The sequence below is a fragment of the Narcine bancroftii genome, chromosome 7 (genome assembly GCF_036971445.1).
Source record: "Narcine bancroftii isolate sNarBan1 chromosome 7, sNarBan1.hap1, whole genome shotgun sequence".
Classification (NCBI taxonomy): domain Eukaryota; kingdom Metazoa; phylum Chordata; class Chondrichthyes; order Torpediniformes; family Narcinidae; genus Narcine; species Narcine bancroftii.
Window position 1 is genome coordinate 58,714,619 of NC_091475.1, and position 72,089 is coordinate 58,786,707.

At 41.4% G+C, this 72,089-nt stretch overlaps 1 long non-coding RNA gene across 1 annotated transcript; it reads right to left on the reverse strand.

Annotated features, from left to right (window-relative positions):
• Nucleotides 1-13,679: 13,679 nt before the first annotated feature.
• On the reverse strand, nucleotides 13,680-39,622 carry LOC138739859 (uncharacterized). The gene is made up of 3 exons (XR_011342488.1): nucleotides 39,537-39,622; nucleotides 38,660-38,748; nucleotides 13,680-13,928 (listed from the first exon to the last, which is right to left on the reverse strand). It is a non-coding gene; the product is annotated as an uncharacterized lncRNA (long non-coding RNA).
• Nucleotides 39,623-72,089: the final 32,467 nt, after the last annotated feature.

Below are 72,089 nucleotides of genomic sequence, written 5' to 3' on the forward strand. Positions count from 1 at the left end.
TTTCCTGATGCTCTAAACTTTGTTTATGAAGAATTTTTTAAAATGTTCACATTTTAACCATTGTTGTTGGTTTTGGGTGCAGGAGCAATGACTGACTTGATGGTACTGAACAAGTCCTTGGGATTATGGGAGTTGTTGGAAATTAAGTTAGCAAAATATTTTTTCCTAAAAAATGCAATTGAAACATACGTTATATTAAAAAAAAGTCTAAAAAAAGCACTATACTAATTATCGATTCTCTGCCTTCGGAGGCTACTGGCTTAACACAAACAGTCCACTTTGAATAATAAAAAAGGTAAATGGGGTCAAAAACCAGAAACTAGTTAATCTTACAAATTTTGAAAATAATTTGAAAAAGAAATGAAGTTAAGATTCATTTCAGTCATGGAGCATCTAATTTTTTTCCAAAGTCATACATGCCATCATATCAGACAGTTATTGAGTGTGAGTGGGAGGGACAGCATCTTTCCACCTCATCAACATGGCCCTTCTAGAGATAAGGGAGGCGAGGGCCACTACATGGGATTGTGCAGCAGTCAATATCAAACCTGTTGGCCCACTTATTCCAAAGAGAGCGACAAAAGGAATTGGAGTCAAAGTAATATTAAGAACAAAATACAAGGTACAAAATACCCCTTCCCAAAAATTGGAAAGAGAAGGACATAATCAGAACATGCGATACAGTGAACGTTCTTCAGTTAGACATTTATCACATTTAGAATAGAGGTTAGAATAGAATTTAGCCAGTTGGACTTTGGGATCCAGGGCACAGTCTACTTACCTTAAATTGTAATGATGAGTGATCATCTGAATATTGCCAGCAAGATTTTGCTCACTGTCTAGTTGTTTCAATTATTAGCGAGTAGCAATCCAAAATCAGAAGTTGTCTTGACCTACTGTTAGGCCCTTTTGGGCAGCTCTACATAATATCTTGGAACAAGTTACAGGAATTGTTTTAACGCAAAGACCTGATTTATTTTTATTAGGAAATATTGACCTAAATTAAAGTTAGCAATCTCTTAATTGGAATTTGAGTTAGCATTGGCAGTAGCAAAGAAATGTATTGCAACTACTTGGAAATTGGATACATCTTTGACTATGCCAAGGTGACATGCTGAAATTCAAAGCTCTATTCCTTTAGAAAAAAAAACACTAATAATTTAAAGAAGAAGTGCCCTATGGTTTTACAAATTTGGCACCCGTATACACAAATAATGGGATTAAATTTGTAACAAGCCCTTATCCTTCTCATCAAGTGGGATTCTCCTCTGATTGTTCATGTTCAATCTGGTGATTTGTACTGGATGACATCTTTCTCTGCAATCCAAGGATTTACTTACTTTTCTTTTTCTCTATGCCTATAAAATTATTTTGGATTATGTACTCTGTTTTTGGGGAGGGGGTGGTTGGGTTTTCTGGGGTGGGGTGAAAACCATCATGCATGTAATCAATTCTGATGTTTTTTCAATACTTCTACTATTATAAGTATACTTACTGCATCTATGGAACTTAAAATAAAATATTAAATAAAAGCCTGGGGCCAGAACAATCTGGTTATTACTAACCCATCCATTCCAGTGGGGGGAAAATAGCGATGCATTTAAAGAATATTTTAGTTGTAACATACTTGAAATATTGTAGAATTTGATAAGCCAAAGATTGCCTTATAAATTCAAAGGATTTTGATCAAAATAGGAAAAAGTTATTAATCCTGGGGTTGAAAGCAAAGAACAAATGTGCTGGAAAAACTCACAAGCATCCAAAGGAAATAAAGGGTAACCAACATTTTGGGCCTAGCCCCTTTGTCAAGAATGAATGACAAAGGGCCCAGGCCCAAAACATTGGTTACCCTTTACTTCCTGCTGAGTTGATCTGCTGAGTTTCTCCAGCATGTATGCATATTAAATGCTGTTCCTTTTGATCATAAACATATGTGATTTCACATATAAAACAGCACATTTGAGTAACCAGAATTTTAGAACTTTTAGAAGTAAGTGGCAGAGAGAAAGCACAGAAGTACAAAAACTGGATTGATTAGCTATAATTTTTCTATATAAATATTATATCCCTGTAAAAGTGCTCAAGAACCTGACTGAAGGTACATCCCAAAGCAATGCTCTTCAGCAAGATTAAGGTTTCCTCAACATCAATAATTCAATTAAATGCATCACAAATACTGCACCACACTTTTCTTCTCTCTACATCAATTGAATTTTCTGGCTGTGTCTTGCACCCAAGAGTACATTATATGGTTTGGAGTAATGTTTATGGAAATGATTCTCTGCTCCAAGCAGGACACTGAACTGTGTCATTTCATGCTTCTCTGTAGAAAGGCTAAACATCTTCCAAGGTTCATCAAAAGTTATGCTTATGTTAACTGAGAGAGCTTTTACCCAATATTTAATGAACAAAACAGTTGTTCAACAGGTGGGTCAATGGGGACAGCTGATCAGTAACTGATCATGCAGGAACCTCAAGACATATGGCAAAAACATGACTGACCATGGAGAGCTTACTCTCTCAGAATCTACAGAAATACCATATCCTAACCAAACTCCGATGATCAGATATTGCCAAGTTTGTATACATTTTTTAGAATGCATTTTTAATTTTTAAAAATATTTAGACATACAGCACAGTAACAGGCCCTTATTGGCCATAAGCCCATTACACCTAATTACACCCAATTGACCTACACCCCTGGTACATTTTGAACAATGGGAGGAATCTAAAACCCATGCAGACATGTTGTGGTGATTGGGAGTTGGTGATTCTCTTGACCAATAGAGGGGGGATGCCCTACCTCAGGTTAGATGCACAAAATGAATGTGTCCCATGAGGTTGTGATCGATAATAAAATCCAAAATCCAAAAGAATCCAAGTTTCTTTATCACAATAGAAGAATATCCCATGGTACAAGGAGACATAGTAAAAGGAGACATGGAAAGTGTGAAGACACCTGATGCTGTGAATTGGACTGGGAATGTTGATCACTAGTGGCAGTTATTCCAACAATGATTCATGCTGCATCTGCAAGCCATTGGACTCAATAGCAACTGAATGGTTGGAAGATTGCTCTGCAACTTAATGTGGTGGGCACTTAAGCACTAGAGGTTTTCAACATGTTTGCTTTTGCCGAGGTAGATAACCAGGGCAAGTTTGACAAAGCTATCAAGATGTTTAATGAACACTGATCACCAAAGAAACAGGAAATGTTTGAGAGATACATGTTTCACTCATGCAAGCAACTGCACCCTTTGATACTTTTTTAGCGGATTTGATATTGAAAACAAGAACATACAATTTTGGATTGCTGCAAGATTCAATGAACTGTGATCCATGATCAAATTATGTTTGGAATTATTAACAAGGAAGTGAGAGAGAGAGATTGCTATGAGAGATAGAGCCTAACTTAGATGGAGCTGTGATGGTAAGTCACGCCAGTGAATTAGCTCTGAGACCTGCAAAAAAGTTCAGTGAGAGTGCAAGGACCGCTGAAAATGAAGGCACACCCTTAGCCACAGTGTCTGGACACACATGTAAACCGAGAATGAGATATAGGAAACAACAAAAAGGCAGAGAGGCATTCGTTGTAAACGATGTGGCCCTTGACATTCACCAAAACAACACCTAGCCTATGGAATGGTCAGAGACAAGTTCAAAGGACAGAATTACTATGCAAAGCAATGTTTTTCCAATGAGAAGTATTCTTTGTGGGCATGGTAGTGCAGGAAGGTTTCAAACCAACAGAAACTGAACAGCCAAGTGTAAACATAGTTAAGCAGGACAAGTGAATAGTGCCATTGCATGCAAATGGAGCAAATCATCCTTTCAAGCTGGACACAGGGGTTAAGGTGAATTTTATCTGTAACTGTGACATCAGGGCAATGAAGATAAAAGCATACATCCATCCAAATTCTGTTCAGCTTAATGCCTACAATGAACAGCACACTGATACAAAAACCACATCTAGACTCAAGGTGAAAGTTAAAGGTAAAGAGCACCACCTCATGTTTGCAGTAGTCCCAGATGGACATGAATCACTGCTTTGTATCAAGGTATGTGAAAACGTAGGACTAGTCACAGTGTCAATACACAGAACAGCTTAGAGGAAATACTGGATCAATTTCCAGACATCCTTCAGGGGTTTGGTGTTCTACCATTCACCTATAAGATACAGTTAAAGGAGGATGCACAGCCTGTAGTGCATGACCCCAAGGCGGGTTCCAGCACCATTTAAAGAAAGCTGAAGCAGGAACTTGACCGAATTATGTCACTAGGGGACATAAAAAAAGTAGAGGAGCCCACAAAATGAGTAAATTCAATGGTGTGTATCAAAAGGAATGGTGACCTACATGTGTCTATGGACCCAAGAGACTTGAATTCCAATATAAAGGAGGAACATTATCAGATTCCAAACAGGGATGGAATTACAAGTGATATGAAATTACAGGTGAGATAGACAGTGCAAAGTTGTTCACCAAATTTAATGCATCCCAGGGCTTCCGGCAAATAAAACTGCTTGAAGATAGCACAAATACTGTACTGGGCATTTCTCCTGTTTAAGGATGCCTTCTGGAACTTCCTCAACTCTTGAAATGTTCCACAGGTCAATGGAGCAAATCATCTAAGGCATAAATGGGGTACATGTGTACATGGATCGCATAATCTTCTGGGGATTGACAAAGGAGCAACGCAATGAGAGGCTCATCAAAGAGCTACACTGCATTCAGAAGAATGGATTAAAGTTAAACAGGGTAAAATGTCAGTGTGGTGTGAAGGTAATCACCTTTCTAGGAGATAAGCTGTCAGAGGCAGAAGTGGATCCAGACAAGCGCAAGGTGAAAGCAATTCTAGAGATGCCAAGACCCACAGACAACAAGGGTATTGAAAGTGCTAGAAATGATCAATTTCATTGATTATATTAACACCAAACCTGTCTTCCAAAACAATGCACCTGAGGGAGTTATTACATGACAAATGTGAATTCAAGTGGACAGCCAACCACGGGGCAGAATGGGGATGAAAGAAGACCATTCTAACTACAGAACCGGTGCTTTTGACAATCTTGGACTCATCCAGAAGCAAATAAATATCTATGGACACATCAAAAGATGGAACAGGTGCCGTACAACTTCAGGCTGTAGGAGAAGATTTGAGGCCAGTTGCATACACATGAAGGACAATGAATGTCAATATGCCCAGATAGAGAATGAGTGTCGAGGTCTGGTCTATGGATTTGTGTGTGTGTATGTGTGCTCATGTGTGTATATTGCACCTGTTACCATTTCCCACACTGGCTTTCAGTTATGTATATGATTGAGGAACATTCGTGGCAGAGACAGACCACAAGCCAATAATAGCAATAATCAAGAAAACTTCAGTCACCATAAATCCAAAGACTGATGATGAAACTACAATGTTATGATTTTGAATTGGTGTATGCACCAGGAAAACCTATTGTACTGGCTGATATGCTGTTCAGGGCAACAACACAGAGTGAAGCACACAAAATGGGTTTTACAGTGATAGATATGAATCTCCACATGAACCAGATTGCTGAATCTCTTTCCATGTCTGACATGAAATCTAAGCAGATCACAGCTGAAACAGAAAAGGGCACAGTTCTACAGAAGGTCATCAAGAATCTGAAAGAAGAATGGCCGAGAGGTGAATGTCAGCCATACTACAACATCAGAGCAGAGCTGAGTGTTGTCAATGGGCTTCTACTCAGACAGAGCAGAATTGTCATTCCTCAATCACTGTGACAAGAGATGCTGAAAAGGGGTACATCAGAGGTATCATGGAGTGGAAAAATGCAATAGGAGGGGCAGCACTGCCATTTATTGGCCAGGAATAAATGCTAACATTGACAGGATGGTTTCAAGCTGTGAGACCCTGTCTGAAACATCACCCAAACAAGCCACAGGAACCTACGACCACAACTATCTTAGCAAAGGAGCCATGGCAGAAAGTTGGGACTGATCTCTTCTTCTTGGATGGGAAGAATTACCAGCTGGTTATTGACTATCAAACTATCCTGAGATGGCACTGCTTCCCAACACATTTGCTGCCTGCAAGATCAGATACATAAAGTCGATCTTTGCCGTTCGTCAACAGCAGGGGTCCCCAGATTTTTAGACTGTCGACCCCTTCAGGGACTATGTTGTCACTCATCGACCCCCAGGCATGGAATCCCAGTCCCAGAGCTGGCCAGATGTCTGGTTTTAGCCCAACAAGTCCAGCTTTTGAGCCCTCTGTTTTCCATCTGGTGCCGCCTTGAGTTGGATGTTAATTTGTCCTCCATTTGGGGGTAGGATGAATTAAGGGGCAGAAAGGGCACTTACCTGTTAAATGCAGCATCCCAGGGTCCACGTGCACAATGAGGAGGAATTGTGATGCCAACACTCTAAGTTCCAGCTGGCGCATGCATGATGAGGGGAAAGTGAGACGGCGATGCACAAAGGTTGATGGCAGGTAAGCCCCCCTCTCCTCCTCCCCCCGATACCTGTGCTGGTTTTGCTGCATCGGAGGGGGGTGGGGGAGGTGCTAATTTAAATTGACCCCCCCCCCCCAGCGTTACCAACCCAAAGAATTATTTCATGTGCCTTGTAGTCCAGTGGCACTTACAAACTTACTAGATTTTCCCACATATAATTCACTTTGTGGTGCAGGTAATAAAGGTGACTGAGACCTTGATTAAGTTCACTTCCAGTTGCACCAACAGCAAGCTATTGTCCATTCATTTCCCCCTCACCAGAGAGTTGTATCTTTTCCACATGCTAATTTAAAATAAAAATTAGACATGCAGCATGGTAACCAGCCATTTCAGCCCATATATCTGTGCTGCCCAATTCACACCCAATTAACCTACACCCCTTAATGCTTTGAAAGTTGGGAGGAAACCGGAGCTGCCGGGAAAAACCTGGATGGTCTCATCGACCCCTGGGAGTCGATATCCACCACTTTGGACACTCCTAGTCTACAGTGATAATGGACCATAGTCCAGTGGTAGAGAATTCCATAATTTTGCAGAAGAGAATGATTTTTGACATGTAAACTTCAAGGCCTCTGCATCCTCAGTCGAAACAGGGAGTGTTCACATTGTTAAACAGTTGTTCAAAACACTCAGGACAGTGGGTCAGATCTGTATCGAGCTCTGTTTAGTTACTGAGCTTCACCCCTTGAACATGGCATGTCACTCGCTGAGCTCCTGATGGGATATAGACTATACACATTTCTCTGCTCTGCAGACCCAAACAAGAATAGATATGTCAAATGAAATCATCTGCAAAGGAGACAAAATGCCAACAAGAAGCTAAGGGCCACTGGTACCACACGACATAGTGAGGCTCAAAGATTCCAACCCATGGGACAAAAAGGCCATAGTCCTGGAGGAAGTAAATCCAAGATCCTACACTGTCAGGATGGTCAAATACTGAGGAGGAATCCAAAGAGTCCATCGAAAACGCAAGTGAGAATGCGAGAACAGATAAATCCAGAAGATTTACTGTTGCACAACAACAGAGGAAACACCACCAGCTCAAGGCAGTAGTGGACCAGTGGAGCCGACAGAAGCACCTGTGTTAAGAAGATCCACATGTGTTATCAAGGCACCTGATAGACCTCTAAAAGAAAAAGAACTTCACATTTAAAAAGCTTGTGCTATTGATGCTGCGTTCAACTTTAAATTTAATTGAAAACTGTATTAGTCTGCAATTTTGCTAGATTGGAAAGGGGATATGGTGACTGGGAGTTGGTGATCCCCCTGACCACTAGAGGGTACTAGAGATGGAATGTCCCACTTCTGGTTAGATGCACAAAATCAGTTGATAATAAAATATGTAATCGAAAAGAACCCAAGTTTCTTTATCACAATGGGGAGAGTGTACAAGCTCATTACAGACAGCCTTGTCCTGATCATTAGTGCTGTAACAGCACGGCACTAACCATGCCTCCCCTACATGTGAAGCTCTGGGAGATTTAGATCTGAATGTTGAAACCCAAACCAATCAAGCCATTGATTTTTTTTTTGTGCATTATTTCATTAGAGTCAGCAAAGAGAAGTGGCAGTTCATTAAGTGCATTGCGACACGTCTCGATTCATTATTAGGAGCAGGACAAGGTTCAGGAGTCATTCTGGGTCTGGTCTGGGCTCACACTTTGATGAAGGGCTCAAGCCTGAATTGCTGATTATCCTTTACTTCCTCTGGATGCTGTATTAGCTGCTGAGTTTCTCCAGGATGTCTGTGTGTTACACATAATATTTTGGGTTTTTTGTTGCCATTTCATTGATTTCCATAGTTTATCCCAACCCCTTTTCTGTTGTGTCCTTCAATGTACATTTAAGTACATTCAGAGATAAAGTGACTAATTCAGTTGGCTTCTTTGGCTGGAACAGAAAAGACCATCTGAACAACGATCATTGATTTGTGCTATATCACCAGCTGGAGTTTTGGAACATGAGTTGATGATTGAAAGCAGGAACAAAAGTAAATTTCACAAATACTGACATTGTATGCCTTCTGGCTGTCAGCCTGCACATCTCTTCTGAAGTTGGCAAGAAATCAGAAATATCTGCATGATTCACACGTGAAGAACCAAGAAATGTATCCATGATTATAAATTCACATTTCAGACATTTGTTGTTGCATGCAACGATGAAATAAAACAACTAAACTACTCCATTTATTTGAGCTGCTTGTGTGAAGTAGAGCCATTTAATTGTGAACAATACATTGAAGAGCAACTATGCAATATAACTCACAATGTATTAAAGATTGGCAATCATCCAATTTCTATTCTTCAATGGTAAATGCTGACACAAAATCTAAATATGTTATGGTATACAAATCAAAGAAAAAAATACATGAACAGAAAGGCAGCATGTGTTATTTATAATGAATATATTAATGCTCTCTTATTATGCCCAGATGCTTGTGAGTTTGAGAGGTTGAGAATATCCCAGGATCAGCTAATACCTTATGTATGCGTTTATTTAGACACTTGTTCTCTGCTTTTTTATAACAGGTAAATAAGAATGTATGAGGTTTCATGTAGTACTTCATTTATCTTAAAATAATTCAGATTTATGCCCACAAACACATTACATATATATTTCATTGCCAAAGAATTTTTTCATGTGCTTTGTTGTCCAGTGGCACTTACAAACTGACGAGATTTTCCACAATATAATTCATTTTGTGATGTGTAGTAATAAAGGTGACTGAGACCTTGATTAAGTTCACTTCCAGTTGCACCAACAGCAAGCTCTTGTCCATTCATTTCCCCCTCACCAGAGAGTTGTATCTTTTCCACATGCTAATTTAAAGAAAAAATTAGACATGCAGCACAGTAACCAGCCATCTCGGCCCATAAATTTTTGCCGCCCAATTCACACCCGATTAACCTACATTCATTAATGCTTTGAAAGGTGGAAGGAATCCAGAGCTTCTAGGGAAAACCCACATAGATGTGGGGAGAACATGCAAACTCCTTACAGACAGCGCGGGGTTCGAACCCCCATCCCGATCACTGCCACTGTAAAGGCTTTGTGCTAACCGCTGCACCAACCATGCCACAGTGATGATGACACAAGTTTTGCATGGTAATTCGGGTGGGAGACCCAGTTTGGCTGATAAGGACTATTAGGATCCTCGGACAGTCTGCCAGATCCAAGCCTTGGAAAACCTAAAACAGTTCCAGAGATGCAAGAACTCAATCCCTCAGGATGCTGCAAGAGTCCCTTGAGATATCTTTGGTGAAACCACAAAGCTGGGGAAATTCAGCAGCTCAAACAGTATTACAAAGATATATAACCAATATTTTGGGCTTGAGCCCTTCATCTCAGTTTCTCCAGCTTTATGGTTTTACTTCAATCATGGTGTCTGCAGACTTTTGTCTTTTACTCCTTGACATATCATGCTTAATAAAGTTTTGCTGGAAACTACCTTGATTGTGATGACCTCTTCTTAAATGTTCACTTACAGCATGATGAATTTTTGGAACACCCCGTCATGGGCTGTGTACTCAGCCGGCTGCTGTTCATGCCACTGATCCATGACTGCATCACCAGATCCAGCTCCTACAGAGTCATCAAGTTTGCAGATGACACAACAGCAACAATGAGGAGTCGCACTGCTGAGAGGAGGTGGAAAATCTCGTGAAATGGTGCAAGAGTAACAACCCGAGTCTCAATGTGACAACCGAGATGATCGTGGACTTCAGGAGGACCAGGAACAACCACCCTCCATGACACTTCTACAGCTCTGTAGTAGTGAGAGAGAAAGAGAGCAGAGAGCACCAAGTTCCTTGGAGTTCACTTTACTAGTGACATATCATGGACATGCAATATCTCCTTCACTTATCAGGAAGGTGCAACAGCGACTGCACTTCCTGAGAAGACTGGAAGACTGAAGCAGGCAAGGTCACTGGCCACCATTATGTCAACCTTCTATTGGAGCTCTTTCAGCAATGTCTTGACCAGCTGCATCATAGTGTGGAACAGTTGCTGCAGAGAAATGGATCAGCAGTCAATGCACAGGACCATCAGAGTGGCAGAGAGGATTACTGGAGTCTCCCTCCCCACCATCGACATGATCTATCGGGATCGTTGTCTGAAGAGGGCATGCAAAATCACTGAGGGCTTCTTAAATTCTGCACACAGCATCTTTCAGCTGCTCCCCATTAGGGAAGAGATAGAGGAGTATCAGAGCCAGCACCACCAAGATGAGGAGCAGTTTCTTCCAACAGGCAATGAGAATGCTGAACGACCAAAGAGCTGCTCGCACTCACCATCCAAGACTCTCATAGTAATGAAACAATATTTATTTATTTATGTTTATAGATCAGTGGTTCTCAATCATTTTCTTTCCACTCACATACCATTCTATTCCCTATGCCATAGATGCTCTGCAATTTGTAAGGGATTATTTAAAGTGGGATGTGAGTGGGAAGGGAAGGTTGAGAATCACTGCTCTAGACCCAATTGTTACTGAAATATTTTGCTTGAGAAAAATTCTCATTGGCCCCATTTCCTTTGGAGTTCTGAAACCGTGTACATAACGAGTCAATGAGGTACGATTAAAACAGTGGTTTTCAAGCCTTTTTCTTTCTACCTACATACCACCTTAAATAGTCCCTTACTAATCACAGAGCACCTATGGCATAAGGAATACTTAAAGTGGTATGTGAGTGGAAAGAAAAAAGGTGAGAAACATAGAAAAATAGGAACATAGAAGATAGGAGCAGGAGTAGGTCATTAGACCCTTCGAGCCTGCTCCGCCATTCAACGAGATCATGGGTGATCTTAAAGTTCAGTACCTCGTCCCCGCCTTCTCTCCGTAACCTTTAATACCCTTATACTGAAGAAATATATCTAATTCCCTCTTAAATATATTTAATGAACCTGTCTCTACTGCCCTCTATGGCAATGAATTCCACAGATTCACCACCCTCTGGGTAAAGAAATTCCTCCTCATCTCGGTCCTAAATGGTTTGCCCATTATCCTCAAACCATGGCCCCGGGTTCTGGATTTTCCCATCATTGGAAACATCCCATCTGCATCCATTCTGTCCAGTCCTGCCAGAATTTTATAGGTCTCTATGAGATCCCCTCTCAATCTTCTAAACCCCAGCGAGTACAATCCCAATTTGTGCAATCTTTCCTCATAAGTCATTCCTGCCATTCCAGGTATCAGCCTGGTGAATCGCCTCTGCACTACCTCCATTGCAAGAACATCCTTCCTTAGATAAGGTGACCAAAACTGCAAACAATACTCCAGGTGGGGTCTCACCAAAGCCCTGTACAGCTGCAGTAAGGTATCCTTGTTCCTATACTCAAACCCTCTTGATATGAAGGCCAACATACCATTTGCCTTTTTAACCGCCTGCTGTACCTGCATGCTTGCCTTCAGAGACTGGTGTACAAGTACCCCTAGGTCTCTCTGCACTTCCCCATCTCTTAATCTATTGCCATTCAAATAGTAATCTGCCCTCCGGTTTGTATTACCAAAGTGGATAACCTCACATTTATCCACATTGTAGTGCATTTGCCATGTATCTGCCCAGTCCCTCAATTTATCCCAATCACACTGGAGCTTCCTGACCCCCTCTTCCGTGCACACAACCCCTCCTAGCTTAGTGTCATCTGCAAATTTGGAGATATTACATCCAATCCCCTCATCCAGATCATTAATGTAAATTGTGAGCAGCTGGGGTCCCAGTACAGATCCCTGTGGCACCCCACTGGTCACCGCCTGCCACTCAGAAAATGAGCCATTTATCCCAACTCTCTGTCTTCTACCTGCCAGCCAGTTCTCAATCCACATCAATACTTTGCCCTCAATCCCATGAGCCTTGATTTTAGAAGCCAGTCATTTATGCGGGACCTTATCGAAGGCCTTTTGGAAGTCCAGGTACACCACATCCACTGGCTCTCCCCCATCTATTTTACCTGTCACAATCTCAAAGAATTCCAATAGATTTGTCAAGCACAATTTACCTTTTGTAAATCCATGTTGACTCCGTCCGATCCCTTCTCTGCTAGTCATATGCTCCGCTATTACATCCTTAATAATGGATTGCATCATTTTGCCCACTACTGATGTAAGGCTCACCGGGCTATAATTCTCCGCTTTTTCTCTACCCCTCTTTTTAAATAGTGGGGTAACATTAGCTACCCTCCAATCCATGGGTACTGATCCTGAGTCTATCGAGTTCTGGAAAATAATTTTTAAAGCATCTGCTATCTGAATGGCCACTTCCTTAAGTACCCTAGGATGTAGATTATCAGGCCCTTGGGATTTATCTGCCTTCAATCCCATCAATTTCCCCAAGACCATGTCCTTAGAGATACTGATTTCTTTCAGTTCCTCCCTTGCATTAGTCTCTATGTTTCCAAACCTCCTTGAGAGGTTATTTGTATCCTCTCTTGTAAAAGCAGAACTAAAGTAAGAATTTAATTGGTCTGCCATTTCCTTATTCCCCATTATATATTCCCCTGATTCCGACTGCAAGGGACCTACTCTGGATTTCACCAATGTTTTCCTCTTGACATATTTATAAAAGCTTTTGCAGTCGGTTTTTATATTTGCCGCAAGCTTACTTTCGTAATTTATTTTTGCTCTCTTAATTAATCCGTTTGTCCTCCTTTGGTGCATCTTGAAATGCTCCCAGTCTTCGGTTGTGGTACTTTTTTTGGCCAATTGATATGCTCTCTCTTTGGACCTAATGCTGTCTCTAATTTCCCTTGTTATCCACGGTTGAGTCACCTTTTTTGGTTTATTTTTATGCCAAACTGGTATAAACGATTTTTGCAATTTCTCCATTAGATCTGTGAATGCTTTCCATTGTCTATCCACAGTCAACTCCCCCATAAACACCACCCAATCAATCTTACTCAACTCCCGTCTCATACCATCATAATTGCCTTTATTTAAATTCAGGACCTTAGTCTCGGTTTTAATTTCATCACTCTCCATGTCGAGTGAGAATTCGATCACATGTATGAATGTTACGTCTAGTTGTGGGTCTGCATGTTTTGCACCAAGGACCAGAAAACACTGTTTTGTTGGGTTGTACTTGTACAATCAGATAACAACAAACTTGACTTGAAAAAACCATGGAGGCTGTGACCCTGAATATATTCAAAATAGTGATTTTTATATGTTAAAGGCTTCATGGGCAAAGGGTTCATGAAGGGGAAATAATGCTGAAAAGAAAATTCAGCATGGAGAGTTGCATTTTGGTCGAGTGACTGCTTCACATCTTGTTCAATCCCGACTTCCAGCGCTAGCTGTCTGGAATTTGTATCTTCTGCCTGTGGCCACATGGGGATTGTGCTGAGTCCCTTGGTTCCCCCCACATCACAATGTCATTCAGGTCAGTTGCTTAATTTTCCATTGTATATTGTCCTCAGTGTGTAGAACCTAGGAGGAGCAGATGGTAAAGTGATGAGTGGTTAATGGCTGAGGCAAACTCAGTGAGCTGAAGGGCCTGGTTTTATACTGTATAACTCTATGACTATAATCTTATTGAATGAAGGAACTGAATGGCCACTCCTGGGAATTACAATTATCATGATTTAAATTAAAAAAATGCTGTAACTGAATGCTAACGTCTAATATTTTGATGCACTCCTTTTTCAGAAAACAGAGCTTCTACTGCCTTGAGCTCAGTCATCATCCTCATCTCCTATATTCCCCACACAACTGTCCTGGCCCCTTGATGCAAATGAGGCAATACTTCCCTTGTGGATTTGCATTGATTATGTTTTGCATCCAATGCTCCCGCTACTGCTTTCTCAACATCTGGAAGACTGAACGCAGATTGGGAGATAATTTCACTCCGTCTGCTAAAAATAGCAGTGGCCAACCATTTTACTCCCACACGCCATTGCCACACTGTCTGTCTGTGGCCTCGGACTGCCGCTCACAAATTGGAGGTTTCCAGCCAGTCGCCATCAACACCGTCTTTTCCAATTTCCATTAACCCTGCACCTCAGTCTCTTTCTCCTCCCCTACCCCTCTGTCTTCCTTTCCCCAGCTCCCAACCCCTTCCCTTCCTTCTTTTATCAGAGAGCATCTTAGCCCTTTGCCCTTGATCGCTTCTCAGCATCTTTCTTTTCCTCCTCTTTCTGACTGTTATCTTATGCCCCTCCCCTTTCCACCCCCTCCCCTCCCCCAATTCAGGCTGTTTTTCAACATTCCTGACATAGGGCTCGGGCATGAAATATTGACTGAATTTTACTTCTAAGGGACACAGGTTCTGAATTACACCAGCTCTATTGTTTCCTGCACTAGACCTCTCTATCTGCAAATTTTCTTGTTCACATCTCATAGTTTGGGTTAATTCTGTCAATGTTCTTCCAGACTGTTGCAAGTTCTTTTATACCAGATTTCTTATCTGTGTTTTCATCAGAGATTATTAGTACTTTCTACTGCCAGGAGGAGACTCAATGTGAATGTTTTGATTTCTGTATAAGTCTCATTAAGGTCATGGGCACTCACTGATCATGTAACAAAATGTCTTACTGACATGGATCTATCTTAAGTCTTGAATGTTTCACAGATATCAATTGAAAAAAAATAAAGCAATTTCCTTTCTCAGATGGCTGTATAAACTTTACTTGAAGGAAGATGTGTTTCTTTTCTCTATTTATAATGCACAAGGAGAATGAAAACCTTCATTCATGTTCTCTAAAATTAGAGTTGCCAGTGTGAATCGAGTTTCTGCCTCAGGTCAGGCAGGGGAGGGGATATTCCCCTTTATGCTTCAATAAACTTTAATGCGAGGTCACTGACTATATACGTGCATAATCAAGTATAAGTCCCATCGGAATGCACGTACCTGAGAATCCCAATGTAAACCGCCGAGAAATGCCTATTAGCAGTTCTGTTTGTCAGGAGGTACCAGTGAAAGAAAAGGAATATTGTCACTTAGGAAAGAGGCAGAAAAACACAAGGTATGAGTCAAAGATAAGAAAGAAATCTTCCATTGATGGGAAGTGCTGTGAGTGAGGAAACAGGTTTGGTAGGTCTCAAAGGCAAGGACTTGGGACACAGTTTTGGAAGGGAAGAAAGCCAGTGTGAGAAATGGTAACAGGTGCAATATACACACATGAGCACATATACACACATGCTTGTAATTTACAGCAAACGTGAGGAAAAGTTAGCGGCAGTGAAACAACACATACAGTTTATTAACGATTGTTTGAAAAAGTCGGTAAGCGATTAAACACACACAGGCAAATGTGGGAACAAATTGCATACACACATAAACAACCAAGGGAAAAGTCAATACTATGCCTACCATCCTTTGACTCTTGTACAGGCACGGTTCTATGCTATTTAGGGAAAATAATCAAAGCCCCCAACCTCATTTAGTGCACAGCTCACCGACAGTTTTCCAGCACTATTCCACATTCCTCAGCCTAGAGTGAACCCTCAAAGATGGCAAAAGAGAGAGAACCTTTATAGTGCTGGAGGGTCCAGCCTAGGTCATTAACAGAGCCAATGGCTCAGTGGCAGGAGGGTTAATCCAATTACAACAGCCAATGGCCAAAGGCCAAGTACAGGCAGCCTGGAGAGTCCAAACCAGGTAATTTACATGGGTTCAACAGCAAGATGTGCACTAATGGGTGGGGCAGAACCAATCTTTGATTGACAGCTGCTTTGTCCTCCGACTAGGTAAGGGACTGTGCTGTCATGCAATAGCCACAACCATTCCCAATACAGGAACCTCCTGCCAAATAGTCAGAAGTATTCAAGAGAGGATTTTCTAAAATGCAAGTTGGAGAAAGCAACCAATCAAAAAGGTCTAAGACTGCATTTTCAATAACAGAGTAATGAAAATCAGATCAGAATACTTTTCTCTTTGCAATCCTTGGTATTTTATGCTAGCATAAAATGCCCAGAGGGAAAGGTGCTAATCTCCCACAGAGCAGCACGGGTGAATCAATTGATTGGCTGAAATCAAAGAAGATGCCAGAAATTAAATCATACCAAAATGAAGAAGAGAGCCAATATTTTGTACAAAATGTACATGATGTAATGACATAACTAAGTTTAAAAAACATTAGATACAATATTAAAGTTAACAAGTTTCAGTTTGAAAAGGTATGGGGCCCATACATAGAATACTATCATGACTGGCAGTTTTAGATGATGTGCTGGTATGTCCATCTGCTGGAGGTCACGACGTGATCCATCTTTATATTGTTCCTGTGGTTTGATTAAGTAACGTTGTTGAGAGGAAGGGGTTAGATTAGTATTAGTTTTACATTTTTTTCTTTTAGATGTGGATTTATGGTGTTTATCCTATGCAAGATTATATATATATTAGACATTATATCAAGTTATAATGAGAATTCCACATACCAGATACACCAGATAGGCTTCATGGTCAAGAGCTTCATTGCCTCCAAACTCGAAAACCTTCTGTAGAGCTCGTCGAAAGAACCAAAGACTTGTTGATCCAAACCAAGGCTTTTATTAGCAAAAGACCGGAGCTCTTCACAGGTGGCCGACCAGTCCGGAATGATCCGACCTGGCTAGGGACACAACCCTTTAAGGCCCAAACAATAGGTGTGGCTTAGCTCTCAGCCAATCGCTGTAAGCACAGTCTAGATACAGTAACTATATACACTATGTACATTGGTGATAGATCTGTACTATCACACCTTCCGAAAGGCCTCTCGGACCGAATCATGTCCATGCGACTCCCCCTTCAAAACAAGCTCATCAGTGTCTATGCTCTAACCCTCCAGGCGGAACCAGCAGAAAAGGACAAGTTCTACACCGACCTGCGCAACCTCATCCAACGCACCCCTACATCCGACAAGGTTGTCATCCTGGGCGACTTCAACGCTCGTGTCGGCAAAGACTCAGAAACCTGGCCAGGAATCCTGGGCAAGCATGGCGTCGGCAAGTGCAACGACAATGGGCACCTCCTGTTGGAGCTCTGAGCAGAACAGCGGCTTGTCATTACAAACACCCTTTTTCAGCAGAGGGACAGTCTTAAGACCACCTGGATGCATCCCCGATCCAAACACTGGCACCTCCTGGACTACATCCTGGTGCGAGAAAGTGACAAACGAGATGTGCTCCACACCAGGGTCATGCCTAGCGCGGAATGCCACACTGACCACTGGCTGGTTCGCTGCAAGCTCAACGTTCACTTCAAGCCAAAGCCCAGGAACAGTAAAGCCCCCAGAAAGAGGTTCAATGTTGGAAACCTGCAGTCAGACGAAGCGAGAGGAAACTTCCAGGCAAACCTCAAAGTAAAGCTCGACGATGCAACCCGCCTCACGGACCCGTCCCCTGAAACCCTCTGGGATCAGTTGAAGACTACCATACTGCAATCCACTGAAGAGGTACTGGGCTTCTCCTCCAGGAAAAACAAGGACTGGTTTGACGAAAACAGCCAGGAAATCCAGGAGCTGCTGGCAAAGAAGCGAGCTGCCCACCAGGCTCACCTTACAAAGCCGTCCTGTCCAGAGAAGAAACAAGCCTTCCGTCGCGCATGCAGCCATCTTCAGCGCAAACTCCGGGAGATCCAAAATGAGTAGTGGACTAGCCTCGCCAAACGAACCCAGCTCAGCGCGGACATTGGCGACTTCAGGGGTTTCTACGAGGCTCTAAAGGCTGTGTACGGCCCCTCACCCCAAGTCCAAAGCCCGCTGCGCAGCTCAGACGGCAAAGTCCTCCTCAGCGACAAGATCTCAATCCTCAACCGATGGTCAGAACACTTCCAATCTCTTTTCAGTGCCAACTGCTCAGTCCAAGATTCCGCCCTGCTCCAGCTCCCTCAACAGCCCCTAAGGCTAGAGCTGGATGAGGTCCTCACCCTGGATGAGACATATAGGGCAATCGAACAACTGAAAAGTGGCAAAGCAGCAGGTATGGATGGAATCCCCCCAGAGGTCTGGAAGGCTGGCGGCAAAACTCTGCATGCAAAACAGCATGAGTTTTTCAAGCTTTGTTGGGACCAAGGAAAACTGCCTCAGGATCTTCGTGATGCCACCATCATCACCCTGTACAAAAACAAAGGCGAGAAATCAGACTGCTCAAACTACAGGGGAATCACGCTGCTCTCCATTGCAGGCAAAATCTTCGCTAGGATTCTACTAAATAGAATAATACCTAGTGTCGCCGAGAATATTCTCCCAGAATCACAGTGCGGCTTTCGCGCAAATAGAGGAACTACTGACATGGTCTTTGCCCTCAGACAGCTCCAAGAAAAGTGCAGAGAACAAAACAAAGGACTCTACATCACCTTTGTTGACCTCACCAAAGCCTTCGACACCGTGAGCAGGAAAGGGGTTTGGCAAATACTAGAGCGCATCGGATGTCCCCCAAAGTTCCTCAACATGATTATCCAACTGCACGAAAACCAACAAGGTCGGGTCAGATACAGCAATGAGCTCTCTGAACCCTTCTCCATTAACAATGGCATGAAGCAAGGCTGTGTTCTCGCACCAACCCTCTTTTCAATCTTCTTCAGCATGATGCTGAACCAAGCCATGAAAGACCCCAACAATGAAGACGCTGTTTACATCCGGTCCGCACGGATGGCAGTCTCTTCAATCTGAGGCGCCTGCAAGCTCACACCAAGACACAAGAGAAACTTGTCCGTGAACTACTCTTTGCAGACGATGCCTCTTTAGTTGCCCATTCAGAGCCAGCTCTTCAGCGCTTGACGTCCTGCTTTGCAGAAACTGCCAAAATGTTTGGCCTGGAAGTCAGCCTGAAGAAAACTGAGGTCCTCCATCAGCCAGCTCCCCACCATGACTACCAGCCCCCCCACATCTCCATCGGGCACACAAAACTCAAAACGGTCAACCAGTTTACCTATCTCGGCTGCACCATTTCATCAGATGCAAGGATCGACAATGAGATAGACAGACTCGCCAAGGCAAATAGCGCCTTTGGAAGACTACACAAAAGAGTCTGGAAAAACAACCAACTGAAAAACCTCACAAAGATAAGCGTATACAGAGCCGTTGTCATACCCACACTCCTGTTCGGCTCCGAATCATGGGTCCTCTACCGGCATCACCTACGGCTCCTAGAACGCTTCCACCAGCATTGTCTCCACTCCATCCTCAACATCCATTGGAGCGCTTTCATCCCTAACATCGAAGTACTCGAGATGGCAGAGGTCGACAGCATCGAGTCCACGCTGCTGAAGATCCAGCTGCGCTGGGTGGGTCACGTCTCCAGAATGGAGGACCATCGCCTTCCCAAGAAAGTTTTATATGGTGAGCTCTCCACTGGCCACCATGACAGAGGTGCACCAAAGAAAAGGTACAAGGACTGCCTAAAGAAATCTCTTGGTGCCTGCCACATTGACCACCGCCAGTGGGCTGATATCGCCTGAAACCGTGCATCTTGGCACCTCACAGTTTGGCGGGCAGCAACCTCCTTTGAAGAAGACCGCAGAGCCCACCTCAATGACAAAAGGCAAAGGAGGAAAAACCCAACACCCAACCCCAACCAACCAATGTTCCCCTGCAGCCGCTGCAACCGTGTCTGCCTGTCCCGCATCGGACTTGTCAGCCACAAACGAGCCTGCAGCTGACGTGGACTTTTACCCCCTCCATAAATCTTCGTCCGCGAAGCCAAGCCAAAGAACAAAGAAGAATGAGAATTCATATAATATTATTGAACTGATCTATATACATAATCATTACAACAGCCAATGATTTAACAATTATGAACAAAATTTAAAATTTGTTGCTTTGTGCATTTATTTTAAATATGTTTATATCATAGAAACATAGAAGACAGGAGCAGGAGTAGGTCATTCGACCCTTCGAGCCTGCTCCGCCATTCAACGAGATCATGGCTGATCTTAAAGTTTTGTTTTGTTTTATCAATATAACCTGTATATGGGATTACTATGTTAAACTCAATAAAATTAATTTTAAAAGAGTATTTTGTGTAGAACAAGGCACAAGGAGTTAAAGTCATGGGAATCATTTCAAAAGATAAAGCATAGACATAAATTGACTGAAGACAAAGTGTTCAGAAACCAATTCAGAATAAATGCTGATCTGAACATGGAAGCCAAGCATAATTTACAGAATTTCCAACATAACTGTATGCATTGGTAAATGAAGGAAGCTTACGCAGAAAAATTGAATTATGAGCTGGCTCCATAAGTGCAAATAAGGAAAATGAAATGATCTTTGGATATCAAAGCGCAGACGTGGTACAACAAAGATAAAATCAGACATACTGTCGCTTACGCAGAAGAAAGAGGACTGAAAGTGTCCATTTATATCAATTTAAACTAGATTTAACTGTTGCTGAAGTCTGAAAAACATAAGTAAAATCAGGAATCAGAAGACACTCTAACCGATTGAAATCCCTAACTGGATTAAGCAATATGCTTGTCTTGTTGAGCTCTATCACTGAAAGACAACCCTCAAATAAGGTTAATGGGAAGAACTTAGCTGAGACTTCTGCTTATCCACTGTCCTGCAAGCAATTTGGTAAATATGCTCTTTCTAATCCTTTAAAAGATTTTGCATGCAGCTCACATTAGTGGCTTATTTACTCCAGGCACCAACATCAAGGAGATGAGGCTTGTGTTGCTTCTGGATTACCCATTCTCTTACAAGGTTGGGGGCGGGACAACGTGGAGAAGTACGAAGCTGCAGGTGCGCTTATTGCTCTGGAATTCTGGAGATTGACTCAACTTGCTCGAAAGAATGAACATTTTCCAGCCAGTGCACAGACGGAAGAGGTGGAATGAGGGAGCAATGTCCACAGATGGCTCGGGGATCGTGAGACAGAATTTCAAAGACAATGAAAGGAAATATCAAGGCTGTTGCTATCAGACATGAATTCAGTGGAGGGTGTGTTGAATGTTTCCAGATTTCCTGATGAAATGGAAAGGAGGCTTTCAGACCATCTCTGTTGACTCATGGAATCACCACATTCCTCATGATTTACCTTTAACCTACAATTCCCACACTCCCACACTCCCAGCCATTCATCCCATAATCAACCACACAGCCTCCCAATCTGCATGTTGTTGGGATTTTGGAGGAAACTAGAAAACCATTGGGAAACCCAGAGGAATGAAGAGCATTCTGCCTGCAGACAGCCGTGGGACTGGGTGCTACTGCTGCAACAACAGGTAAGCAGCTTTGCCTGCTGGGCCACTGTGGCACTCATGTTTAACCATCTTACTCATGCTGTCAGATTCACACGCCATTTCCTAACAGGACCAACAGCCTCGTCAGCTGCTCATTTCACCATCGCAACAAATCAAAGGCAGTCTTCAAGAACCAAGAATAGGCAGAGACATGTGCTTTACCACAGCCTCGGCAATAAAATGGCATGTTTAGTAGTGCCAGGGTTCGAATCTGGGGCTGTCTGCAAGGAGATTGTATGTTTTTTTCTCATTTCAGTGTGGGTTTCCTCCGGGTGCCCTGGTTTCCTCTCACCCTCCAAAAATGTATGGGATTTTGCAGGCTAATTGGGTAGCATGGGTTTGTGGGCCAGGAGTTCCTGTGACCATGCTGAATTTCTAAATTAAAAATAATCACAGATAGTACATCAAAAATTCAGTTTCTCAAACAACTGTAACCCATGTATATATAACTCCGGTCACAAATGCTTTCCTGTTAAGCACTTGTTTAGTTTCTTTTTCAATGCCTTTATTGGATTTCCTCCACTACTCTTCTGGCTGTACATTTGTGATAATAATCACACACTAAAGAGAGGAAAGCTACATTTTATAGGAGCAGAATTGAGGGATGCCTGGTTGGCTGCATCATTAACTGCAAAGCATCGGACCAGAAGTCAATCAAAATGACTTGAGAAGATCGCAGGGTCTCCTTTTCCTCTATTGATGGCATTAATTGGGATTTTTGCTTAAATTGGGCTGAAGGAATTACCAAGGGCCCTTTCCATTCAGCACACAGTATCTTTGACCCACTACTATCTGAAGGAAGTACTGGAGTCTCAAAATCAGGACTGGGAGGTTAATGAACAGTATCCTGTAGCTGAGTGAATCATTCCTTTATAATATATATATATATATATATTTATTTACTTTACAAAATATATTTATATACATATATGTATATACATGATTATTATGTGCCACTAAGAGCAGGAGAAACTATTTCATCTTGTTGTATATGTACAGTCAAATTATAACAAATTTGAACTTGAACTGCATTAAAAAAAGTTTTAAAGATTCTCCTTGTGTAGTTTAGATTCCATCATCAAATATCCTCATTCCTTGGACTCTGATTCTTTATCCTTCCAATGGGAACAGAGTATCTCTGTTGACTATATTTAAATCCTTCATAATGTGTCAGAATATAGATATGCTTTTGGGAGATAAATTGGGGAAAGGTTTGTTAGTGTAGGTCACATACAAACACTTTAAAATAGACCTTATTTGAAATACTGGAGGTCTGCTAATGGTAGAAATATCAGCCCCAAAGCCTTTGCAAGAGCTTTGGAGAGTGCCCAATAGACTACACTAATGGATTGTTGTTTACTAAATGACAACAGATGAAAGAGCTTGTCGGATCCACCTTCTGTCTGGAGGGGAATCTGCTGTTGTAGGAGGCTTATGTGGTTTTTCAAGCAGAGAGAGTAAAACAGGCTTTTGCTCTGTGAGAGAGAGACAGACAGAGATCAATTCTACAGTTTTACAGTCAGCAGCAGCAACTGGGACTGCAACAGGACAAGCTAGCAAGCTTGTGGAAAACCCCATATGGAAGACGAGTTGTGAGTGCTTAGTTCAGCCTGGTCAAAGCCCTTGTGGTTCATTCAAGAGTTGAGGACTGGCTGTCAAATGTTTCCCTTGGAATAAGAGAAACAAAAAGGCCCTCTGTGATGACCTGAAAGAAAAAGGTTATCATCTGGAGAAGCCTGAGGGGGAAAGTTTCTTCAGCAAGACACTGAACATGCTGATTTAAAAAAACGAATCACTTGTGGGTGTCAGCGTACAATGATTCTCTCTCTCTGAAAACCGACAAGAACCTTCCTAGAACAGCAAGTTCCCCTCCAGACAAAATGCAGCTACGACAAGCTCTTTCACCTGTTGCCTTTTTTTAAACAACAATCCATTTGTGACAAGGCCACTTGGCCCATCGACTCTCTTCTGTAAATCTACACTAAGCTACTCTACACTAGTTCCAATTTCCAGCCTTTTTTCCCATATCCCCTGATGTGCTCACTAATGAGATACTTGTCTATATGAGTTCCACAGATCTATGACCCTCTGGCTAAAGAAGTTTTTTATCATCTCCATTTTATATGGATAACCTCTCATTTTCAGATTCACCCACTAAGGGAAACATCTTATCCACATCCACCCTATCAAAACCTTTCAAAATACGAAACGCCTGTATGGGATCTCCTCTCATTCTCCTATACTCCAATGAATACAACCCAAGAGCTGCCAAACACTCCTCATACATTAGCCCTTTGTGGAGTGCGTCGAAAGAATCAAAAGCTTGTTGATCCAAACCAAGGCTTTTATTAACTAGAATACTGGAGTGTATCACGTAGGTCGACGAGTCCAGAATAACCTGGTCTGGCTAGGAGCAACCCTTTAAGGCCTGCTTGTAGGCATGGCTATGCTCTCAGCCAATCACAGTCATCCTACACTACAATCTATACATATACACATTGGTGATAGAATCTGTACTATCACATTCATCCCTTCTTTGAGAACTGACCCTGGGGTGGATGGAGGGCTGTAAAAAAAAAGAAAAAGGAGGAGGTTAGGGGCTATACCAGTCAGGGGGCCTGACTATTCGGCGTGACTGCCATGGTGCCGGATTGGGGTCGCTGGAGTCGTGTCGCCGGCGGGCTCGTCGGGTGTGGCCACTGTTTCACTCAATTCACCAACGGCGTTGTTGACAGTCTGGCCTGAGAAGGTGGGGTGGTGCTGGTCCCTCTGTTCGAGAACATGACCTGGGGGAGAAGGATTTGGGGGAAAGTTGGGTTGGAAGCACTGCTGCGCCTGATCCGGCTTGCGCTAGGTCCCTTACCAAGACTGTGTCCTCCCACCCGTCTGGGTACTCAATGTAGGCCTAATGCAGGTTCACATGGAGCAGAGTCACTCTGTCAACCAACGGGTCATTCTTTGAGTACTGGATGTGGAATCGCAAGAGGACCGGCCCAGGAACCTTGAGCCACGCTGGTATGATTGTTCCCAATTCAGATTTCGTCGGGAAAGAGAACATCCTTTTATGGCGGGTGGCATTGGTTGTGGTGCATAAAAGGGAGAGGATGGAGTGTAGGGCACTAGTGAGCATGTTCCGCCAGTGAGAGGTGGGGAGACCTTTGGATAGGAGGGCAAATGTAACTGCTTTCCAGACGAAGGCATTCTCTCTTTCGACCTGCCCATTAGTTCGTGGGTTATAGCTGGTGCCTTTGCTTGAAGCAATACCACGCTCCAGAAGGTACTGCCACAGCTCCGCATTCATAAACAAGGACCCCCTGTCACTGTGGATGTAACTGGGGTACTCGAAGATGGCGAAGATGCTGTGCAGGGCCTCTATGACTGAGGAGGTGGTCATGTTTGAGCAGGGCACAGCGAACAGGAAGTGGGAGTACTCGGTGATGGCCGTAAGGATGTAGGTATTATGGTTCATCGACGGTAGGGGCCCCTTGAAGTCCACATTGAGATGCTCAAAGGGGCAGGTGGCTTTGATGACGTGGGTATTCTCCAGATGGAAGAAGTGGGGCTTGCACTCAGCGCACACTGGCCAGGCTCGGGTCATGGAGTGAATTTCCTCGACCATGTAGGGCAGGTTGCGAGCTTTGACAAAGTGCGTGAATCTAGTGACCCCTGGCTGACAGAAGTCCTTGTGGAGTCTCTACAGCCTGTCCAGTTGTATGTTGGTGCAAGTCCCCATGGAGAGCGCATCTGGCGGGTCGTTGAGTTTACCAGGCCGATACAGTATGTCATAATTAAAGGTGGAGAGTTTGATTCTCCACCTGGTGATTTTGTCATTCTTGATCTTACCTCGCTGGTTATTGCTAAACATGAAGGAGACCACTCATTGGTCAGTCAGCAGTGTAAAGCACCTGCCAGTGAGGTAGTGTCTCGAACAATGTACTGCTTCGACTATGGCCTGGGCCTCCTTCTTGACAGAGGCATGTTGGCTCTCAGGGTCTTGGAGGGTTCTGGAGAAGAAGGCTACCGGCCGGCAAGCCGGCCTGGTTCAAAGTGGTTGTCAGTGCAAAGTCAGACGCATCGCTCTCGACTTGGAACGGGATGGACACGTCGATGGCGTGCAGCGTTGCAGCAGCAATGTCTGATTTGATGAAGTCGATTGTCGCTCTGGCTTCGGTTGACAGGGGGAAGGAAGTGGTCTTGATGAGTGGCCATGCCTTGTTGACATAGTGTGGAACCCATTGGGCATAGTAGGAGAAATATCCCAGGCAGCATCTGAGTGCCTTCTGGGTATGTGATGGGGGGGCAAGTCCATGAGTAGATGCATGTGGTCAGGGTCTGGCATTTCCACCCTGTTCTCCATCACGCAACCGAGAATTGCAAGCCAATGATCCGAAGACACATTTATCGAAATTGTAGTCAAGTTCACCCAAATTGCAGTCTGAAAATATTTCTCGAGGTTGGCATCATGATCCTCCGTGTCATGGCCGCAGATGGTGACATTTTCCAGTTACGGGAAAGTAGCTGTTAGCCCATTCTGTGCCACCATTTACCATTGGAATATTGCAATGCCATTCGTGACCCCAAAGGGTATCCTGAGGAATTGATACAGTCGCATAGAATCTGTACTATCAGACTCTTGCATTCCGGGAATCATCCTAGTAAATCTCCTCTGTACCCTCTCCATCAACATCACATCCTTTCTAAGATAAGGGGCCCAAAACTGCACACAGTACTCCAAATGAGGTCTCACTCGTGCCCCATACACCATCATCAACACCTCTTTAGTCTTATACACTATTCCTCTTGAAATGAATGCCAACATAGCATTCGCTTTCTTCACTACCAATCCCACCTGGTCATTAACTTTTAGGTTTCCCTGCACGAGGACACCCAGGTCCCTTTGCACATACGATGTCTGAATTTTCACCCCATCCAAATAGTATTCTGGCTGTTTATTCCCACTGCCAATATGTACAACTGTACATTTCTCTATGTTAAATCTCATCTGCCATAATTTTGCCCAATCTCCTAATCTGTCTATATCCTTCTGCAGCTTTTTGGTTTCTACTACACTTCCTGCTCTGCCATCTATCTTGGTGTCATCCACAAATTTGGCCACAAAACCATTCATGCCACAATCCAAATCATAAATATAAATTGTAATCAGCAGCGGCCCCAATAACAACCATGACCCATGGGATGGTGACCAAGGCAACGGATTAGTAAGGGGGCTCTGCGGCTGAAAGACCAACACCTGCGGCGGGCTGCTTGTGACTCAAGGTGAGCAACCCAGAGACTGTGGGCTGCTGGAGACTACTGTCAGGAGACTCGTGCCATGCTTCAGACTGCTTGAGATAGGGTCGAAACTGGGTGAAGCAGTACCAGGTATCGGAACCGGGACGCAAGTGGGTCCCGAAGGGTTCCTGACCATGTTGGAGGTTTAGATCTGGAGCTCGGGTTGCCAATGGTTTGGACTGGACTCTGTGTGGCTGCGGAAGAGCTGGAGACAAATCTACAGACGCTCGGTGACTCTGGGGGATTCACTTTTGCTTCTCTTTCTCTGACTCTAGGAGGCACTTCAGGCAATTTCTGTGATGGCGAATCTGTCTGCCTTACAGCAAGCAAAAGGCAATTTCATGTAATATGACACTGTTTTATAACAATGACAATAAATTGAATCTTGGATCTTGAAGGTGTTTAGAATGCTTCCATCTCTTCTCTTATTTAATTCAATTGAAAGTGCTCATGAACTTTCATGAATCATCATCTTTGAAGTCTAATGGAATAAGTTTCAATTGAAATTGCAGAGTAAATTACTTTCTCACCTATTCCTAGAAAATCTGAACAGTGTAAACACCTATGCATTAATAACTTTTTGCTGCCAAAGATAATATTAATTTACAAGGTCATTCATTTCAAACTGGAAAATGTGAGGCAGCCATCCATTTAAGAATTTTCTACTCCTGCTGACGTGAATAATATTTTTAATATTCTGAGTATTTAGTTATTTTGATACTAGAGTACCAAAATGTACAGATCTTATTCACCTTGTATTCTATTCATGCAAGTGAAAGCTTTTTGGTAATTTATCAGTCATGTTCAGCTAAGTAACAATTATGTTCAGAAACCATAATTAACAACATTTAATGAATTTTGCAATAATAAAATATCTGGATATTGATAACAATAAGTGGAGAAGATTCATTAGCTACCGTCAAGCAATATGACAAATTCAATGTGCAGTCAACAATTTATTTTGCCAGGGAAAAGTATTAGCTATTATAATTGCAAAACTATTTTGATGCAAATCAATGATTGCACCAAACATGATTTTGAAGTTCATTATCAAAACATCATCAATATTTCTTCACTAGCCACAGTTTAACAATATTTTCTTTCTAATTCAATTTCTATTGGGTTTTCCAAGTATTAAATGGACAATTTATGTTACAAATAAGGCAGAAGGTTTTTTTTTAAATAAGAGGAATAGTTTTTCATGATTATAGTCTGTTTCCATGAACTGAGTTGTGGCTAAAACTATAAACACAAAAATTTAAGTGATTAGCTCTTTTAAAAAAACCCAAATCCTTTTGACCTATGAACGACATTTGCAAATCACAACTGTTCACCAATAGGTCCCCATTTCTCAAGCACAAGTCGGTCAGGAAGACGAAGAAAATGATAAATACATAAAGCCATGGCAAAGATTACGGTTGAAACCCAAAGAATATAAAAACACAAAAATAAGCAGCGTAAAGATGTTTGGAAATACTGAGTTGTAAGGAGGTACTACACACAGAGCTAATGAAAGAACACACAGACACCAATATGGCTGGAAGAAGAATGACTTAATTTTAAAAAGGGCACGTCTTTTAAGTCATTTCCTGCCCAAGCTTCTCAACAGGAAGTGACATTACATCATCCCAGCATTCCCCCTGTTTGTAGTCTTTCTGGCCATTGAAGAAAGAGACCTGGCACCATCTTGAGCACATCTCCGCGCTAACCCTGAATCCGACATTTTAACCAGTGGTTCATGCGATCATGGTATTCATGCCATTACACGCTGCTGGTGCTGCTACATCACCCTCCTCAGAACCGTTGAAACAAATGTTCAAAACAGAGCAGTCATCCAGTTGGGATATCTGCCCTGGCGCCGTAGGGCTGGAAATTCCACTGGCTGAGTTGTCCAATGGGCCAGCTTAAGCCGGTCCATGGAGAAAATCTCTTTCCAGCCCCCGACATCCAAAACCAAAGTGGGCCCATTGTTTCTAAGCACTCGTAAATCTCCCTCTTATGGACTTTGTAATGGTGGTCCATGCACGCTCCTCTGCATGAAAAATATAGGTATATAGGTCTGTAGGAATACATGACTGTGGCTGACCATGACTTGAAATAGGAATTAGTGCCAGGTTACCCAACTTATCACAGATCCTGTCCAGCACCACAGAAGGCTGATATTCTTGCCCCCAAGTGGCTGTAACAAAATCTTTGGGACAAATGAGGGGCTTGGGACTACTTGGTTCTGCTGGGAGTCAGAGGAGGAGCTTGGAGAGAGTCGGGCTGTGAGTCAGAGGAGGAGAAGCTTGCTGAAAGTGAGTTGGAGGAGGAGGAGTTTGCTGAAAGTGAGTTGGAGGAGGAGGAGCTTGCTGAAAGTGAGGAGAAGGTAAGCTATTAAAGTCGGGGGCTAACCGGGGCTTGGGCCTACTTGGTTAGGCTGGGAGTCGGAGGAGGAGCTTGGAGAGAGTCGGGCTGCGAGTCAGAGGAGGAGGAGCTTGCTGAAAGTGACAAGGTTAATTGGTCAAGGGGCCAATAAAAGGAGTGAAATGGGAGGGAGCGGCAAGCGAGGAGTGGCTCAGTGAGTGAGCCATGCCTATGATTTGGTAGCCATCACGGAAACATGGATACAAGGTGACCCTAAATGGGAATTAAATTTTCGAGGGTATCAGGTGGTGCAAAGAGATAGACAGGATGGTAAGGGAGGTGGAGTTGCACTCTTAATCAAAGATGAGCTCCAGGCAGTAGTGAGGGATGATATAAGATCTAAAGAGCATAATGTTGAGTCCATTTGGGTAGAGATAAAGAATAACAAAGGGAAAAAAATATTGGTGGGTGTTATCTATCGCCCACCAAATAACAATAGTTTAGTGACACAGGAAATAAATAGAGAGATAAGTGAGGCATGTAATAATTATACGGCAGTAGTCATGGGGGACTTTAACTTCCACATAGATTGGGAAAATCAAGTTGGTCGTGGGAGTCTGGAAGAGGACTTCATAGAATGCATCCGCGATAGCTTTCTTGAGCAGCATGTTAAGGAACCCACAAGAGAAAATGCTCTCTTGCATCTAGTGTTGTGCAATGAGATAGGTGGAGTAAATGATGTAATAGTCAGAGACCATCTGGGAAATAGCGATCTTAGTATGATTGAATTTCTCATTCGGATGGAAGGGGAAATAGTTAGATCTAAAACTAATATATTATGCTTAAACAGGGGTGACTACCATAGGATGAGGGAGGAATTGGGCAGAGTGGACTTGGAGCACAGGCTAATTGATGAAATAGTTGAGGAACAGTGGAAGATTTTCAAAGAAATATTTTGTAATGCTCAACAAAAATATATTCCGGTCAGGAAAAAGGGCAGCAAGGGAGGGAAAAATCAACTGTGGATAACAAAGGAAATAAAGGAGAGTATAAAATTGAAGGCGCAGGTGTACAAAGCTGCAAAGAGCAGTGGGAAACTGGAAGACTCGGAAAACTTTAAGAGACAACAAGGGGTTACAAAGCGGGTAATAAAAATGGGAAAAAGGATTATGAAAGTAAATTGGCACCAAATATAAAAACAGAAAGCAAAAAATTTTATAAATATATAAAACGGAGAGGGTGGCCAGAGTTAACATAGGACCCTTGGAGGATGAGAAAGGAAAACTGGTAGCAAAAAATCAGGAAATGGCCAAGGCATTAAACAAATATTTTGGGTCAGTCTTCACGGTGGAAGACACATCCAGCATGCCCAAGTGCGGAGTTAAGGATGCGAATGTTGGGGAGGGACTTGATAAAATAGTTGTTACAAAGGAAGTAGTGATGGATAAACTAATGGGACTAAAGCTGGACAAATCACCTGGTCCTGATGATATGCATCCAAGGGTTCTGAAGGAAATGGCAGAAGTTATAGGTGACGCATTGGTGGTCATATACAAAAATTCCTTGGATTCTGGGCAGGTCCCGGCAGACTGGAAGACGGCATATGTCACGCGACTTTTTAAGAATGGATGTAGGCAGAAGACTGGAAATAATCGGCCAATTAGCTTGACATCTGTCATTGGAAAAATGCTTGAAGCCGTCATTAAAGATGAAATAGTGAAACTTTTGGAACGAAAGGGTTCAATCAGGCAGACGCAGCATGGTTTTAAAAAGGGAAGATCTTGTTTGACAAACTTGTTAGGATTCTTTGAGGATATAATGGGTGCGGTGGATAGAGGGGAACAGGTTCATGTTGTATATTTGGATTTCCAGAAAGCGTTTGATAAGGTGCCGCACAAGAGACTTATCAGTAAGTTACAGGAAATTGGAGTCCGGGGAAGTATATTGGCCTGGATTGAAAACTGGTTGTCTGACAGGAGACAGAAAGTCGAGATAAATGGGAGTTTCTCAGGTTGGCAGAGAGTGGTAAGTGGGGTGCCGCAGTGGTCAGTGTTAGGCCCACAACTGTTCATCATTTACATTGATGACTTGGAGGAGGGGGGCAAAATGTGGTGTAGCCAAGTTTGCGGATGACACCAAATTGAGTGGAAGAGCAAATTGTAATGAGGATTACAGCATGCTGTTGTGCAGAGGGACTTGGGAGTGCTTGTGCATGAATCACAAAAATTAGGTTGCAGGTGCAGCAGGTTATTAAGAAGGCAAATGGAATGTTGGCCTTCATCGCTAGAGGACTTTAATTCAGAAGTAGGGAGGTAATGTTGCAACCGTATAAGGTACTGGTGAGACCGCACCTGGAGTACTGTGTCCAGTTCTGGTCTCCATATTTGAGGAAGGATATATTGGCTTTGGAGACGGTCCAGAGGAGGTTTACTAGATTGATCCCTGGGATGAAGGAGTTGACTTATGATGAAAGATTAAATGATCTAGGATTGTATTCGCTCGAGTTCTGAAGAATGCGAGGAAATCTTATAGAAACATATAGGATTATGAAGGGTATGGATAGGATAGGATAGATGTAGGAAGGTTTTTTGAGCTGGCCAGGAAAACTAAAATGAGAGGACACAGTCTCAAGATTCGGGGGAGTAGATTTAGGACAGAGATGAGGAAAAATTGTTTTTCCCAGAGAGTAGTGAATGTTTGGAATTCTCTAACCAGGGAAGTGGTTGAGGCTGCCTCATTAAACATATTTAAAATTCGGTTAGATAAATTTTTACATGATGGAGGAATTAGGGGATATGGGGAGAAGGCAGGTAGATGGAGTTAGGTCATAAATTAGATCAGCCATGATCTTATTGAATGGCGGAGCAGGCTCGATGGGCCATTTTTGGCCTACTCCTGTTCCTACTTCCTTTGTTCCTATGTTCCTATGAACTGTAAACCAATTCAGCCAATGAGCAGCATAGATCATCTTTCAGAGCTGTGCGGGTGCCGAACAGCACTTAAGGTAGTTCATCCACCCAGTTTTGTCTGGTGAGGCGAGTCATCAGCACCGATCGGAGATGTCGGTGGAAGGATTCCACCAGGCTGTTGGACTGTGGATGATACACTGTCGTGTGTTGGAGTAGCGACACCCATAATTTTTGCCAAAGCTAACCATAGGTGAACTGGGTTTCACGATCTGAAGTGATGTGTGTAGGGAGACCAAAACGGATCATCCATTTTGTAATGAATGACCTGGCACATGTCCGTCAGTGGAGTCACTTCTGGCCAATGAGTGAATTGGTCCACCACAGTGAGGATGTACCAGTAGCCCTGCAAGACTGGCAGGGGCCTAAATATGTCTAGGTGTATGTGGTCAAAATGACAGGCCACAGGTGCAACCTGATGCAGTGAGGCTTTAGTGTGATGCTGCACTTTAGTGGAATGGCATTGCAGACACATCTTCGCCCTTGCCATGACCTGCTTCCAGAGTCCTTGCCAAACAAATTTACTGGCCACCAACTTGACCGTGGTTCAGATAGAAGAGTGGGAGAGTCCATGAATGCAGTCAAAAGTGGGCTGCTGCCAAAATGCAGGGACTATCAGTCAGGGTTGACTGGTGGACACATCAAACAGGATCGTACGATCCTCGGACCCCAATTGCATGTATTCTAATTGGAGTCTAGAAACTGCGCTCCTGTAACTGGAGGTCACATCATCTTCTTGTTGTGCGGCCGCTAGCTTCATAACGTCGATGCCTTCTGTCAGAGAGTTCAAGGACTGCCTAGATAGGGCATCCACAATGGTATTGTCCTTGCCTGAAATGTGCAGAACCCAAGTCGTGAACTCGGAGGTGTATGATAAGGGCCGTTGCTGGCGTGCAAACCAAGAACGTGAAATCAAGTCAGCAGCTTGTGATCGGTGTAAACAGTGAAAACCCTGACCTCTAAGAAGTAACAGAAGTGGCAAATGGGCAGGTACAGGGCAAGGAGTTCCCTATCAAAGTCACTCTATTTGGCTTCTGGAGATCATAGATGGTGGATGAAGAATGCTAGGGGCTGCCAGCAATATACTGTTCCAGCACCCCACTAACCACTGTGTCAGATGCATCAACTGTGAGGGCAGTTTTGACATCGGTCCTGGAGTGGACAAGTCGTATCAATGGCTATGATTGTCTTCTCTGCCTTGAAAGCCACTGTCGAGACAGGATCCCACAAGATGTCCTTGGCTTTACCCACCATGTTGGTAAAATGTTGATGCACGATGCAGGCCACTGATGGTAGGAAGTGGTGATAGAAATTGACCATTCCCAAGGACCTTCTGGAGACCCTTGACTGTAGATGGTCTGGGGAAATGTTAAATGGCTTCATCTTTAGAGGGGAAGGGCACCACCCCGATGCTGGAAAACCAGTGGCCTAAGAAGTCAATGGAAGTGCAGCCAAATTTACACTGCGAGGTTGATGGTGAGGCCGAAATCACTGAGGCGCTCGCAGTTTGCAGAGTTGTACCAGGTGTTCCTTGTGGCTATTCCTAGCAACCAGTATGTCATTGAGGTACATGAACACGAAGTCCAGTCCACGACCCACCGCATCCATAAGACACTGGAATGACTGTGTCTCATTTGTCAATTGCAAAGGCATCCGCATAAACTCGAATAGGCCAAAAGGTGTAATAATGGCCGTCTTGTGTATGTCGTCAGCGTGCATCGGAATTTGGTAGTAGCCTTTCACCAAATCCACTTTTGAAAAAATGCACGCCCCGTGTCGATTAGCCAAAAATTCTTGGATATGAGGGATAGGGATAGCAGCCTGGGGTCGTGCAGTCATTGAGCCTGTGGAAATTTCCGCAAGGCCTCCAGCCCCCTAATGCCTTTGGCACCATGGGCAAAGGGGAGGCCCATGGGCTGTCAGACCACTAGACTATTCCCAACTCCTCTATGCGTGCAAACTCCTCCTTAGCTAGGTGGAGTTTGTCAGGAGGAAGGCGCTGTGCCCTAGTGTGTAGAAGAGGGCCTAAGGTGGAAATATGATGTTGCACCCAATGCTTCCACCTGGCGGCGGTGAACTAAGGTGTTAGCACAGGTGGAAATTTGGCTGAGATCCTGGTGAATTCATTGTCTGAAAGGGCTAAGGACTCCAGGTGTGGTGCTGGTGCCACACTCAGGGAAAAGGATTGGAATGTTTATCCTTCAGATTGATCAGGAGACTGTGTTCCCATAGAAAGTTGGCTCCTAAGAGCTGTGCGTCACTGCAGCAAGTGTGAGGTTCCTTGTGAAAGGGGTGCAACTGGACTTTGCAATTACTGAAAGTATGGATTGTATCACTGTTGGCAGCCATGAGCATGGGCCTCTGTGCCCTGTTGTGAGTTTCATATGCTGTAGGTGGCACGACACTTATCTCGGTCCTGTATCCACCAGGAAGTGATGTCTGGACTTCTTATCCCACAGATGCAAAAGGTTGACCAGCTGTGGTAAACACACCATTGCTGCCTTTTGTCCTTGCGGGGTGGACAGTCTGCTAGCAGACTGGACCAACGCTAGGGTCGCAAAACCTGGACCACAGAGGACACTCTGTCCTGACTAACTTTCCACAGTTTGTCAGCGGGGAGGTTCACTCCATGGGGATCGGTGAAGTCCACATCAGTTAATAGGAGCCTAATGTCATCCAGCATCTGCTCCAAGAATGCCTGTTCAAACATGATGGAGTTCGAGAGGCCTTCAGCCTGCGCAAGCATTTCGTTCATTAGCTCAGAAGGGATTCTGTCTCCCAATCTGTCCAGATGCATGAGACCATACCCCCGTTTGCGTCAGGATAGGTCGAAGGTTCTCAACAGTCAACCTTTAAAAGCAGTACAATTACCCGCCTCCGGTGGCGTATGAATAAAGTCATCCACTCTCCTGGCATCTCTTGGTCCAACGCGGTCAACATGTCATGGAATTTAGTGGATTCAGCTGTAATTTGGTGAATGTTGAACTGGGCATCTGCCTGGTCAAACCACAACCGGGATCTGAGAGGCCAGAAGGCTAGCAATTTTAATGACACAACATTCAATGCTGCTGCATCCATATCTATACCAAAGACACTACTGTTGCTGGAGCAAGAATGATTTAATTTTTAAAATGGCACCACTTTTAAACCACTTCCTGTGACAAGCTTCTCAGCCAGAAATGACATCATTATATCATCCCAGCATTCCCCTGTTTGTAATCTTTTTGGCTGTTGAAGAAAGAGAATCACTGCCATCTTGAACACAGCTCCGCCCTAACCCTGCATCTGACATTTTGACCGGCAGTTCACGTGATTGCGATACCAGTGCTGTTACACATTTTTATATTTAATTTTATTTATTACCCAAAGTACATCATACAATCAAAATACAATACATAATATATAAAATTTATCTCATATATTCTCCCACCCCCTCCAACCCTAATCCACCCACCCCACCCAGCCCACTACTCTACCCCAAAAGAAAGAAGAAAAAGAGTAGAAGAGGAGATCAACTTGCATTACAAGCATCAACTATCGCCATGGTTTAGTGCAACCCCAACAACTATGGGGAAAAAACTATAACAAATTAAACTATATATCTCATATAAAGGCTCTACACTTTAACAAAGGAAGGATAATTATTATGAAAATTATACGTTAATTTTTCTAATTGAATACAAGATCTCATTTCCAAATGCTATTGTTGAATACTCAAATCAGTCCCATTTTTCCATGTAATTGCCAAACATTTTCTAACCAGAGCTCGTGCCAAGCTCAAAAAAGCAATTTGAAACTTAACTAATTTTAATTCTAAACTCAATTTCTTAATATAACCTGATTAAAAATACCATAGGGTCAAGCAAAATTTTAAATTTAAAACTAAAATTTCCTTAATTCTATACCAAAACATTTGCACTGTCTCACATAACCAAATAAAATGCAAGAAAGAGCCAACATGCTTATGGTACCTAAAACATAAATAAGAAGAAATAAAATTATATTTCTTTATCTTTTTAGGAGTTGAATATAACTGATGAATAAAGTTATAATGAACTATCAAATACCTTGCATTTACAATTTTAGTCATTCTATCTTCACATATGGCCATCAATCATCTTGAGAAATAGATATAGATAAATCTTTTTCCCATTTTAATTTAGATTTATGGATTGCCGTCTTAGGCATTACATTCTGTAATAAGGCATACATCTCAGATATAAATCCTTTCTTACCCCCTTCAGAAAGTAAACTTTAAAATTTAGACTGCCGAGGCAACCATAAAGTATGCCCAAAATTATCCAACAATAAGGGTCTGACTTGACAGTAAGCAAACAAGGTATTTGGAGAAATTTCATATTTCTCCTTCATTCTTTGAAATGAAATAAAATACCCAGCTACATAACAATCCTCTACCAGCTTAATTCCTTTCTGTTCCCACATTTTCAGAAGCTGATTATTTAATGAAAAAGAAAAAAAATGTTTATTCTGAAACAGGAGTAATAGCCAATATTTTACCTTTCGTACCAATAATTCCATTCTTCCTAGTCCATAACTCCATTAGATCTTTCAACACTGATAAATTATAACTCTGTAAAAGCTGAGAATTCCATTTATAAATAAAATGATTCATCCTCTTCTTGTCAATCTAAGATAATTCAATCTTAGCCCAAACCAAAGATTTGGGCACTTCAAACATTCTATAGATAAAGTTCAACTGCGCCGATTCATAATAATTCTGAAAATGAAGAAGTTGCAGCGCTCCCAAAGTATATTTCCAAGTCAGTCTCTGCAACGACACCCTCATTATTTTACCTTTCCATAAAAATTTCCACACCAAGGCATCCAGAACTTTAAAAAATTTTGGGGGATGTGGGGATGGGGTGGGGGGGGGATTTCTGCAAGGAATAAACTGAAATAAGTATTGAATGAGAGGAAAATTCATTAATTTTCACACAATTAACTCGTCCTATTAATGTTATTGGTAAATCTTTCCACTGATTTAAATCATATTTAACTTTAGACAATAAAGGTAAATAATTCAATTCATATAAATGATTATAATTACTATCTATTATAATACCTAAATATTAAATTCGATCACACCACTTAAATCAGTGCTGTTACACATTGCTGGTTCCGTTACAGAGTAACTATTTTCATGCAAAATAATTTGTTAAAATAAATATAAAAGCAGAAAATGGAAGATTGACAGCATCTAAAATTATGAACCTTGGATAACAGGATGAAATTTGATTTAAGATGGCATTGGGCGAAGTCTTGGAGAGATGTGCACAATCAAAAATCTGCCTCAAACCTCCTTGTCAGCGTGCCTCATCTTGCATGTGTGGGAGAGGTAAGCTCAAAGGGTTCCTTTTATTACCATGTAATAATGCATTAAATATCTAATCTGCATGCAAGGCAATGAGTCACCAGGAGCATTGTCCAGTATCCCAAACAATAGGAGAAAGCTAAACAAAAGAGAGTCCCTTCGGACACACTGAGCATCTTTGGATTCACGTCCCCTGCCCCAGCAGCTTCTGCAACTACACAGACTCCAGCTCAAGCCATTAGCAACCCAAGTTCAAGATCCAAACCGCCAATGCAATCAGGAAGCCTTCAGCACCCGAGGCCTTTCAGGAGACCTCCTTGCCCTCAGCACCCTCTTGAATCCTGGTTCTGATATGTGGTTCCCATGAGCCAGACTCCAGCAATCCACAACTTGTATAGGTCCTTCAGCCATTGAGTCCCATAGACACCATTCTGTAGGGTTGTCTCCTATGATTCTCAACCTGGGTGAGTGTTCTCACTGCTTCTTGTGCCCTGTGCCAATCCCTTATTGGGCTAGACCCATGGTAGCAGGATTTTTTTTAAATATCATCGGCTGCTTTAACAAGCTGTTTAAAGCCTGTACAGAGCCGTCAGTATCAGGTCCAGGCAGCAGCAGTGTGTCTTCTCTCTGCTCTTCCAGGTCTGCACCAGTGGCAGCACTACCATTATACTAACTCTGGCAGTGCAGGCTTTTTTTTATTGTCCATTGTTAATGTTGGTTTTGAACTTTACCCTTATATCCACATATACAATGAGCTTCCTGCAACTGCACGGTGCAAGAAATGCATGGGCACAAGGGAAATGAACCGAGATGATCCCACACTCCTTGGAACTATTATCAACATTTAGGAAATCCATATATTTTCCTCATGATGCTGGTCCAATGAGAGTCATACTTGCTATTTAAAGGTCTATTATTAAGGGGTCAGATGCGACAGACTACTCAGAAAAAAAAGGTCTGCATGACAAAGAGCCGATAGGAAGGCGATAAGCTTCCTTGATCTGACGGGCTTCAGTATTGAGCTGATATCTTTCTAATGTATTCAGTATTTTTTTATTACCTTGTAATAATGCATTAAATATGTAATCTGCATGCAAGGCAATGAGTCACCAGGAGCATTGTCCAGTATCCCACATGGGGAAGAGGATTCTGATAGGAAAGAAATGGAGAATATGGTTCGATCAATCCCATCTCAACCACAATGAAAATTAGTTCTGAAATTAAGTCCAAATCATATTGCTGATAATTTGATACATCTGGTTCAACGTACAGTTTTGGTTACCCTGACATCAGAAAAATGTAATTTAGCTGGGAAGAAAATTCACAAGAACCAGTGGACTTGAATTACCAAGAGATGCTCGAGAGGCAAGGATTTATTTTCTCTTAAAGTGTGGGTGAGACATGACATTATAGAGGAATGTAAAATCATGAGGGGCATAGATAAGGTGAATATGTATGATCTTTTCCCCAGACTAGCTCAGAGGGGGGCCTGAGGGGTAACTTTTTTTTTTATATAGATGGTGTTTGGTGTACAGAATGAGCTGGCAGAGGGAACAAATGACCACATTTGAAAGACATTTGGACAAGTACATGGATTGGGATGGTGTAAGCAAAGGTCAGTAAATAGGCAACTTTGTTGGCATGGATGAGTTGTGACAAGGGTCTTACTGTCTTGCTCTGTGATTCCATCAGTCTATTTTCACAAATTTTCAGCCAGGCCACAGACAATTACACTTCCTTTTCAATTAAAACGACTGATCTTTTAGTATGGTCACTAAACATTTAGTGACCATACAACTTATCACCCTTTGGGCTATAAATGCCAAGCATTTACAGCAAAAGGGATGAGGCTGTATCAAAATTAATCCACCGGATCTGAAAGTCAAGTGATCAAAGAATCCTGCTGAGTATGTCATGGATTTTACATTAATACTAACCAAAAGCTGCAAGAAAATAGAAGATATTTTCTGTAGAGAACATTTTCCCCAATGGTTAAGCTACAATACATATTGCTACTGCCATACCTGACCCCTGTTCCTAACATCTCTTCATTAATACATGTATGCTTCCTCCACGATTGTCATCATAATGGGTACCATTGGTGACAAACAAAGCAGAAGCAAAATAAACTCTTGAGTGGCATTGGAGTTCAAAAACATAAAGATAAGCAGGCAAAAGCCAGAAAGAATCACCTGACGTGAAACTCATTTTGAACAAAACGACATCTTGATGCTTTATTGTGCTTTGCAGCAAATGATTATTTTCCAATTTTATATTGGGTGTAACAATGGAATAACTTACTGCGGTTATTTCAGTAGCTTTTGGCAGTCAACTGAATATTACAGCTGCAGTGCATGTCAGATTCAAGCCGTTACCTAGGATGATCAACTGTACACATACAACTTAAACCAACTTGGAATCCCTGGAAAAGCTCAGAAAATCAAATGAGATTTGTGGAAGAAGGATTTGATCGGCATAAGTTGACATAAGTTAGAAATAAATTATTCTTAGATGCAGGATGGAATGGAAGGGGAGGGCCTTGAAAGGTCAGAAAGCAACTAAAAGAACCCTGGTTTCCCTCTGCTTTATGTGCATCTTAAAGTGTGTTTATTGCTAACATCTCCCAGCTCAAATGAACAATCAACCTGATCATGTAACATAATAGAAAAAATGTTAAAAGCTTTTCCAAAACACTTTGTAATAAGGCTCAGAGAAAAATTCACACAATCAATCATAAACTGTTTGGCTTTGCGAGAGGAGTTTGATTGGAGTTTGTTTTGAAGATATAACATAATACAGAGAAAAGGGAACAGGCAGCAATATAGTCCTTCAATTTCCATGAGGCCCTTTGATGAAATGGTGCGTCAAAGATTACCGTCAAAAGTAAAAACTCATGGTTCATGAGGTTAAACATTTACCTCTATAAACGATTAGCTGATAGGAAGCCAACAACAAATTGATATTTTTGCAGTTGACAAGATATAATGACAAACAAGCCACAGAGACTGATGTTGGGGTCTCAGGTTTGTACAATATGCATACACGAGTTTGGTGAAGGCGCTGAAAGTGTGTTTGCTACATTGCTGATATAGAGTCAGAGAGCGAGCTGTGAAGAGGCTGCAAAGAGCAAAAGTTGAGTTCAGTAAATGGGACATAGATCTGACAAATGAAGCACAAAATGGGAGGATGTGTCCATTTTGACGGGATTTTTTAAAAGCGGCATTTTAAGGTTCAAGGTTCCCTTTTATCACCTAACAATGCATAAAAATGTAATATACGTGATTTAAAATTTTGTCTGCATTTATCAAAATGAGCTGCAAGATGTAGGGCTTTCCAGTTGGTAAAAGAATTGGAAAACTGCTATTGCTTGAAGTCTGACATCAATCAACAGATATTTGAAACTTTCAGCAGAATCTGTGGAAAGAAAGAGGATTAACCTTTTGGATTGAAAACCCTTTCATAAATTATGATTTCATAAATTAGATCAGCCATGATCGTATTGAATGGCAGAGCAGGTTCGATGGGCCTACTCCTGTTCCTACTTCCTATGTTCCTATGTTCCCTTCATCAGAATAGGATAAGAGGGGAAAAAATAGATTTTTAAGGAGCAAGATGTTTAAAGGGAATATCTCTGATAGGGTGAGAGCAGGGTTAATGTGAGGAGAAGATTCCTGCACCTGACGTGCAGTTCTCTGGGTCAGGTTCCTCCATTAACGATACTAGTACAGATTCTGTATCAAATTGACATTGCTGCAGTCTTCACATAGACACACACACTCGCAAACTCAGGCATGTATGCACATATTCAGTCTCTCCTTTTCGCAACCTCATTTACTGGAGCAGAATTGGCAACACAGCCAGCACATACTCTGTATTCTGTGTGTGCAAGTTTTCAGTGTTCAAAAATTTAATGCAGCAAGAATCTTGTTCAGGTGCTCAATAATACATCATACGCAATAGTCCCACAGCATAAGAGGCCTCAGTAAACAATGCTATGATTATTATCCTTGCTTTTGCTCAGTCAACAACAGTTTTGAAAAGCAATGATTGTGACAGATTATATGGAACCATAAATGCACCAAAATGTTTCAACGTATTTTACAAAAGATTTTATTCTCAAAGAAAGTTTGGTACTGAGTCACATAAATACATCCTATGCCATAAAGAGGCATAAAATAAACAGATTAAAAGCATTTTGCCATGTATTACACTGACTTCAATATATTGGAGTGTTGGAAAGCTGAAGGAGATTGCATAGGAAGGGGTTGAGTCATCATGGATGTTGAAAACAAGAACATTTTAAAATCAAGACATTGCTTCACTCAGATTTAACCTTGGTCATTTGTCATTGAGGATAATATTTGAACAAGACACAAACATCACAATTGCAGACAAACTCAAGTGTATGTGAAATAATGGAGGCCTGCTCAAAATGCAGGGATTGTTTCAAGTGTTGGTTAACGAGACAGGGATGAAATGATTCAGCTGTGCAAATAGGAGCAGAATCAGGAAATGAGGCCTTGCTATCATCTTCTACCTTATTAAAAAGACATACTCGTCTGATTGATGGGGGTGTGGTGAATTAAGCAGTATCTAGGCAGGGACCATAGTTAATAGGTTGTGATACTTGAAGATGAATCACTCATTATCACACAAATAAGAACTTCTTTGGCACTATATTCACATCCTTGGGACCTCACTGCTTACAAATTGTACCAATATTTGACTCCACTCACTGCCCTTGTCTGCAAACTGCTTCCTGACTATCTGAGGGCAGAAAACATCTTATCTCCTCTCCACCTTGATTATTAAGGTTTTATTTAACTTGGAGACCCCCCAGCACAGTAACATCACCTTCTGGGCCATGAGGCCGCAGCACCCAAATGACCCATTTCACAAAAATTAGCCTACCAACCCTGTACATCTTTGGAACATGGGTGGAATCTAGAGCATCCGGAGGAAGCCCAAGCAGGTCACAGGGAGAACATACAAACTCCTTACAAACAGCGCCGGATTCAAACCTAGGTTGCTGGCATTGGCACGGTGACTGCTACACTAAGGGTGCGACCCCCTCCATTAACCATGCTTCCAGTGCTGTGCCTTGGAATCTCAACACCAGCTTTTTGCTCATGTTCATCCATGGTTTACACACTCTGCTGTGCATGCACAGTCATCTTCAACATTGTTCAACACACCTTTGATATAGTTTGTGCATGATTCAGTGTATGTAAGACTTGCTGAGGTCCTGAAGTACAACTGAATCAGGTGTCTCACCACAACCAAAATGCTTGAGGCAACTGCGTTTGTCCAGTAATGATAAAGTTTAATAATCCTTCTCCCGTGCTCCAAATCTAATGATACTGACATGATGGAAACTGGCTCTAACTGTGATAGATGAAGAATTGCCCATTTTTGGTTCACGATTCAAATCTGATTGTCCATGCTTCCTCAATTAACGATGCAACTTATTTAGAAAATAAGCACATTTATCTTGGGTAAAGGAAAATGGCAAAATTCCCATTGACAGTTAGAAAATTCAATTTTATACCACTGTGAATGCTTGTGTTTTCAACTGGTTTCGAAACAGCAGTAACAGTAGCAATGTGGTGCATTCCACCTGTTTGAGAAACACATGTCACAGAAAACCAATGATGTGGCTGTATGTCAAAAGAGCAATCGTGAGTGATAAGGTGGAGGACAGTCAAAAGCTCCTGCAAAGAGCTGCAGCAAAACTAAAGCTCCATTGGTGAGTTATTTCCCAAAGGTTGCTCCCATTCTTTTGACTGACATAGCATGTTTCATACACATGATCAAACTGGTCAACTTCACAACTGGTGGAACATTTTCTCATTGTCTCAACACCTGGCCTACTTCACAGTTTCTCATCTCCCATAAAGAAATTCACTCCTGACAGAAACTCTGAGCATGCAGTATCATTTCTGAATCTGCAACAGGACCAGATTTCTCTCTGCTATTTATAAATATTTTCCTTCCTTGCATCTCTTGGGTGATCTCTTCTCATGGTCATATAAGGAGTCAAGGCTTCTTGCGTTTAAAACACTAAGCTGATTTGGAAATTCCAAAGGAGTTGATTTCATGTTTTGTTCCTTGCAATTACTAAAAGTAATCACGTTTTGCCCAAAGTGTATGATAAATTTTGTAATGAAACATTGTCAAAATTCGCACCAACTGTGTACGCCATGACTGGCAGTTTCAAAGGGAATCGGCACCCCTCAGCTTCTACCCCTCGAGGCCTGGACAGATGCAGCTTAATCAGTTATGTGTTAATTAACTGCACCAGAGCACGAGTCAGCTCCATAGCTGGACAGTGTAGGGAGCCCTGCAGTGGAACCATTGCTCGGAGACTCTCGCAGAAAACTGAGAAATCTGCTTCACTGACCCAACACCAGCTCAACCTCTCATAGATTCAGAGTATCTGGAATATAGATTTCTGGCTGAAAATTTCAACAAAAATTCTCCAAATGTGTTGTTATTTTATTTTTAAAATTATTTTGCATTATAATAGGTTTTAAATAATTATTTTAAAATCTATATTTGTAGTCTCTGCAAATGGCAGTGCTGTTGAAATACGCACTCACTCGCACTCACTCGCACTCACTCGCACTCACTCGCACACACTCGCACTCACTCGCACTCACTCGCACACTCACACACTCACACACTCACTAACACTAACACTCACACACTCACTAACACTAACACTCACACACTCACTAACACTAACACTAACACTAACACTAACATAAACTCACACACACTAACATAAACTCACACACACTAACATAAACTCACACACACTAACATAAACTCACACACACTCTCACACACTCACACACTCACACACTCACTCACACCCACACTCACACTCACACTAAATGATTTACAGTGACATTTAATTGTTAGCCTCAGCTTTGAGAAATGAGAAACTTCCATGTTATATTGGAAAATGAATGATTTCATTCATTTTAAAAAAATATATATATAGATTAAGTTAGTGAAACATTGTCACAGCAACAACTATCGGGACTGGGGTTCGGATCTTACACTGTCTGTTAAGAAGTTTGTTCATTCTCCCTGTGTCTGCATGAGTTTTCCCTCATGCCTCCAGTTTCCTCCCACCATTCAAAGCATACCAAAGGTTGTAGGTCAATGGGGTGTAATTTGAATGGCAAAGGCTCGTGGGCTGAAATAACATGTTTCCGTGTTGTATGTCTCAATTGAGAATCAGTTTCATTACAGGCCCTTCTGACCCATAAGCCCATGCCATCCAATTGCACTGATGAGTTCTATCAACCTACCAACTCCTGTATATCTTTGGAATGTGGGAGGAAGCCTGACAGAGTCAAGAGGAGAACACTTTACAGAGAGTGGCATGTTCGAAAGAGCTCGCTGACACTGTAATAGTCTTGTATTTTCCACGGCAGTATCCATACCAAATTATAAACAAAGAAAATAACATCACATTTTATTGGAGCTGAAGATTTCCACAGAGTCCAAAATGAAATAGTCGGTACTCATGCTTGTTCTAAAGCAATGGTGCTCAATCTTTTTCTTTCCACTCACATCCCTATGCCATCGGTGCTCTGTGATTAGTAAGGTATGTGGGTCGGAAGGAAAGGTTGAGAATCATTGCTCTAGACCCAATTGTTACTGAAATATTTTGGTTGAGAAAAATTGTCATTGGCCCCATTTCCTTTGGAGTTCTGAAACATTGCACATAACGAATCAACAAGGTACGATTAAAACAGTGGTTTTCAAACTTTTTCTTTCTATTCACATCCCACCTTAGGCAATCCCTGAGCACCAATGGCATAGGGATTACTTAAAGTGGGATGTGAGTGGAAAGAAAAAGGTTGAGAACCACTGTTCTAAAGTATCCTCTGAAAATTCTATTGTATTAATATGAAGAGATCCCAATTTCTCACTGTCCAGTTTGTTTGCAATATCAATGTCGATTGTGTCTTGATTTTTGACCACACAGAAATCATTTATGTTAGCTGTCCATGCCTGAAGCACCTTCACAAGCACCTTGGTCTTTCTCCAGGAGGATTTTACCTGCTGGATTTGAGAGAGCAGGTCTATTTTTAGTTTTACACACTTAACAAGGCATCCCAAAACAGTCATTAAGCTTCTAATTTGCATAAATAAACAACCTAGCAGCTGTTGCAAGTTCCAGCCAAGGATATCTAAAAATTGTTGAACAAAATTTCAGGTCAAATTTCTATGTGGGACAGTATGATTATCTTCAGAACAGGGACTTCTCATGACCATGTTTTATCCCACAGGAGAGTCCAATTTATACCCTAATAAGTTCCATTAAAACTTAGAAATAAGGTGAAAACTGTCTTTGCTTGCAGGGTGATAAATGAGGGTTGTTTTCAGCTGCTTTCAAGTCCTTTGATCTTCAATTCAGCCAGGATGATGAAGCTTCTTCCTGAGGCTAATCTGATTCAACATGTTCAGAGAATGATTAATCGTGAGTAGCCTGAACAAATTGTGAATGGTTCTAATGTATCACTGGTTTGTTTTTTTTTTGCTTTATATTAAGCAGCCAACTGTTTTAAGATATATTGGCTTGGTAAAATGTTTTTTCTTGGTACTATGCAATCCATTTTTAATTTTCCTCCGTGCCTATTGGGTGTGACTGCGATAAGTATGGACAATCCAGCGGTGGTCTACACCTGTCTGACATTTTCCTAGCGTCAGATATGCATTAATCCATCCACTACAACATAATTTGGACTCAGCCTCCACATTATCTCCATCAAGGAGGGACTTTGCACTAGTTTATTGCTCTGCTCACCATTCAAGAGTTCTCTGCTGATGTCAGGAGTTGAAATTCAACGGCTTCAGAGAGGATCGCAGGCTGCTTAAACAAATCCAAGGAGTGGGCTTGTGCTAACAGAGATGACATCCTCCCTGGTGACATTCTTATTCAATGGATGCTGCAGCAGTCACACCATTGGCAGCATTCCATGATTGGTGTAGCTTGCCTTGGTTTGGCTTGCCATACAAGGTGGGCCAAGGTCCTGGGAAGCAAGAGACAAATACTTACCCATGTATGAAGCATCTGCTCCCAGCAAGTCCCAAGTGGGAGCACATCCAACCAAGGCTGCTAAAATGAGTAATGCTTTGGTGTCTCAGCATATACAATGTGATCATCACTGAGATATGTAAGATGTGGCGGGTTGACCTTTGGTCATATTTTTGTAACTGAACATTTGTCTCCATTGAGTCAAGGTTAAATCACATAGATTTGTCACTATAGGGTTATTCCAAGGGGTCGCAACAAATCTCTGCCATGTTTACTATTTAGAGAGCTCATCCTCTGCATTGACAAAGAAATTAGTTCATCTACATTCATTGCAGAGAGGAATTAATGGCACCTTGGGCACGTGTATTTGCCTGCACTGAATGCTGCCCAAGAGTGGAGAGAGATATTGACTCCAAACTCTCCAAGTTTGCAGACAGATGTTGACTGCATGCTTCCCAACATTGCAGACAGATGTTCTGTGCACAGAATTCAGTATTTTGGCCCACAATATCCTAGCTGACAATTGTACTTAGCTACCACTGTCTTTGACCCATAGCCTCCATCCCTTTCCCTATCCTATCACTTATCTTCCAGAATTATTTCACTATTACTTCTCAGGTACCCCAGGTTCAAATCCGACATTGTCTGTTCAGAGTTTGTTCTTTGTCCCCACATTTCCGTAGGTTTCCTTCGGGTGCTCCGGTTTCCTCCCACCCTCCAAAAATGTGTAGGGTTTGTAGGTTAATGGTTGTATTTGGGCAGCATGCACCAGAAGGACCCATTACTATGCTGTATCTCTCAATTAAAATATATTTTAAAAAAATTAAATTTAAAAAATCTGTTTCCTGATGAGTGGTGAGTGGTGCACAAGTTTTAAAAAATCTAACTTCTACACAAAATGCATCTTCTTTGGATTGGCTCCATTTTGCATTTCTATTCTTGTTCAATACCTTAAAAGCTTTGGACAGTAACGGCTCATCAGTAGCTGTGAGTAATGCACATCCAAATATATTTACCAAAGTGATCATGAAAGGTTATGGAGTGACATTGAGGATCTCACACGTCAACCAAATGAAGTGCACAAACATTCAGCACCGAGGGACGCCTCACGAAACTCATGAGATTCATTCATTTTCAGATGCACAATGGGCCACAACTGACGGACTTCCAGCAGCAGAAGTACAGTGTTTCATTCATCTCACTATTTGGTACTGATCATTTACCTCAACACCAAACTCAATCAGAGACTCATTTAAGGACGTGAACTTTATTGATTTCTTTTTGTTCTCTCTGTATTGCACAGTCATTTTGTTTATATTCATTACCTGTTTACAATTATTTGTTTACATGTTTACACTGTGTACAGTTTATCTTTTGCACTATCAATTAGTGGTAATTCTGCCACGCCCACAGGACAAAAGAATCTCTGGGCTGTACATGATGTCATGTATGTAATCTGTCAATAAATCTGAAATCTCTAATCTGGTGCCTTTCTGCAAAAGCAAATTCTCTCACTCGTACCTCTCAACCACTTCTGTCACTTGCAATTTCCAATATTCTTACGGGCATGTTTGCAAGTGCCACTGGGGAGGCGAGGCAAGGCAGAGGGAGTGGAACCAGATGATGAGATCAGATGATAGAAAGATGAATGCAATGTCCAGTGAGATGATGCAGAAGGGCAGGTAGTGCACTAATGTAGTCAGATGGGTTGAAATGTGTTTAATGAAATAAATATTAAGAATAAGGGTGATTAACTTTTGAATTATGATGTTGTGACCTTTACAGTGCTTAGCTGATGCAAGGACAGGATTGGCTGATGCAGGGTCCAGAGCTATATTGGAAGGAAAGAGAGAGAAAAATCCAGGAGTTAATCGTTCCATTGATCTGGAAAATTTAATGCTTACAACATTGGATCATAGACTATCCAGACAAAATAGGAGGAGTGCTCCTTTCGCTTATGTTCGGCCTCATCTTGGTGGTGGGAAAGGCCGAGGATGGTGAGTTCAGTGTAGGAATGGGAAGTAGTGTTGAAATGGCATGTTGCCTGGAGCACGACATTGGCACTGCACAGATCCTCTGCTAACTGAGTGTCTCATCCATGCTTGGTTTTACCGATGTGGAGGAGGCCATATCAAGAGCACCGATTTCACCGAGAATGCTGGAGAAAGTGCATACTTCTTTGCCTCACACGGAAAGGCTGTTTCATTCCCTCTGCGGTGCTGAGGGAGGAGGTGTAGTATTGCAGTGGGAAGTGCCAGGAGTCAGGGAGGAGATGGGCACACCAAGGGTCATATAGGCAATGGGCCCTATGAAAAAGAAACGGGGAAGGGAAACAGTTGCAGCTAGTGTTAATGAGAAAGGATGAAATATTCGATGTTTTACAGTACAAAAAGCACAAAATAAATGTTGATTACTGTTAGACTCACATTAAGCCGATGTTACAGCAGCGTAATTTCAGCTCTATCTTCAAAATCATTTGCTATCAATCTTCCCACTGACACACTCCAAAATACCTCCTCTAGATTACAATAATATCTATTGCATAACCATAAACTGAAAGCAGGATAATGAATTGTTAGGAGTGTGCAATAAATCAACAAATAGTCCACTTATACATCTTTATTTTGAATTAAAGAGTTAGCTGACTTCACTTAAAGCAGTTTATAGATCCATATGATTATGGATGATGTTTATTATAGGCTCTACATCTGTAATATATTGGCTGCCTCTTTAAAGTTCTATGGAATTATTGCAAATGCACAAAATATATTTTCATTTCCTTTGCAAAGAAATGCACAATTCTATATTTTAACTTTATTCAATGTCAACTTGTCTTTTCAATTGCATTTTAATTAGTTTTTTTTATTTTCACTCCTATAATGCCCCTGCCTTTTGCGCGCTCCCTTCCTCCTGTCTTTACTCTTCGAATCGGCCTCTGAATATTTATGTACAGCTTTTGTTTGATGATTCTGTGTGTCTTGCTTCTGCAATATTTCCCAGTGCTTTTTCCTCATAGATCCAATCATTCAGATGTGAAAGTGCCGAACCACATTAATCTCTGTGCAACTGTAAAGTCATTGGTGGGACAAAGGTGCAATTTTTTTTATCCTGCGGAGCATGTAAAGCTAATGATCATAAAGTTCTTTCATAGAACCAGAGGACCATAGATTCAGAACACTGCAGCGTAGAAAATGGCCTCTTGACCTGTCACCGGTCCTGTCTCGCTCCCTAATAAGAGATCCAGTATTGCACTTTCTCGAGTTGGTACCTCTATATATAGATTTAGAAAACTTTAACTCACCCATTTGACAAACTCTAACTCATCCTGCCCTTTTAAACTATGGGAGTCCCAGTTAACATGTGGAAAGTTAAAATCAGCTACTATCACAACTTTATGTTTCCTACAGCTATCCTCTATCTCTCTGCAGATTTGGTCCTCCAATTCTTTCTGAGTATTGGGTGGTCTATAACACAACCCCATTTATGTAGTCAAACCTTTCTCAGTTCCACCCATGTAAACTTTGTAGATGGGCCCACTTGTCGGCCAGATATGAGCACTGTCGTGGCATTTTCCCTGACAAATAATGCCATCCCTCCCACTTTCTTCCTTCCCCCTCTGTCACATTTGATCATCCTGATGGTACATCTGTTTTTGACATTGTCATTGCCAAGATGTATTTCAGGAAATTTATTCTTCGAGTAATTTATTATCACATAATTTGTACATTTCCAAGTAACAATAATTATGGGGCTGAAATAAGCCAAGAATTGATTTTATTTCTCACTTGACCTGTACTTCTGTGGATTTATAATAGCTTAAATGGTGTTGAATTATTTCCTGTGTGAAAAAAGTGCTTAGCCATAAACTTGTTTCCAACAAATATTGAATTCCTTCACAGAACTGCTGGACCCCATCGGGGATTAAAAGGAATTTTATGATTTGTAATCATATGTAATTAAGAAAGATATAATAATTGTGAACATTATTATGTTCGTGTCAATTTGCATGATCCATTTTGGACCTCCTTTGGTATATTTTGAAATTATATTGGTAATATAAGAGCTGTTTATTTTCCGTCTGAACTTTATGTGTGGCAAGGTATTACATGACCAGAAAATCATAGGTGCAGTAAAGAGTTTCACATTGAGGGAATTGTCTCAGTTTTAAATAAAAGCTGACTTTTTTTAATAAAATAATGTTTCACCTTTGGAAATCCTATCAATGAAACACTGCAAAGGCATCTCACAATGAGGAAGAGAGTTTCAGGAGACAGAGCTGCATGGTTTCTAAATGTTTGGCAAACTTTGTTGAATAAACTTGCATAATCTGATGTAAGGGTACTTGGACTAAGATAAGTAACAACCAATGCCTTCTCATTAGATTTCAAACTATTTAGGGTGGTACGGTTAGCCTAGTGGTTAGTGCAATGCTGTTACAGTGTCAGTGACCCGGGTTCGAATCCGGTAGTGTCTATAAGGAATTTGTTCATTCTCCCTGTGCCTGAGTGAATTTCATCTAAATGCTCTAGTTTCCTCCCACCCTTCAAAATAAATGTATGGGGATCATAGGTTAATTGGTGTATTTAGGCAGTACACGCTCATGGACTGGAAGGGCTTGTTACCGTGCTGAATGTCCAAATTTAATTTCAGTTTATTTTTCTAATGTCACCCAAAGCAAATCATTATACATCATGGGCAGGAAGTATGCATACTATTAGCTAATAGCATAATTGGAAGTTCCCACTAAATGATATGTTGATATCCCACCCATATCACTGTCATTGAAAACCTACTGCAAATGGGAGGAGTCATGTGATGGAGTAGTGGCCGGTAGGGTAATACCAGCCTTCTCCAGAAAAGAAGAAAAAAAAGTGAAGAAAAGTCAAAGTTCAATAAATACAAAATATAAGAAATAAAAGATAAAGTTATAGAGAAAAGAAAGGAAATGGCACCCAAGAAGGAACAAGTAAAAACAACGGGGAAAAAAAAGAAGAAAAGACGCCAGAAAAGAAAGGAGAAGGACTTACCTGCACGAAGAAAGAGGGAGCCGTGGTGGTGAAGAGTGCCCGATCTCTGAGGTTGGTGTCGGCCTTGCAGAGTTGTGCCACCCCCCCACCGCCCCCGACTGCTGGACTGCAAAAATGGCTCACTGAGCCAAACAAAAGTGCGCAACCGCGCATGGACAAGGAGTCATGCATGCAGAGTGCACAAACTAAGGAGAAGGAGAACACCAACAGGAGGGGGGCTCAGCTGAGGAGCGGGCAACGACAGCATGACCAGCTGAGGGATGCCCGACACGAGGGCTCTCAGCTGGAAGAAGAAGAAAGCGGCATGAGAGGGAGTGAAAGGAGAGAAGAACAGCAGCAGGAGCCTCAGATGAGCAGCTCAGAAGAAGAGGACCAACAGCAAGAGGCCAAGCAAGAAGAGGCCCAACAAAGTGAGACAAGCAACTCATCGGGAAAGTCAGAAGAGACACAGGTACAAAGAAGAATGGTTGTCATTGGAATTTAGTGCAATTAAAAGAAAAATGAAAAGAATAGAAGACAAAGTGCAAAGATTAGAGATAGTCATGACAGAACTAGGGAAAAGAGTAGAAAATGTGGAAGAACAAGAAACGGCTGTAGAAATGGAAGTAAATGACTTAAGAAGAAAATTGGAAGAAAGTGATAAAAAAATTAAAGAGTCACAAGAGTTGTTAGCTCAAAAAATTGATATGTTGGAAAATTATAGTAGGCGAAACAACATAAAAATAGTGGGCCTAAAGGAAGATGAAGAAGGCACAGATATGAAGGAATTTATAAAAGAATGGATCCCAAATATCCTGGGAATTACAGAAATGCAGGAAGGAATGGAAATAGAAAGGGCACACAGAACACTAGCTCCAAAACCAAACACATCAAAAACCAAGATCCGTTTTAGTAAAATGTTTGAGATATAAAACAAGGGAAAATATGCTGGAGCCGGCAAGGAATAAAATTGGAGAAGACAATAAACCATTGGAATACAAGGGTCAAAAAATATTTTTTTTTACCCAGACATAAGTTTTGAACTCTTAAAGAAGAGGAAGGAGTTAATACAGCAAAATCAATCCTATGGATAAAAGGTTATAAATTTATATTAAGACATCCAGCTGTGCTTAAAATATTTATACCCAGGGAGTGAAACAGACTGTTCTCGGATCTGGAGGAAGGACAAGAATTTGCAGAATGCTTACAGGACTGAAGGAGAGATGAAGAGATGTAGAAAGAATGAAGAATGGCGATAAAATATATATAAAGATGTAAAAACAATGTATAAGTAAAGAACTAATTAAGGGTAAGAGAAGGGAAGAAAGGAAATTAGGGGGAAAAAAGGGAGAACTTTGCTATATGTGTTTAAAAAAAAAAAAAAAAAAAAGTGTTTTCTGGGGGGGTGTTGGGGGGAGGGAGAAAATCATAACTGCGAAATCAGTTGACACTTGCGAGCAGGTTCGCAATCCGAAAGGAAAGGGGAGTTGTGGTTGCCCGGCAAGGGATAAGGGGCAACTCAGGGAGGGGTGGGATATTTGACGTTAAGGGAATATTGGATGTGGGAGTTGTTAGAGTATTTTATGTTTTAAATGTGTTGTCATACATTGATTTTAAAAAGGAAAAACTGAGAGATGAAAATGGGGAAAAGGCCGATGATGGTGGTGAGGAAGCGGAAACGAGATGTAAACAGGATATGAGGTGGCCACGTTGAACTATATGACTATAAACACTAATGGAATACATAACTGAATTAAAAGGAAGAGGCTATTAAATTTACTGAAAAAAGAAAATATAGACATAGCATTTGTGCAAGAAATGCATCTAACTGAAGTGGAACATAACAAATTAAAGTAAGACTGGGTAGGGCATGTAGCGGCAGCATCATATAATTCAAAAGCCAGAGGTGTAGCTATATTAATTAATAAAAATTTACTAATCAAAATAGAGGAGGAAATAATAGATCCAGCAGGGAGATATGTAATGATGAAGTGTCAGATATATTCAGAATTCTGGAATTTGATCAATATATATGCACCTAATGAAGAGGATCAAAAGTTTTTGCAAGATATTTTTTTGAAGATTGTAGATACACAAGGAAATTTACAACAAGGAGGGGATTTTAAGCTTAATTTGGATTCAATGCTGTATAAAAGTGGACAAAGACTAGCAAAAAGAATAAAGTGGCCAAATTTATGGTTAAATCAATGCAGGAAATGAAACTTATGGATATATGGAGGAGGCAGCACCCAAGGGAGAAGGAATACTTATATTATTCAGGTAGACATAAAACATACTCAAGGATTGATATGATTTTGTTGTCAGCCCATATTCAAGGGAGAGTTAGAAAAACTGAATATAAAGCTAGATTGCTATCAGATCATTCACCCCTGTTATTAGCAATAGAACTGGAGGACATCCCACCAAGAACATATAGATGGAGGTTAAACTCCATGTTACTTAAAAGGCAGGAATTTAGAGAGTTTGTTGAATGCCAAATTAAAATATATTTTGAAATAAATACGGAATCAGTGAAAGACAAATTTATATTATGGGATGCAATGAAAGCCTTCATTCGAGGGCAGATAATAAGTTATGTAACTAAAATGAAAAAAAGAATACAATCGAGAAATAGAGCAGATGGAAAGGGAGATAGTAAGTACAGACAAAGAACTAGTAAAAAGAGATGATATAACAAAAAGGAGAGAATTGGTGGGGAAAAAAATTAAATATGAAACATTACAAACAAATAATGTGGAGAAGAACATAATGAAAATAAAGCAAAAGTATTACAAACTAGGAGAAAAAACACACAAAATATTAGCTTGGCAACTTAAAACAGAACAAGCTAAAAGAACTGTATTGGCATCAAGGAAAAAGGACAACCAAATTACATATAACCCAACAGAGATCAATGAAAACTTTAAGGAATTTTATGAACAATTATACCAAACTGAGAATGAGGAGAAAGATGATAAAATAGATGAGTTTTTAGCTAAAATTGAACTGCCGAAATTGCAAGAAGAGGAACAAAACAAACTGATAAAACCATTTGAAATAGAGGAAGTTACAGGATATATTAAAAAAGCTGCCGAACAATAAAATGCCTGGAGAGGATGGATTCCCAATAGAATTCTATAAAACATTTAAAGAGTTATTAATTCCTCCTCTCCTGGAAATAATGAACCAGATAGAAGAATCACAAAACTTGCCAGATTCATGTAAGACAGCAATAATTACAGTAATACCAAAGAAGGGGAAGAATCCACTAACACCAGCATCATATAGACCAATATCTCTACTTAATTCAGATTATAAGATAATAGTGAAATTATTAGCAAACAGATTGGCCAATTGTGTACCAAAAATAGTAAAACCAGATCAAACTGGACTTATTAAGAAAAGACAAACAGCAGATAATGTCTGTAAATTTATTAATCTAATTCATGCAGTTCAAGGAAATAAGAAGCCAACAGTGGCTGTTGCTTTGATGCAGAAAAAACCTTTGACAGAGCAGAATGGAATTATCTATTCAAAGTATTACAGAGGTTCAATCTACCAGAAAAATATATTAATTGGATTAAACCATTATATAATGGACCATTGGCAATGTAACAGTAAATGGATACATATCAAACCAAATTAAATTAAGTAGGTCAACTAGGCAGGGATGTCCATTAACCCCCTCACTGTTTGCTTTAGCAATAGAATGGCAGAACTGATAAGAACAGAAAATAAAATAAGAGGGATAAAAATAAAGGAGAAGGAGTATAAGATCAGTTTATTTGCAGATAACATCATAGTACACTTAACAGAACCAGAAATATCAATAAAATAATTACATAAGAAATTGAAGGAGTATGGAGAAATATCGGGGTACAAGATCAACACAAATAAAAATGAAGTGATGCAAATGAGTAATGCGGATTATACAGAATTTTAAAAAAGAATCACCATTTAAATGGCAAACACAAGCAATCCAATACCTAGGTATTAGGTTAGATAATAACTTAAGCCACCTGTACATATTAAATTATCAGCCACTAATAAAGAAATTGCAGGAAGACTTAGAATTACCACTAACGTTAATAAGTAGGGTAAATTGCATTAAAATGAATGTCTTTCCAAGGAAACAATATTTATTTCAATCATTACCAATTCCCTTAACAGAGAAATTCTTCAATGAACTAAACAGAATAATAAGGAAATTCTTGTGGAAAGTGGGGAAACCAAGGATTAACTGAGAGGTACAACCAAGGTGGTTTGCAGCTACCAAACTTTAAAAATTATTATAGAGCAGCACAATTAAGGTATCTATCAGATTTTTATCAAAGAAGGGAAAAAACAGATTGGACCAAGATAGGGCTAGATAAAATAGGGGAGAAGGTACCAGAACATATAATTTATAAGTGGGATGAAAAGCAGGTACAATATAAAAGCTCACCAGCTTTTATATTATATTATCATTTACACAATATATGGAAGAAGATTCACTTAGAAAGGAAAAAAAAATTACCAAATATCAAAATTACTATTGACACAAAATCCACTAATCACTTTTACAATAGAAAACCTTTCCTTCAGAGAATGGGAGAGAAAAGAAATTAAAAGAATAGAAAATTGTTTTTTGGGAAAGAATTTATTAACATTTGAACAGTTAAAGTACAAATATGGAATAACTCATGGTACAATGTTTGCATATCATCAACTGAAAGCCTACTTAAAGGACAAAATGGGAAACAGACTGAGATTACCAGAAGAAAGCAGCTTTGATTATGTGATTACAGACACAATGATAATTAAAAGATTTATAATGAACATGTACATTAAGCTACAAGATAAGGAAAAGGATGAAATAAGCTTAAACCAAAACAAAAATGGGAAAAGGATTTAAACATAAAGATAAAAAATGAAACATGGGAAAAGTTATGTTCTGGAACTATGAAGAATATAATAAACACAAGGTTATGCATGATACAGTATAATTGGTTACACAAGTTATATATCATTCCCCAAAAGTTTTAAAAAATGGGATCCAACATTATCAGATAGATGCTTTTGCTGTAAGAAGGAAATTGGAACAACAGTACATCCAATTTTGGCATGTGAGAAAATGAAAAAGTTTTGGGAAGATCTAAATCAGATATTAAATAAAATCACAAAAAATAATACACCAAAAAATCCAGAGATCTTTCTTCTAATTAATATAAGTAAGGAATTAGGCCTCAATTTGGATAAAGCATAAAAAAGATTTATTATGATAGCCTTAGAAGTTGCAAAAAAATGTATAATGTCAACTTGGAAAATGGAAGAGAGCCTGAGAGTACAGCAATGGTACATGGAAATGAATAAATATATTCCATTGGAAGAAAAATATATAATTTGGGAACCATACATGGAACATAACAGATTCTTGTTTATTTTTCATTGTGTGATTACATTGTTTAATGGTTTTATTGTATTGTATATGTTGGATATTTATTGGTTTTGGAGGGGGGTGGGAAGGGGAGAGGGAAAGTAGGGAGTAGAAAGGGAGAAAATGCCACTGTGTATATTTAATGAGAAACGTTTGTATATATTTTAGTTGATATGGTTCACAGTATGAAAAATAAAAATATATATATAAAAAAAGAAAATCTACTGCAAATGAAAATTCCATTAATTTATTTGTTATGTTATATTATGTGTTTGTTGAAAAAATGTAGTGGATTATCCATGTTTATATTTTGTATGGGGAATGAATTGCTGTTTAACTGAAATAACTTTGGGTTTGATCTAAACTTTGGCCTGGATAGAACTGGTCTCCAAAGAGGACAATGAGAGGAGATATTTGATCAGATACATGAGGGCTGCTATATTGTGCATAAGATTAAATTTGCCTCTGTTTAAAGGGGGAAACAAACCCACAATGAAGTATGAGAGGTGGCTGAATGGAGGTGTGTAAGATTACGACCAGCAGAGGTAAGATGGACATCTGATGCCTTTATTCCAGAACATCAGTAGCCAGTACCAGAGGACATCCATTTAAGGTGAGTGGAGGAATGTTTAGGTGAGATATCAGAGAATCAGAGTTAATTTTTTTACTCAGAGTGTGGTGGATGCCTGGAATGCATTGCCGGGGTGGTAGTGGAGGCTGGTACAATAGGGTGTGATGCACCATCAGTAATCACAAAAGACTGAAGTTGTGAAACTGACAGGCCTTTATTAATTGTAGACTGGAACAGCCATCAACCTCATTGACTGATTAAGGCAGAGTGGAATGGGGAGCATTCAAAGGGCTATGAGAAGGATTGGTCTCAGGAGTCATGCCCAGCTGGCAGCAGCCAATCATAGGGTTTACCATTGAAAACACTCTTAGATAGGCACATGGGGTGTGAGGGAGGGAAGGTAAATTGACATGGAGTGGTTTTATATAAGTCAGGACAACACTGAGAGCTCCAAAGCTTGTTCATTGCTGTAATTTTCGATGTTCAAGATGAAAATAATGGAAATAAATCATCACCAAAAAAACCTACCGATGTTGTGAATCTGAAATAATTGTAGACCATGTTCAGCAGATCAGGGACATCATGAATGATGAAGTTCTACTGAGGTTCCATCTTTGTCCGACTTGCCAGCCACAATACTTTCATTTAAAAGAATAAACTTACTTTTGGCCTTGCTTGCCCTTACATCTGCTATACCTTCAACTCCTCCACTTGTTGCCTGCTGTTCAGGTTCCGGCCCAACTGCTGCTTGAGGTAAACTTTTCCCAGAAGCACTGCTGAACCTCTCAGCATCCCCTTCAGTTCACGACTCAACCATTTCCCATTTTTGTTACCCATAATCAATTCATATTGTTTAGTTTTATTTTCTCCCTCTCATAGTTCTTACAAATGCCTGTTCCTTTTATAATATCTGTTGCCATATTCACATTCAGCTTTGAGAACAGAAATCAGCAGCTTTCACAGGAATACATGTTGGGTACTTCATTAGACATCACTTTTATTTCACAAAAGTGAAGCAGGTATTGTAACTGATGAAACTCTCTGTCCAATTCTTGGAGCAAGTGCCAGCGACCCGGGTTTGAATCCACCAGTAAGGAATCGTACGTTGGCTGCATGGCCTGCTCTGATTTCATCCCTCCCACCAAAACCAGGATGGGCAGGTTAATTGAGTGGAATTGAACAGCATAGGATTTGTGGGCCAGAAGGGCCTTCTACCATGCTGTAAATAAATTAGATTAACATGACATACCATGTGGTGAAAGAACAAACAAGTAAGGCATTCAAATATTTGATCAAACTATGAAATAAAAGTTCAGAGAAAAAGATATGAAATGAGCTGGATCAGAATGCAGAAAACATGCAGAATATATGTCCTGTACTTTGATAATTGAATTTTACATCCAAAGCAGCTTGACAAAATCTTTTTTTTTAAATTAATTTTAAAATGGTAGGGAATCAAATCAACTTGCTTTCTCCCTTAACATTGCATAAGTTTAGAACTGCAAATGCAATAAGTCAGAAATAGATTAATAAGTGAGTAAGCGCCTCCAGATTCTTTTGCAGGATATTCTGATTCTTTACTTGCAGGTGAATGCAATAGAGCCATAGAGTACAACACAACAGGAAGAGGCCGCTTCAGTCCTTCGAGTGTGTGCTGAACCTTTTTTTGCCTAGTCCCACTGCCCTGGACCCTGTCCATAACCCTCCACATCTCCCATCCACGTCCTGTCCAAATACTTCTTAAATGTTAAAATTGAGCCCGCATTCACCACTTCAACTGTCAGCTTGTTCCACACTCCCTCCATTTTCTGTGTGAAGACATTCCCCCTGAACTTTTACCCTTTCATTCTTAACCTATGTCCTCTGGTTTGTATCACACCTACCCTCAGTGTAAAAGCCTATCTACATTTACTCTATCACCTTCATAATTTTAAATAACTTCCCCTCATTCTTCATTGCTCCAGGAAATAAAGTTTTAACCTGTTTAACCTGTTTAACAGTTCCTGAAATCTTAATATATATTCTCCACACTCTTTCTATCTTATTGATATATTTCCTATAGTTAGGTGACCAACACTACATATAATACTTCAAATTTGACCTCACCAATGTCTTGTACAACTTTAACAAACATCCCAACTCCTTTACTCAATGTTTTTATTTATGAAGGCCAATATTTCAAAAGTTCACTTCACAAACCTATCCATCTTTCTGGGAATTATGTATCTATATGCCTGAGTCCCTCTATTCTACTGTACTTCTCAGTGCCCTACCATTCCTCATGAACATCCTTTCTTGGTTTGTCCTTCCAAAATGCAACACCTCATACTTGTCTGCATTAAATTCCATCTTCCATTTTTCATCCCATTTTTCCAGCTGGTCCAGATCCCGCTGCAAGCTTTTAAAACCTTCTTCTCTGTTCTCACACCTCCAATCTTAGTGTCATCTGAAAACTTGCTGATCTAATTTACCGTGTTATAATCCATATCTTTGCCAGATGACAAACAATGGTCCCAGCACTGATCTCTGAGGCATACCACTAGTCTGAGAAGCAATCATCCACCACAACTCTCTGGCTTTTCCCATCCAGCCATTGTTGAATTCAGTTCACTATATCACTTAATACTGAACCTTCCTGACTAACCTCCCATGGAGGAGCTTATCAAAGGCTTTACTAAAGTCCATGTAGACAACATCTACAGCCTTTCCTACATTTACTTTCCTGGTAACCTCCTCTATAAGACTGGTTAAACATGACCCATGACCTACCATGCACAAAGCCAGGTTGACTACCACTAATCAGTCCATGGCAATCCAAATATTTGGATTTTTGAGATTTTTTTTACTTTTAAAATTATATTTATTGAGTTGTATCATACAATCATACATTATGTCCATATAAATTAAATATAATACACATTTGGACTGGTATCACATCATTAAGAAATAATAGTACATGGACTCATCTTCCAATCTAAACATTTAGTGAATAGTAAAAAAGAAAAGGAAAAAGAAAGAAAAAAGAGAAATAAGAAAAGGTTGATTATAAAGGTCTAACTCCATCCACCAACCAAGGTTGAAAGTGGTATTCAAGCCTCTTTTAAACAATGGAACAACGTGAATTACCCTCCAATCCTCCAGCACCATACCCATGGCTAAGGACATTTTACATATTTCTGTCAGAGCCCCTATAATTTCTACAGTAGACTCCCTCAAGATCCAAGGGAATATCCTGTCAGCCCATGGGGATTTATCCACCCTTATTTTCTTTAAGACAGCAAGCACTTCCTTCTCTTTAACCTGTATAGGTTTGACTCCTTGCAAACCTTTCATTATTCAGTGGTTTCAATGAGATTGTCCTTCATCATTTTAAATTCCAGTAAGTATTAGCCATGAGCTGTTAAATGCTCCTCAAACATCAACTCTCTCACCCCAGGATCATTCTCGTAAAAGTGGATCCTCTCCAATGCAAGTACATCCTTCCTTAGATATGGGGCCTAAAACTTCTGTTATGAGCCCAGAGGAGCCCAAAACCCAGCAGCAAGAGATATTCACCAAGACAAATGGTTACTTAAACAAAAGTTGCTTTTAATTACCTTTAAACATGAAAATAGAATCAAACTTTAACTTATCACGATTGACTTAATTAGCCTAACTTAACCCCCTTCTAATTCTAAGCCCACATGTATGTAATGAGTGTGTAAGTTCAGAAAAGTTCTTTGGTTCATAATTCAATCTCACTTCTCATTCCTCCAAGTTCACTGGTTGCAGCCAATTCTTATACTGTGTACAGAATTTAACGTTTATAAATTTCACCATGCTTTGTTGTTCCTTTTATTTCCATCAGTTACTTCAGTGTCTTGGTGAAGAAACTTGCTCCGTCAGGGTTCTCCAGATGATCATCTCTTTCTTTCAGGTCACCACCAAGTTACTTTTTGATTCACTTATTTCAAGTGAAATATTAAACAGCCAGTCATCTCCTCTTGCATAAACCACAAGAGATTTGACCAGGCCGTCTTCCAGATGGTGCTTTCCATAAGCTTGCCAACTTGTCCTGTTCCAGTCCCAGCTGCTGCCTGCTAACTGTAACACTGTACAGTGATCTCTGTCTCTGTCTCTCTGTCTGTCTGTCTCTCTGTCTCTGTCTCTGTCTCTCTCTTTCTCACTCTGTCTCTGTCTCTGTCTCTGTCTCTGTCTCTGTCTCTGTCTCTGTCTCTCTCTCTCTCACCCACCAAGAGAAAACTTGTTTGACTCTCTGCCTGTAAAACTACCTGACCCTCTTAGAACAGTAAGCTCTCTTCCAGACAGAAGGTGGCTCTGACAAGATCTTTCATCTGTTGCATTTTGTAAACAACAATCAATTAATGAAGTTACTTGAGCACTCTTCAAAGCTCTTGCAAATGCTCTGAGGCCCCAATATTTCTAGCATGAGGCAGTGCTCCATTATTTTAAATAAGATCTGTTTTAAAGTGTTTGTATGTGACCTACTCTAACAGACCTTTCCCAATTTATCTCCCAAAAACATATCTATATACTCCGTCACACTACAAATAATACTCCAAGTGTAGTCTGGCCAACACTGAATAAAGTGTGAGCATTACATCATTTCTCACATTCTAATCTCCAAATTCACATTCATTGTCTTCCTTACCATCAACTCAAACTGCAAATAGAGTGAAACACAGAAGTCTGGCGATGCTGTGATTGTAGTAAAACTCAGAAATGCTGGAGGAACTCAGCAGGTCTCGCAGCATCCATTGGAGGTAAAAGTATATTACTGATGTTTAGGGCCTGAACCCTTCCTCAGTGCATGAACAAAAAGCAAGCAGGTGCCTGTATTTAAAAAAAGCTGGGGCGAAGGTACTAATGGGTGAGGGTGGAGTACAGATGAACAGACAAAATGGGTTAATTGGATATGATAAGAGGTGAGGAGAGAGGAAAAGTGAGAATTGTTTGGGGGAAGGGAGTTTGTTTCTGGCACTGTGAAAGAGAAAGGGAAATGGGAAGGGACAGATAGATTTGGAGGAAAGGAGGGATAGGGAAAGATGGGGGTGTGGGGTCTGAAGGAAACCGGAGAAGTCATTGTTAATGCCATCCAGTTGAAGGGGCCACATGAGGTGTTGATCCTCCAATTTGCAGGTGGTCTCAGTCAGTCAGTGCATGGGACCATGGCAGACTTGTCAGCAAGGGAATGGGATGGAGAATTGAAATGGGTGACCACTGGGAGATCCATGCTATTGCGGCAGACAGAGCTGAGGTGCTCAATGAAGGGATCTCCCAGTCTGCGTCCAGTCTCTCTGATGTAGAGGAACCACAACAGGGGCACCAGATACCATAGATGACCCCTGCAGATTCACGTGAATAGTGGCTTCACTTGGAAGGATTGTTTGGGGCCACAAATAGTGGTAAGGGAGGTTATGTGGCAGCAAGTGCAGGATCTCCTGTGGTCACAGGGGTAGGAGCCAAGGCGGCAATTGGTGGGAAGGCAGGAGTGAACAAGGGAGTCACAGAAGCAATGGTCACAGAAGATGGAGAGCAGAGGAGAAGGGAAGATGTGTCTGATGGTGGTATCACATAGCAAGTGGTGTAAATGGCAGAGGATGTTATGCTGGATCCAGAGGCTGGTGTGGTGGTAGGTTAGGGCAAGGGGAATCCTGTTCTTGTTGAGCGTGGGGGTGAACAGCACCAGGGCAGATGTATGGACAATGGAAGATATGCAGTTAATGTGAGATAGGGGATGCCACATTGTTTGAAGAAGGAGGACATTTCATATTATTTGGCATGGAACACCTCCCCTTGAGCAGTTATAACAGAGATGGATGAATTGAGAGAAAGGAATGAATTAGAACCAGAAATTATTGAAATGAACATGTCACAAAATTTGTCGTTTTGGAGTATATTTCAAATATTGCTAAAATCGCATTTCAAAATAAATAAATAATGCAATAAATAGGAGAAAGTGAGATGGAGTCAATGGTTCATTGTCCATTCAGAAATCTGATGGTAGAGGGGAAAAAGCTGTTCTCATGCTGCTGGGTGTTTATCAGGCTGTATGGAGCCTGATTGTAGCAGTGTGAAGAGGTCATGACCTGAGTGGTAAGGGTCTTCGAGGATAGAGGCTGCTTTCTTAAGATACTGCCTCTTGTAGATGTGCTCAACAGGGTGAAGACTGATGTCCATGATGGTGCTGACCAAGTCCCCAACCCTCTGTAGCTTGTGGGTTGGCACCTCAATATTAGACAGTGATGCAATCAGTCAAAATGCTCTTCATGGTACACCAGTAGAAATTTTGGAGAGTTTTTGGTGACATACCAAATGTCCTCAAACTCCTCATGAAGTATAATTTGTGATTGCATCGACAAGAAGGCCCCAGGACAGTTGCTTATAGATGATGACACTCAGGAATTTGAAGTTCTTGACTCTCTCATCTCGATGTGGAGTTCGTGTTCTCCAGATTTCCTCCTGAGGTCCACAATCAGCTTCTTGGTTTTATTAATGCTGTACGCAAGGATGCTGTTGTGACACCCCTTAACTAGCTAATATATCTCCCTCTGTTTTGTTGGAGGAAGCGTGACCTTCCTTCCTGTCTGGAATGTGTATATCGTGGGTGGTCGCTTGTCCTTCCTGTCTGAAACTTATTTGGAAGTCACATCACCTGTCAAACAAGGGTGGACCCTGGCCACCCATTAGTGCACACCTTGCTGTGGCAAATTTAAATCACCTTGGATGTGTTTAAGAGTCCCTGTTTGTAGTGTGTGAGTGGGTCGAGTAGAGGTTTACCATTGTCAGAGTCCAACTAAAGACCAAGGTGAATGTCTGTATCATCGTTTAAATGAATTAGTGATCAACTACCATTTAACATTCTCCTATTTGTTTTCTATGTGTCAAAAGTTATGTGTCCAGATACATGTGTCCAGACTCGACTCACTGTGAACCCATGAAACCTGATACTCTTCCCAACATGACACCCTCCTGTATGCTTCCTCAAAGGTGTCTGGTGATTCTGCCAATGACCAGATTGTCATCAGAAAATTTGTTGATGATGTTTAAATTGTGCCTAGTCATACAGTCATGGGTATCGAGTGAGTAAAGCAATGGGCTGAGCACCCATCTTTGAGTGCATCTGTGTTGCTTCCAATTTATACTGACTGTGGTCTTCTGATGAGGAAGCAAGGATCCCAGTCACAGTGAGTCAGTGGTGGGGGTGCAGATGCCCAGAGTATCTATTGACCAGCACTGAGGGAATGATGGTATTGTACATGAGGATCTGGCAAAAGATGGTGTAGTAAAGGTCCATGGCAAGTCATGGAGACTGAGATACGGAGCTGTAGTAATGAGAGAGAAAGGATCCTCTGGTATCTGCGCATTGAGGAGAGGGTGGTCCAGTGAGAGAAGCAAAGAGAGTATCAGTCAATGCAGTGCTGGTTCCTGGAATCCTTGGAGGAACAACACATATTCCAGTTTGGTACCCTCCAACCAGATGGCATTAACATCAACCTCTCTGGTTTCCATTAAATCTTCCCTGATATCTAATTTCTTATAGCTCTCTCTCTCTCTCTCTCTCTCTCTCTCTCTCTCTCTCTCTCTCTCTCTCTTTTCCTTTTTCACTCTCCCTCCTTTCACAGTCAGAAACAAACCAACCTCCCCCAATCAATTTTAACTTTTCCTCTCTCCTGTCCTCTTAGCATATCCAATAAACATCTTTTGTCAGTTGATCTGTACTTCACCTGCTCCCATTCTTACCCTTTCTCCTGCCTTTTAGTAAAGGCACTTACCTGATTTTCACTCATCTCTTGAAGAAGGGCTTAGGCCCGAAACATCAGTAATTTATCTTTACCTCCTCTGGATGATGCGAGACTTGCAGAGTCCCTCCAGCATTTCTGTGTTTCAACCTACAAGTAACCTCTGGGGAATCCTTCACTTGGACTCCCAAGTCCTTTTTGAACCTCAGCTTTCTGAAATTTCTCCCCATTTGGAATATAGTCTACCTCTTTATTCCTTCTCCCTACAACTCCCTGCTGTTTATTTGTTCTGCCACTTCTTGCCCATTCTATCAACTTGTCCAAGTCCATCTGCTTCCTCAACCCTGCCAGGTTTATTTGTTTCACCATAGATTTTCTCCAATTTTCTTTCCTCTCTTTGCAGCGATAATTTCTTGCTTTTGTGAAGCCAGTGGAGAACAAGTCATTTGCAATTACTTGGTAAATTGGCTACGATTCATGAATAATCTTCATCCAAGTATTTACATTTGAACTTCATCACAATCAAATCCACAGCTTTTGATCTCCACATCAACGGCAACACTAAATTCTGATCTAGATTTAGAAACCCTGGCAAAGCATGACCTCAGCTGCTGAGCACAATTGTACCATCTCCACTTTCAGTTCTAATTGTGCTTGTGCAGCAGCTCACCGGAGGCTTAATTGAACCGGCTCGGGAGGTTCTGAGTGGCATCATGGCATCCCAATGCGATGACATCATTTGGAACGTGCGGGGTTTTAAAAATCTGTGCGTGACTATTTGAGTAAATAACTTTTACTGAACTACGTCTGATCATTTTCGCATTCTGCATTTCGCACTGTGACACAATTGCTACATTGGTGACCCCGACAGGCCCAAAAGGAGTTTGGACCCAACATGGACAATGCCGTAGGTTCGCTCCAACTGCCTGTCTTTTGGATCACTAAACGTGAAGTTTGGTTCAGGCCAACTGAGGCGCTGTTCCACATTCGCAAGGTGGAAGTGGACACCACTTGGTACTATCATGTGGGAAGTGCCCTCGACCAGGACATGGCCGTTCAAGTAGTGGATTTCCCTTGGGACCCACCAGCTCTCAGCAAGTACAAAGCCCTAAAAACCCTCCTTCTCCGGATTTACAGTCTTTCACGGCACAAGCAAGCTGCACAGCTCCTCTGTATCGATGGCCTGGCGGACCACGCCCCTTTGGAGTTAATGAATGATATGTTGGCACTGGCAGATGGCCATAGGCCTTGCTTGGTCTTTGAGCAGTTGTTTTTAGAGCATGTTTCATGTTGGCTGATGAGGATTTTGATAACCCTTGAACAGTGGCCACCCATGAAGACATTCTGTGCGTGTGAAACAGCAAGGTGCAAGGCCCACAGAAATCAGTGCCATGTCGCACCAAAAATCTCAGGCTCCACGAGTACCAGCGATGAGGGCGCACGCTCCCACAGACAAGGATGACTTTGTGACAACCACCTGATGTTTTTACCATCAACACACGGGTTCTGGAATTCGCCGCTACAGACCCCCTTGCATTTTTTGGGGAAAACACTATAGCCAGTCGTCATTAATGGCTATGGCAGCTGGCCACTGTAACAGCTTTCTCTACATCTGGGACGAACTCTCCCAGCACAAATTTCTAGTCAACATGGGTGCGGAGGTTAATGTCCTTCCTCCTTCGGGCTTTGACACCTGTACCAGGAGTGCGGGTACAGTGCTCACTGCCGTGAATAACAGTTCGATTTGTACATACCACACATGGACTATTAGGCGACAATAAGTTCACATGGAAGTTCATTCTTGCTGCTCTGTCCCAGCCATTGCTGGGTGCAGAATTCCACAGAGCCCACTCACTGATGGTGGACTTAAAAGGGTGTCGGTTGGTGAACACCACAACATTCCAGAATTTCTGCCTTGGAAAAGCCAAACTACCTGCCCCACACTTAGACACCGTGGAGTACTCAAACAACAAATTTGCCAAACTTCTTGCAGAGTTTCCAGACATTGTCACTCCCCAGTTCTCCACTGCCACACCCAAACATAGCGTCATACACCCAAGGACCTCCTCTACAGGTATGAGCCCGACACCTGCCACCCAACAAGTTGCAGCTTGCAGAACAAGAATTCCACAAAATGGAAAAACTTGGAATCATGCACAGGTCTGATAACCTGTGGGGTTCCCTGCTACATAGCCACAGGAAGCCACAGGAGGCTGGAGACCTTGTGGAGATTACAAGAGATTACAACAACGTTACCACTGTGCCCCATATACAGGACTTTACAGATGATCCTCATGGGGCCAGGATATTTTCTAAAGTTGACTTAGTGGGTGGATACCACCAAATACCTGTAAACCCGAAGGATGTGCCCAAGACCACCATCATAACACCGTTAGCTCTTCAAATTTTTGAGAATGACTTTTGCGCTCAAAATGCTGCACAAACATTTCAGCATCTAATGGATGCAGTGGGACGTGACATGGACTTCCTTTTTCTATACTTGGACCACATATTCGTTTCCAGCCACTCCAACAACGAGCACCTGCAGCATTTGCGTTTACTCTGCCGCTGCCTACAGGAGTTTGGGCCAACTGTGAACTCTGCCATGTACAATTTCAGGCAGTCCTCTATAGATATCTTGGGACATCAGATCAGCAACCAGGGTGTCATTCGATTGCCTAGCAAGATGGAAGCCATTTTCAAATTCGCGAGGTCCGATTCCATCAAAGGACTCCAGGAATTTATGCAGATGGTCAATTTCTATCGTCACTTTCTATCCTCTGCAGCTCATATTATGAAACCCATCTTCGACCTCAGACCTCATGTCCAGCAATGCCAAAGAGCTCAAGTGGAGAAAGGAGACGATGGTAGCATTCCAGTAGACCAAACACACCCTATCGAAGGCAATATTGCTGGTCCATCCACAAATGGATGTAAGATAGACGTGTCTAACACAGCAGTAGGTGGGGTCTTGTAATAGTCCACCTAGCCTCTAGCATTTTTTAGTAGATACCTCTGCCCTCTGGAAGTGAAATACAGCACATTCACTATAGCTAACGGTCAGACATTTCCGCTATTTTTTGAAAGGCAGGGACTTCACGGTTTTTACTGACCACAAAATGCTAACATTCACCTTTGCGAATGCATCATATCCTTGGTCAACCTGCCAGCAATGCCACCTATTTTATGTATTTGAGTTTTCAAACCAGGATTGAACATATCTCCAGTAAGAGTAATGTGATGGCTGATGCCCTGTCCTGCTCCTTGGTTCAAGCAATACGTGCCCTGTCTCCAGGTGTAGACTACATGGCACTCGGCAAAGCTCAGCACCAGGACATCGAACTCCTGGATTATAGAACTGCAGTCATGAGACTGCAACTTCAGGATGTAGCACTCTCCAGTGCAAAGTTTCCGCAGGTCAGCTTCTCCCTATCGTCCCTGCTATGTGGAGACATTCCATTTTCGATGCCATTCATGGACTGTCCCACCTATCCATTCGAGCGATGGTCCGTCTCATAGCGGGCAAGTTTGTATAGCATAGACTCAAAAAGCAGGTCACGTGCTGGGCAAAGACGTGCACGGATGGTCGATCTGCAGAAGTGCAAAGACATGTGAAGGCACCGCTTCAGCCTTTCTGGCCAACGCAGCGCAGATTTGACCATGTGCATGTCGACATTGTCAGCCCACTTCCGGTATCACAAGAATCTAGGTACTTGTTAATGGTCATTGACAGATTCACTAGGTTGCTGGAGGTGGTTCCTATAATGGAGTTATCGACTGATTCATGCGCCAGAGCTTTTATTTCTGCCTAGGGATCTCAATTCAGCCTATCACACACACATCGCCTCCGACAGGCCCACAATTTACCGCCACATTCTGGAATGTTTCGTTGCAACAGCTGGGAATGCAGCTCCACCATATGACTGCCTAAAACCCGCAGTTGAATGGCCTGGTGGAGCAGTTCCATAGGTACAAGAAGGCTGCATTGATAGCCCATATTCAGGGACCTGATTGGGTGAAGGAGATTCTCTGGATCCTCCTGGGAATAAGAATGGCACCCAAGGAGGATCTCAGCTCCTCATTGGCAGAGTTGGTTAGAAGCCCAACTCATTGTACCTGGGGAGTTAGTGCACACAGCACGCAGACAGGAGGTGCCACTAACTGAAGTCTTCAGCAGACTTTGGAAGTAACTTGGAACAATGAATTCCAAATTAATTCCGGGACTGTGAGTTTGTGTTTGTGCATAGAGGAGCACACAGGCCACCCTTACAGAGGCCATATGAGGGCCCCTTCAGAATGCTATGAAACAATTGTACAACTTTTGTAATGGACATTGGGGGCATCCAGAGACATTTATGATTGACCGACTAAAGCCCACTCATCTCGACCTCAATCGCTCCTTGCCACAATCCCCAACTCAAAGGCACGGATGACCACCCAAGACCAGTGGACAGCAATGACACCAAAGATTTAGCCTCGTATTGCCAGTTCTGGGGTGGGCATGCAGCGGCTCACCGGAGGCTTAATCATACTGGCTCAGGAGGTTCCGAGTGATCATGAAGTCCCAGTGTAAACTGACTGCTGTTAGGTAAAAACATCATGAGCTGGGAATGTAGAGGGAGTCACCCAGTGCTGGGCCATAACAAGATGCAGTTGTGACCTTGTACTCTCAAGATAAGAGTGGGGATGACAAATTGATGTGCAGGAGGCTAGCAGAGAGGGACAGCAACAGTTTATTCATTGGACAATGTCATGGTATGATAATTTACTAAGTACGTATCCTAAGGTATATAAAAAACACCACTTGCTGATAACGGCAGAATGCGCCTTCTCCAACTAACACTGTTAGTTGCAAGTGTTACAATCCGGCAATAAAGAACAAAGAACCTTGATTTCGTCTCAGTCTGGTGTTTGACTCACTCATTCATGAACAAAGCAGACCTAACACTGCTTGGGTAAATGATTTTTACTGAAACTCGGCTCGACTACATCCGATCATTTTCTCGTTCTTCATTTTGCACCACCACACAGTTGCTACACTTGAACCTTAATCTTCCTCAACTGCATGCTTCAGCTATCAATTAAATAAACCAAGGGAACCCAGTGGAGTTATTTTTGGTCTGCCTCCTAAATTTCTACAATCGCTCTTCTGGGTTCATGATGCCACACCATTGTTTTCCCCCTGCTGCCACTCCCATATCCTTGTACTAAACTGGTGAATTTTTATCTTTCCTCATCAGTAATAATCTGGTAAAATGGATCGCTTACCTTTTGAAAACCAAGATGATCATCAATCCTTGTAAAGGATGTTGATCTTTTGTAGAGTCTGGACTGAGTTTTGGGCCTTTAATGAATCCTCAAATGAGTTTACATACTAGATTTTCTAATCTTTATAGAACCCAGTATAGAACTATTTTTTTTAGGCCAGATTTCTTAAATACAGAATTGAATATGTACCTTTTTAAAAATGAGAATTTATTTCCCAATTCTATTAAATAGATGCAATGATCATTTCATTTCAAGAAATAAATAATTCATGTGTGTGTGTGTGTGTATGCACACGTGTGAATATATGTTTGTGTGTGTATGCAAGTGTGTGTATATACATTTGTGTGCGTGTATGTGTATGCACGCGTGTGTATGCATATTTGTGCGTGTGTCTGTGTGTGTGTTTACATGCATGTGTGCCTGTATGTGTACATGCATGTGTTTGTGCATGTGTGCAAGCGTGTGTACATGCGCGTGTGTTTTGGAATGGAGGGATATCTATAGATGCATCTCTGTGTCTTCATGTGGTAGCCATACAAGTGGATTTCAGAATATTTCCATTTGTGATATTCCTGAAGTTAAGTGATTTACATTACACTATGGATAGAGTAACACATTGGAGATGCATTGTGGACTGAACAGAACTGCTGTGACATTGCACAGTTCACTTACTCTTCTACCACCTGTAAACCAAATTGCATTTTGTAGTCAAAGAATCATTGAAATAGGGCAATGGACCCTTAAGCCCAACTTGTCTATTTTTGAAAATAAAACACTGGGCCATTACTTTGCAGTGAGCTGCAGAAACAAGATAATTGAAGGTATTCAGGTCTGAGGAAAATAGAAGAACTAGGTGTAAGTTTTCCCAAAGCAGATATAAGAAAATGAACAAATGAACTCGCGTTTTCCCCCTCTGTTCAATTACAGATTTACTTCTTTGGAAATGAATCACGGCAAAAGTCTGTGAAATATTTTAATTATGGCTACTTCATTGAGATAAATCATTGTGAGACAATCATCTCCGCTCTTCTTTAAAAATCTATGTCATTAATCAAGTTTTGAGCTATTTACTGCTGCCTCTTTATATGGCACAGTGTGAAATTTTGTTCGCTGTCTGCCCTACATTGGGCTTTTGGAGTTTTGCCATGTTAAAAATGTGATGCAAAACCAGGAAGATCCCAATTTTTTTAATATCAGAAATGAGCTTGAATATTCTTTTCATGCAGGATATAATAATTAAGAATTAACCAATCAGAAAAATGACGAGTTTTGCCACAAATTTTAAAAAAAAGAAAGAAATGATACTCATTTCATTTCAAAGCACTAGCTGTGAACAGTGGCCTTCATGGAAGGTTTGATGCCAGATATTGTTTTTCTTTTGTATTCTGCCACAATTGTAGACGATTGAACAAGACAAAACTCTTTTGTCTCT